The sequence below is a fragment of the Phyllostomus hastatus genome, unplaced genomic scaffold (assembly GCF_019186645.2).
Source record: "Phyllostomus hastatus isolate PE091 unplaced genomic scaffold, TTU_PhHast_1.1 phas_contig_468, whole genome shotgun sequence".
Taxonomy (NCBI): Eukaryota; Metazoa; Chordata; class Mammalia; order Chiroptera; family Phyllostomidae; genus Phyllostomus; species Phyllostomus hastatus.
The window spans coordinates 2,469,978-2,538,625 of NW_025333884.1; the positions used below are offsets into that span (position 1 = coordinate 2,469,978).

A 68,648-nucleotide genomic window follows, 5' to 3' on the forward strand; every position below is an offset into this window, starting at 1 on the left:
GTTTGTCCTCTTCCTTGGGCAGGTCTGTACTAGGAAAAGAATCACCTCATACCACATTCCTTATGCTTTTTAAAAATTCCATGTGTTTACCCTGAAAACAGAAAAGCCAATTTACCCATTTCTGCTTATTAAGGACAATTTCAAACAGACACCAAAGTCGAGAGCATAACGTAATGAGGCTCCACACACACTGAACTTCATTGGTTTTTAAGTCAGGACTGAACTTCGTCTACAGCCAAGACGCTTTTCCTCCCACCAGTCAATTATTATTATTTTTAAAGCATCACCTGAGGATATGTTTTTATTGATTTGAGAGAGAGAGAAACATCAATGTGAGAGAGACACCTACTGTTGCTTCTCAAACATGCCCCGATCGGGGATCGAACCCACAACCTGGGTATGTGCCCTGACGGGGAATTGAACTCACGACTTTTTTGGTGTATGGAAGACACTCCAACCAACTGAGTCACCTGGCCAGGGCCCGCTAGTCAATTATTTTAAGGCAAATTCTGGACATCATGTCATTCCATCCATATTTGAGAAAGTGTATCTTAAAGCACAGGTGGCAAACATAAGGCCCATGGGCAGAATCCGGCCCTCCACCTTGTTTTATCCGGCCAGGCACCTTGTTTCTACCCGGTGGCAGTGCCAAGCTCTTGATTAACTGCTAAGGAGTAGTTACATTTATACAGTCCTAAAGTTACATTCGACCTTTTGAAGGCAACCGCAAGGCTGGTGTGGCCCCTGATGTGGCCCCCAGTGAAAATAAGTTTGACACCCCTATCTTAAAGACTCTTTGTAACAACATAAGCACAATATCATTAGCACACCTCAAAAATAGTACTAAAAATTGCTTAATATCACCAGAGGTCCAGGCAGTGTTTGAACTTGAGGGCAGTGACTTGTCTCCTTATTCCCTCGGTCTCCTTTGCTGGTTCACATGGCAGAAAGGACTTTGCAAATGCGATTCAATTAAGGGTCTTGAGATGAGGAGATCGTCCTGAATGACTCGGGAGGGTCCAGTGTAATCACAAGGATCCTCACAGATGAAAGAGGGAGGCAGGAAAGTCAGAGAAGGACACGGGACCATGAAAGAGACGGGAGAGACGCCAGTTCTGGCTTTGAAGAGAGAAGGGGCTGCGAGCCCAGGAACGCAGGCAGCTCCCAGAAGCTGGAAAAGGCACGGACAGGGCTCCTTCCCTAGAGTCAGTAGTGGCTAGTGTGACTGTGGAACTGAACCCTTAAAATGTTTGGTTAATTTTCATTAATGTAAGTTTATTTATTTATTTATTCTTAGGGAGGTAGGGAGTGAGAAGGAGAGGGAAAAAACAGTGTGAGAGGAAAACACTGATCGGTTGCCTCTCATACGCACCCCCCCTGGGGGGGACTGAACCCACAACCTAGGCATATGCTCTGACCGGTAATTGAACCAGTGACCTTTCACTTTGTGGGACGATGTCTAGGAAACTGAGCCACTCCGGCCAGGGTTAATGAATGTAAATTTAAATAGTTACATGTATTTGGTGGTATTGTACCACCAAATTACATGTATTGTATTGGACAGCAACGACAATGACAGTGATGTAGCTTTATGATTTGTCAGAGACTATACAGAAGAGATAGATGCTCATGCATTGTCAAAAATCTTTTTTTAAATATATTTTATTGATTATGCTATTACAGTTGTCCCATTTTCCCCCTTCTCTCCCCTCCACCCTGTACCCCCTCTCCCACCCACATTTCCCCCCCCCCTTTAGTTCATGTCCATGTATCATACTTAGGAGTTCTTTAGCTTCTACATTTCCCGTACTATTCTTGCCCTCCCCCTATCTATTTTCAACCTACATTCTATGCTACTTATTCTCTATACCTTTTCCCCCTCTCTCCTCCTCCCACCTCCCTGTTGCTAGCCCTCCATGTGACCTCCATTTCTGTGGTTCTGTTCCTGTTCTAGTTGTTTACTTAGTTTCTTTTGGTTTTGCTTTAGGTGTGGTTGTTAATAATTGTGAGTTTGCTGTCCTTTTACTATACATGTCTTTTCTTTATCTTCTTTTCTTAGATAAGTCCCTTTAGCATTTCATAAAATAAGGGCTTGGTGATGATGAACTCCTTTAACTTGACCTTGTCTGAGAAGCACTTTATCTGCCCTTCCATTCTAAATGAGAGCTTTGCTGGATAGAGCAATCTGGGATGTAGGTCCTTGTCTTTCATGACTTGGAATATTTCTTTCTAGCCCCTTCTTGCCTGTAAGGTCTCTTTGGAGAAATCAGCTGACAGTCTGATGGGAACTCCTTTGTAGGTGACTGTCCCCTTATCTCTTGCTGCTTCTAGGATACTCTCCTTCGTTTTTACCTTGGCTAATGTAATTATGATGTGCCTTGGTGTGTTTCTTCTTGGGTCCAACTTCTTTGGGGCTCTCTGAGCTTCCTGGATTTCTTGGAAGACTGTTCCCTTTGCCAGATTGGGGAAGTTCTCCTTTATTATTTGTTCAAATATGTGTTCAATTTGTTGCTTTTCCCCTTCCCATTCTGGTACCCCATAATTCGTATGTTGGAACGTTTAAAGGTGTCCTGGATGCTCTTAAGCTTTTCCTCGATTTTTTGAATTCTTATTTCATCATGCTTTCCTGCTTGATTGATTCTATCTTCCTTCTGGTCCACTGTATTGTTTTGAGACTCAGATTCCTTCCTTTCACTATTGGCTCTCCTCCGTGTATCTTCCTGCATCTCTTTTATGGTAACCTGCATCCTTCCATCTAAATTGCACCCAAAATCAACCAATTCCTTGAGCTTTCTGATCACCAGTGTTTTGAACTGCGCACCTGATAGATTGGCTATTTCTTAGTCACTCAAAAGGATGAGTCCTGGGGGACTGATCTGTTCTGTTGGAAACATGTCTTATGTCTTTTCCTGTCTCTCCTTTTTTTTTTTCTGGTCTGGTCGTTCTTGTTACAGTGGGGGGGCGGAGCCTTAGGTGTTCACTGGGGCTGGGCACCCCAGTCGCTATATTGTGACGTTATATGTGGGGGCAGAGGCAGGAGCAGGGACGGGAGGGAACAATGGCGGTAGTTCCGTTCTCCTGGGCTCAGACTCTTCTCTGGGATCCTGGGCTGCGAGCTCTGCCCTGGTCCACAATCGCTGCCTCACTGGGTCCGCCAGCCTCAGCTTGCGTACTCAGGGATCACCGCTGCGTTCTTGCGCCCCGGATGGCTGTCGCGCCAAATTTGCGCCAAATTTTTCCCGACCTCTGCGCGCCGCCGACCCGCGCCAGCTCCGCGCCCTCCCGGCTTGTCATCTCCTACCAGTCTGGATGTACGGGTCTACTTCAACTTCTTGGCTGTCCGACTTCCATTCAGATAAATCCTCTATCAGTTCTGAGTGTTATTCTATCTGTAAATCGTTGTTCTAATCTTGGTTGTGCAAGGAGGTACGGGGCGTCCACCTATTCCTCCATCTTGCCGGAACGCATTGTCAAAAATCTTTAAGGAGCAGTTTAAGAAATAAAGAAGTGGTCTGTGGCTGGTGTGGCTCAGTGGATTGAGTGTTGGCCTGTGAACTAAGGGGTCACAGGTTCTATTCCCAGTCAGGGCACATGCCTGGGTTGTGGGACAGGTCCCCAGTAGAGGGCGTATGAGAGACAACCACATATTGATGTTTCTCTCCCTCTCTTTCTTTTTCCCTTCCTCTCTCTAAAAATAAATAAAATCTTTTTTAAAAAGAAAGAAAGAAGTGGGGTAGAAGCAAAGGGAAACCACACTTCAGGGCCATGCTCTCAGCAAGGCCACATGGATTCCTGGAAGCTGGAGGCCTGACAAGAGAGGATCTCACAACTCATAATGTCAACATGCAGGAGGAAGAAATCCACCATGATCATAGCCAGCAGATGCAAAAATTACAGAAGTGATGGTCCCTCATGTCAGACAACTGAACTATTAGACATACTATAATATCAAAGAGGAAGGATTGGATTTACACGAAGAGGTGACATGAAGGCTGCTTTGCCAAGAATAGGAACAGTGGAGATCATTTATCAAGTCAGAATGGAATTCAGCAAACTACCTTTATTTATTAAGAAAAACTTCCCCACTTTGTTGTCAAACCGGCACTGTATGAAGGCACGTGGTTGGGGAGAGCGGGAGCAGGGATCCTCGTAGAGACACCCATGTGCCTCACCTGGTCCCCACAAAGGCTGCTGGGAGAAATGGGGGCAGAGGTGACTCCCAGGTAAAGCCAGTGGAGGTGGCCTGTCCTACTGGGATGGTGGGTTGACTTGCTTTGAGGAGTGTGGGGAGGTGTCTGCAGTGGGAGTTGGGGGGCACTTTGGATGGTATCTGGTTTGTCCAGTAGAGGGGGCCTGAGTTGGCAAATGTAGGGGGAGTCTCTCTTGCCCCCAGTGATTCCCAGCCTCACAGCGACCTCCCACAGCTAAGGCAGATTTCTACACTTAAGGCTAAGGTTCTCCTTCTCCCCTGGGCTTCCAGGGAAGCAGAGAGCTGGGGGCAAGAATCCCGCCCCTGAAGGGTTAGTGGCGCAGGGAGGCGCAGCAGTAATGGAGCCGGAGGTCCGGAGCGAAGGCCAAGCTGCTTCCTCCCGGCTCCCCAGAAAACATTCTTCTCTCCGGCTAGACCTTATTCCTCTGGGCCTTCACCCTGGGGAAGAGCTGAGGGAAGACAAGAGTTTCAGACACCAGGAGCTCCCACCCCCAAGCTGAATGGAGTCACCCATCCACCCCAAACACGAGGCAGTCTCCATCATCCCATTTCTTCCTCAGCATCTCCCACACTGCTCTGGAGCCCCCAGAGCCCCCTGTCACCGTCAGGCACCGCATGGAGCCTTCCAATGAGCAGCCTGGTTGATGAGATGGAACGTTCCCACACTGCCTCTTCCTACCACGTGGCCGTCCGGTGGGGACCCACCTCCACCGATCCCCCAAACCAAAAGAATCTTCTTCTTTCCTAGATACTGGGATCATCCTGACCTCCTCCACTAACCTAGTAGAATCTCCCTCAATTCTACCATAATTTTATTAATGGGTTCTTGCTCACCCTGCCCAGTTCAGTGGAATAAAAGTTTCCTCACCCGTAATACACAACCCTTTAATTTTTCCCCCACCACTAAAATACATTCCCCTTGGCCTAAATACATTCTTTACCTCCCATTAATATAATTAGGGGGCATAGTAAGAATATTTGAGCATGAACCATTCAAATAACCAGTAAGACAGTATTGGTGAAGGGCCACAAGTAAGGGGCTCTCGCTTTACTCTCCCATTATTATAATGGTCTTTTCCCCCAACGCCCCCCCAGGAGGATATAGACTCTTCTGACCCCGCCCACCCTCTCGCCCCCCTTTTTTTCCTGTGGGAATGCCTCTTTCCTCAAGCAGCCAGCAGGGGGCCCCACAATAGCGCTTCTGGACTCACCCCGAAGTAGTTCCTTGGCACGTAGCCCTCTTGGCCATACAGCGCGGCCCACCACCAGTCCGTCTCCTCCGGCCCGTCCCGCCGCAGCACGGTGACCGACTCGCCCTCGCGGAAGGACAGCTCGTCCCCGAACTCGGCGCTGTAGTCCCAGAGCGCGTACACCACCCCGTTGTGCATCAGCCCCATGCTCTGCTCCACGTCTGGAACCCAAAACGGCAGGGGTGGTGAGGGACACGAGGCACGCTGGGGACAGGGGCAGGCCCTGGGGTCGGGTACCCACCCCGCTGGGGGATGAACCACCGGAACAGTCGAGTACCCCTGTCTGCACGGGGGGGCCTGAGCTGGAATCAGCTGCCGGGACTGGCAGTCTCCAAATTCGAGAACACTGGGGTCCATCAAGCTGGGCCAACCCCCGAGGCAGGGTCAGTGGTCCCATTCCCTCTTGTACATCAGGTCCCTGTGTCACTTCCAGGGACAGTTGTCTGCATCACCCTCAGTTTAGTGGTACAATCTCCACAGAGGACAGCCTCTTATTCAGGTGGTACAGCCCTACTCCAGCTCCCCCAGGAGGAGGCCCCATCGCCCCCTTTCCAGGAGGTTCAGTCCACACTGCTCCCCCTCTCCAAATGATGGAGTCCCCAAAAAGGCTGCAATGACTTTCCAGATGGTACAGCCCACCCACACCCTCCCTCCACAGTCCACCATGATCTTCCTCTTCACTGGTTCAGCGCCCGAGTTCCAATTTCTGCCCGCCCTCCCTCCAGCTGTGCTGTCCAATCTTTACCTCACAGAACTCTTCGTGTCAGTGACAGGTAGGATGTACACTACCTGTGACAAAGGTGTAATGGCCCAATCCCCTACTCAAAGGTCACAGCCCTTCCTCTCTTCAGTGATCAGTCTACTTCCCCACAGGTGGTCAAATCCCAGCCCGCCCCATCACCTGCGAGGAAGATGATACAGCCCCATGTTCTCACCCCCTGTTGCGACAGGCGCCACAGCCGACCGCCATTCCTTCATGTATCCCCTCTAGGCTCCTCTCTGAAATGCCATGCCCCTCCAAGTGTGCACTGCAGAGCTTGGGTAGGTACAGCCTACCTACTCCCTTCCATCACCTGGTTAGGTGATGTGCCCCCCTCCTGGAGGTGTAGGGTACAGCTCATGTCTCCCTACCAGTGGAAGAGTCCCCAAGCCCCTCCACAGAAGCCATGGCCTGCTCACCTGCCAGCTGTGTGCTGCTGTATCTCCCCCAGGGGGCAGAGCCCACCTGCCCCATCTATGCCAGGTAGGTGGTGTAGGTGGAACACCCAACTCCCCAACTCCCAGGTGAGAAAGCAGATGAACTCTGCAATCTCCACCACCACTTTCCTCCCTGCAGGGGTCCAGCTTGTGTGGCAAGGCCCCCCAGCCCCCTCTTCCTCCGAGGTAGAACATTCTGCTCTCCACCCCTACTTACACAAGTGGTCCATCCTGCCACCCCTTCTTAAGCTACCTGTGCACATGGTTGGGACAGCCCCCAAGTCCTCTCTCTGGTGAACATGAACGGCAGTTGGCCCACTCCCCTACTCCCAACATCTGCTAGATGGGCGCCCAAGAGCCCACGACTCCTCCCCCAGAGGTGGCCCAGCCCACCAGCCCCGCTGCCTCACACCTGCCAGGTAAGTGAAGCAGTCGTTGTAACCCTCGCGGTAGGGGTCGCACTTCTCGATGGCAGTGGCACCGTCACTGAGTGTGGTGGCGAAGATGGCTGCGCCGTGCTGCACCAGGGCCGTGCAGATGGCCGTGTCGTTGCACGAAGCTGCGCAGTGCAACGGTGTCCTAGGCGTGGGAGGCAGGCGTGAGCAGCAGCGCGGCTGCCCGAGGAGATACAGGCCCTCAGCGCCATCCCGCCCTACGCCCGCCCCGCTCCGCGTAAGTCCTGGCTCACCAGCCATGGCTGTCGGGGGAGTTGACGTTGGCTCCGGCCGCAATGAGGAAGTCCACGATGGGGTAGTTGGCGCCACAGATGGCATTGTGCAGGGCCGTGATGCCCTCCTCGTTGGGCTGGCTTGGGTCGTTCATCTGGGCGGGCCAGAAGACCAAGAGGCTCAGAAACCCGCCGCCCTCCCGTTCGCCTGCGCGCCCGCGTCCCCTGCCGCGCCAGCCTGGCTCTCCCTCCCGCAGCGCTCACCTCCTTCACCGCCTGCTGCACCACGTCCAGCTCCCCGGTCAGCGCAGCGTCCAGAAGAAGCACCAGCGGGTTGAGACGAGCGCGACGGCCCTTGCGAGGGGATCCGGCTTTCCTTAGCACCGAGCGCATCTCCTGGGGGGCAGGGTGGAGGACCTCAGTGGCTTGCGGGGGGTGGGGGGGGGAGAGGCTGTGGCGGGGCAGGTGGCTCACTCAGTTCTGCGTTGCCTGGTCCCCTACAAGCCAGGGAATCCAGTGATTTGGAAATCTTGGGCTTTGAGAACTGGGAGGAAGCTGGGAGTTAATTGAGTGGATGATTGTAGAAGCCAGATATTCGATCCACACACAGTCCCATTTTTTTTTAATAAAAAATAAATAAATGCTAGGAAACACACGTAACAAAATATCACCAAAAGCTAATTCCAGATGTTTGGAATGGTGCATTTACCATATACTCCTTGTGCTTTCTTGTTTTTAGTTTTCAAGAGATTCATTTATTCTGAGCATGAAGCATTTGGGATTCTGGTCTTTGATGTCGATTAAGTTCCAGGTTCTGGAATTCGGAGATCCCAAAAGCCACCGATTCCAAAAGCCTGATGCTCAGTTAGTTATTTCAAGTTCCCAAAATGCTGGGAGTCCAGACACGCTAAGCTGTGCCATTTGCACTGCTGAGGACCTGGGACATGGCATTCCCAAGATTCTCTGATTGAGAACTTGACCATTATATAGTTAGGATTTCCTTCCAAAGGAGTGGAAGGAAATACTCAAAATGTTAAGTCATGGTTCTCTCTCTGAGCGCTGTGATTTTGACCTCTTCATTCTAGTCTTATCTATTTCTTCCAAGTTTCTATGGTGTTTGGCTACTCCTTTCTAGTGGAAGTAACCATTTAAAATGTAAACCTGTGTAACAACATATTAGTGCACCAATCTGTATCTTCATGACTCAAATGATGAGTCTTTCATTTTCAGTTTTGGTGACTTTAAGCACCAGTAATAACCAGGCCCTATATTACTTTTTAATTCTAAGGCCTTAACCTTCAAACCTCCAGGGCTCTCGGCTTCCGGAACTGTTCAGAGACTGTGAAGCCAGGGCTGAATTCTCAAATTCTGTGGGTTTGCAAGTTTCTTCGTGGCCAGGATTTTGTGATTCTACGTTGAGGCAACTGGACCATTTCAAGACAAAGTCATTCTTCCATTCTTGATTTCAAGATCCTAAACCTCAACAGTTTTTATTTCACCCTCAGGAGTAGGCATTTTGGGGTGCCCCCACTTCTTCGGTGGGAATTGTTCCCCTTCCTCCATCTCCCCACACTGAGCAATCAGGACTGTGCCACGTGACTACACCCCCGCCCCCGCCCCCAGCCAAGATGCAGGGACTGGATGAGATCCAGCAGGAGCTCCTCCTCTGGCCAAATGTTAACAGCATTAATAGCAATTAACAGTTAAGTGCTAGGCACTGTTCTACGCAGTATGCTAACATATGTAACCCTCACAGCAGCCTTATGGTGGTTCTCATCCCCATTTTACAGATGAGAAAATCGAAGCCCAGAGAGGCTAAGTGTCTTGCCCAAGGTTGCACAGCTGGTTAGCGCTGTGGAGCTAGGATCTGAACCCAGGCAACTTAGCTGGACACTTAAACCCAACACCCACAGTCTCAGCAGCCAGAGACTTGCTCTAGGAAACTGGAACAGAAGCCGTTCCGAGTAGACTCAGAGGACCCTATGGGCTTGAGCTAAGAGGTCATTTTGAGTCCGAGCTGGCTGGGCCATTTCTAGCCATGGCATGGGCTTGTTTGTGGAGGCATAAAAGGAGAGAGGAGATTTCCAAAGAAGGCAGGCACAAGAGCCTGTGTGGCGACCAGGGAGTGAAATGGTGACTGCTTTGATTCAGACAGGCTTTTCAGGTCCCAGGATGAACCCTCTGCCTGCCAAGATGCACCTATTTCCAGGGTGTAAGACTCCACAGTTCCTAGCCAGGTAGCTCAGTTGGTTAGAGCGTTGTCCTGATACACCACCGTTGCAGGTTCAATCCCCGGTCAGGGCACATATGAGAATCAACCAAGGAATACATAAATAAGTGGAACAACAAATTGATCTCTCTCTCTCTCTCTCTCTCTCTCTCTCTCTCTCTCTCTCTCTCTCAAATTGATAAAAATAAAAGACTTCATGATTCCCGAAAGGATGACCTGGCGGCTGTGCAGGGATATTGGAGAAGAGCAGGGAAAGGTCTGGGTGGCCAAGACCTTCAGATGCCCTCCATATGTGTTCCACCTTTCTTTTGAACATGGGCACAGTAGATTAAAGACTACATTTCCCAGCCTCCCCAGGGGCTGGGTTCCTAGCCAATAGGGTGTGGCAAATGTGGTGTGTGCAATTTCCAGGTTCTGTCCTAAAAAGGAAGGGGCACCTCCCCTGTGCTAATATTCCCCACTTTCCTCCTGTATTACTCACCATGCTCTGCAGTTGCTCTGGGGGGCTGCTCTGGGGCGGGGCCGGGGGCGGCATGGGAGCCGGTGGGGCAGGGGCGGGGGGCCCTGACCTGGCCTCGGATCCCTCAGAGATGGAGGACAGATCGGGCTCAGGCCCCCCAGGCCCGCCATGCCGATGGAAGAGGCGGCTGATGATCTGCTGGTACTGCTTCTTGTGGGTGGGGGGGAGGGCTACGGCAGGGCTCTGCTCCATAGAGCCCCTGCGTTTGAGGGGCCGCGGAATCTCCGCCAGCACCCGTGCCACCTCCTCCAGCTCCGGCACCGACTGCGCCTCGGGTGGCAGTGCTGGCTGCAGTCGCGTGGGGCTGAGGGGCCGAGTCACAGTGCCTTCATCTACATCGCCAGCCTCCAGCACTGGCGCCAGCAGCCCCTCCAGCTCTGGTTCAGGCTCCAGCTCAGCAGGGGCTTTGGGGGTGCCTAGAGGGAACAAGAGCCAAATCAGAGGAAGGGTTCTCAGGAGACCCCCTCCCCCAAGACTCCCTCCCTACAACTTCCACAACTTGCCAGCAGCACTTGATTTGCTGTGTGACCTCAGGGCAGTTCCTTGCTCTCTCTGAGCTACACTTTCCCTGGGCTGTGACTAATATGCAATGATGACAAGTCCCATTTACCAAGCACTTAGCCTGAGGCTGGTGCTTTACGTACCTGTCTTACTGAAGTCTCACCTCACTGCGCTATAAGGGGGATATGGCTATCATCTCATTACGGAAGGAAAAGCCAGGTCTCAGAGAGAGCAAGCCAGTTGCCCGATGACATACAGTGTGGATTTGGTCACCGCCCTCTGACTCCATACTCCCACCATCAAGGCCGACTGATGATCTAAGGTTCTAAGAATTCTCCCTCCTAACACAGCAGGCAGAGAAAACTCCTGCTGGAACTAGGATCCCAGCTGTGGTGGTCTCTTTTGTCGCCTGATTCCTCTCCATCACAGCTCTTAAAGTAGGCAGACACAATAACGATCACTGTCTATACGTTATTATACATTAAATGCCCATCACAGTCTGTGTGGTAGATATTGTCAACCTCTTTCTCTTTTTAAAAGATTTTATTTATGTATTTATGTATTTATTTTTAGAGAGAGAAGGGAGAGAGAAAGAGAGGGAGAAAAACATCAATGTGTGGCTGCCTCTCACACCCCTCCCCCCTATTACTGGTGACGTGGCCTGCAACCCAGGCATGTGCCCTGACTGGGAGTCGAACTGGTGACTCTTTGGTTTGCAGGCCGGCACTCAGTCCCCTGAGTCACACCAGCCAGGGCTCAACCTCTCTTCACAGATGAGAAAACTAAAGCTCTGATAGGTTAACTAATTTATCCTGAGTCTCACAGCAAGTCTGTGGTGGAGAAGGGCTCAAAACCCAATCTGCTACCTCCAAGCCCTGCACTGGTCTCACACCAGAACATATTAATTGTCATAACGAATATGATTGTGATAAGCCGACTATACATCAGGCCTTATTCTAAGGACTTTATATGGATTAAATAATCTAATACCATATCCCCAATAAGATAGGTTCTATCATCATCTTTTACACTCAAGGAAATTGAGGTCCGGAGAGGTTAAGTGACTTGCCCCAGGTCACACGGCATGGCGCCAAGCAGTCTGACTCCAGTCCATGCTTAGTCACTGCGCTGTCTGTACCTAGCTCCCCAGCAAACTCCCAAGCTTGTGGGGCCTAGCTCTCAGCAAGGAGGGGGTCTGAAAACAGATGCTTGGCCGTGATGGCGCCCCCTGCTGGTCGGGTCCCCAGTCATCTGCCCTCCCTTCACCAAGCCCTCTGGAACCCCAAGTGCAGACTCACCTTCACTCCAGGTTTGTTGGGGGATCTGGGGCACTGGGGCAGGGGGCTGGAGCTGGGGCTGTGGTTGTGACTGGGGCTGCGGGGGCAGCTGGGGCTGGGGCTGGAGCTGGGGCTGGGGCTGGGGCTGAGGCTGGGGCTGGGGTGGTGCCTGGGGCTGGGGAGGCATTTTGGGTGGAGGAGCTCTGGAGATGGAGGAGCCAGGGAACATGGTTCTGCTGGCCCCGTGCTCCCAGAAGGCGTTCTGCAGCTTAAATATCATGCTGAGGGGGATGGGGCGCTGGCGGGGGGCGCCGCGGGGCTGGGGGTTGGAAGGGGGCATGGGGATGCGGCTGACAGGCTGCCAGCTCCGGGGCAAAGTGCCCGATGGCCCCGCGGAGCCCAGCGATCGGCGGTAGCTGCCCACATCGGAACGCCTGTCACTGGCCAGAGGGGAGACCTTGTAATTGCGGGGCAAGGTGGCGCTGGTGAGGTTGTCCTGGGGGAGAAAGAGGGAAGGAGGGAAGGACGAAGGGGCTCAGGTGGGAGGAAGATAAAGGTAGGGGAATGCTAAGGAAAGGCAGGGCAAAAGATGAGAACGGAGAGGCCAGCGTGAGGGAAGCTGGAGAGAGTGAGGGGAGGAGGGAAGGAAGGGCTGGAAATCCAGGACGAAGAAGGAAGAGCTTGAGGAAGGGCTCAGAGTATGGGGGGCACGGCCTGGAGGGGGAGGCCAGCCCTGACCCTGCTCCCTGCCCTTGCCCACCAGCCCCCTCCACAAGCTTCTCCCTCTGCTCACCTTGCCGGCGGCCCCCAGCCCATCCAGGCTGCTCTCTCTCCAAGGTAGCAGCTGCAGGCTCGGGGAGGAGGGCCTCGTGAAGACGTCTAAGCCTGTGACGGGCAGGGGGGCGGGGGAGGATCATTAGGGTCTGGGTATCACCTCGCCGGCACCCCCCACACTCTCCCCGGCCTCCCATCACTGACGTTCGTAGCTGGCTGTCCGGGAAGACTTCTTCTCGTACGCCACGTCCAGGTCCGACTCGTTCCAGGCTTTGGGAGGCCGCCGTCGCAGCATCAGGTCATCTGTGGGAAGGTGGCAAATGAGAATGCGAGAGGCTGCTAGCCCCGGGTCCCTCACCCCACCCCACCCCAACCCGGAGCTTCAAGTTTGACCCCGGGGGTTTACCCTGGGCGCGCAGAGGCGGGGCGAGGGCACTGCTGCCCATGCCCAGCAGGGGGCTCCCAAAGGCAGCTGGCGCGTCGTAGGCGGCCACTGGGCGAGGCGAGGGCCCGCGCTCCGGGAAGAAGACCTGGGGTCCCTCGGCCAGGGGGCTGCCACGGGGGGAGCTGGCGCGGCCCAGGAAGTCGAAGGGCGTGGGGGGACCCTGCTGGCGGAGCGGGCCCGAGCCGGGCCGTGGGGAAGGCGCACGGCCGAGGGAGCCGCCTGCGCCATCGAAGGCGCGGGGCCGGGACGAGGGCGCGTGGTCCAGGCTGCCGTAGGCGTCTGGCTGCAGGTACAGCGGGGTGCGCGGTGATGACGGCCGGCCCTTAGCGGACAGCGAGCTGTAGGGGAGCAGAGTCGGGGCGCTCTCAGAGCGTCCGAACGGGGTGTCTGTGCTGTCGCTGGTCGCCCTCCAGGAGGACCCGCGGCTGCTGAAAGGCTCGGAGACCGGGCTGGAGCTATACCGGAGCATCTGAGGCTGGGACATTGAGGGGTCAATGGAGACATTAATAGAGGGTTGGGAGCAGGTCACAATTGGTCATCGAAAATCAACCCAGGCAGGTCGGACAGGGGCTGGAGATTCAGGCACCGACACCCCAGCGAGGGCTGTTGGGGGCAGAGCCCTGAAATCAGGACGGAGGCCAGCCAACCCATACAGCGCTTTGGAGCCACTTAGAAAAAGGCCATTTTCTTTCCGCGGGTCCTCTTGGGGGTCTACTTCCACTGGTCCCCTTTTTAAAGTGTCCTTAAATCACTCACAACCCGCACAATGCTATCCGCCAGCCTTGCCTGAACTCCAGGCAGAAAGAAGCGGACTTTGGTGGGGGGGGGGGGGAGCACGATGGGACCAGGCAAGCAGGCTCACCCTAGGGGGGGCTCCAGCCTGAGAGCCAGGTGGCGTCGGAGAGTCTGACCACAGTGACTCCAGCTGTTTGGTCAGTTCGTCGACCTTGGCCGCCGCCGTGTCCAGCTCCATCTGCTTCAAGTCCATATGCTTCATGGCCAGAGCTGGGCGGGTGGAAGCAGAGGTAAGGACCGGGCCTCCAGGTAAGGGCCCGACTCCGCCCCCAACCGCCCCCCACCCTCCCAAGCTCACACTGGAAGTTCAGGTCCAGAATGTCCCCTCCGCTCTGGAATGCCTCGCTGTCCATGGTGCCTGCCGGAGCGGGGCGCCTGCGTTGGTGGGGGGCGAGGGAGGGAGAAGAGTCTTCTCAGACACTGCCCCTCAGGGCGCCGGAAGCGGGCCGAGGGGAGCAGGACAGCGCCTTTACTCTGCTAGTTCCTTCCACTGGAAGCGCTATGCCCCTCCACTTCCCTGGCTGGGAAAGGCCAACTCCTTCAAAACCCTCCTGGGAGACGCGTGTCAATTCACTCTTTACATGACTCCTTGTCCATGTGCTGCAGCCCTAATAAGACTCGAATCCTTCCTTCAAAAGGTAATGCATTGATCGCCTACTATGTGCCAGGCATTATGGTGAACAGAGGATGCAATGAAAATATCTATTGATTAATGAATGCCTCCCATGGGTCAGGGGACACTGAACTAGGTGCTGAGGATATTTTAATAAATAATAATTGTGCTGCCTACTGAGCACCAGGATCTGGGCTGGTGGCTTGATAATGATAAAATAAAACAATCATTTATCGATGAGCCACTGCCTCCTAGAATTGTGCCAACTGCTTTGCACCCAATACCTCCTCCGATGGTCAGATCAGCATAGCAGGCAAGAAAGCAGGGCCCAGAGACTTTGTTCAAGGTCACCTTGCAAGAGGCTGGAGCTGCTAGGATTTACACCTGAATCTACCTTATTTTGGGTCGTCTCCACCAGAATGGAAGGGTCCCAGAGGGATCACTCAGCCTCCCATCCCCTGTCCCCGGTCCCCACCCAGAGGGACTAGTTCACAGGGACCCAGCGTTCACAGGAAGAACAGGGAAGTGGCCAGGGAAGGCTGGGCTGCTGTGGTCATCGGCCCACAGGCCAGCAGGAACCGGTCAGGCCAGCACTATCCCCATCCCCACAGTAGCTGCCACGCCCACCAGCTCTGCCACTTCCCCAGCCTTCACGTACCGCGTGGCTTTGGCGGTGCAGGCGTGGGCAGCAGGGCAGGCTGGGGCATGCCGATCCCGGCTTCTGTCTGAGAAGCCTCAGAACAGAACCTGTTGGAGCTGGTGGCTTGTTTGGGTGTGTTGGGAGTGTATAACCTTGGGCAACATGTCCCCTTTCCTTCCCGGGCCTCGGTTTCCCGAGTAGTGAAGGGAGGAGGTAAATCAGCTGTTCTGAGAGGCCTCGTCAATCTCTCAGCAGCCTAGATTCTAACACAGTAAGGACCTTGAGATTGTTCCACAGAACCAAAAACCTTCAGCTTGAAAGTCTACTGTTGGAAAGTTCTGAGTCCAAGATTCTATCTTTGGAACATTCTAGAATTCTCCAATTTGGCTAGCCTGGGTTGCCCATCCTCCTGCACCATGTTCACTCTGTCCGAGGACCCTACTGTCCTCCAAGTCTGGGGGGCTGTGTGGTGTGGCGCAGTGGCCAAGAGCAGAAGGCAGGAGCCAGGCTTCCAGGGTCCTAAGCTGGTGGTCTCACTGCCCCACCCTGACGAGACTGGCTCAGTCTCCTGATCTGTAAAATGAGGAGGAACAGCAGTCTACCCCCGAGAACCGTGGTGAGGACCCAACCGGCCAGAAGGTGCCAAAAGGAATTAACGCCTCAGACGGCAGAGACTACGGAAGTCAAAACTCTGGTCTTTTAGAGTCTCAGAGAGACAGGAAACATTCTATAAGTGTTTGGTAAAATATGAAAACGGATCAATTCAATGCAGCCCCCCGATGCCAGCACTGAAGGCAGCAAGCGGTTCTTTTCGGGATGTCCTGATTTCCAGATTTCTAAGACTCTCAGGTCCCACGCTGACATCCTCTGGCTCGGAGGAAATGCCTAGGCTGGGCGTGGGGCCCGACCCGCCGCTGGTGCGGACCGAGGGACAGTCGGGGCCGCCAGGGGGCGCTCCGGGTGACGGCCCGACCCCCAGCCCAGCGGGCGGACAGCTCCTGAGCTCAGACCCCGGGAATGCGCTGCGGGTCCGGGCAGGTGCGAAACCTCCCGCGGCAGGGGAGCAGGGGTCGGGCGGGGCGTGAGGGCGGCGCTGGTGGTGCCTGGGCTCCCAGGCCCTTGCCCTCCACCTCCAGGTCCTCTCCAACCCCCCCCCGCCCCCCCCCCGGCACAGCTTCCGCTTCGCCCCTCCCATCCGCCCCTAGCTCTCTTTTCCAGGCCTTCTCTGCACCCTAGGCAGGTTCTTTGGGTTAAGAATCCGGACAGGAGGGAGTGGGCACTTCCTGGAGGAATCATCCTCAGCAGAAACCAGGTCAGAGTGCCAGGCTGTAATCCTACAGCTCTGTGCGGACAGACGGACGCTGGGAGTGTCCCCACTCTCTCTCTGGGACTTGGTTTCCCTCTCTGCAGACAGTTGTGGAATGGCTAGGATGTCCCCTCTCTAAGCCTCTGTGCCTCAGTTTCCTCATATGTATAATGGGGGGTTTAATACCTTCACCTCAAATGGGTGTGAGATTTGAGTAATGTCATTTAGGTACAGTGATTATTTTAGAATGGTGCAGGGCACCAAATGAAGTTCACACACACAGGGTTCTTCATTACAGCCTTCCTGTGCTGGTATTAAGAGTGAGGGCTTAATACCTGAAGTACTATTCCCCCCCTAAAAAAAGGGCTCTTTCAACTCTTTCTGAGATTCTAGAGGCCCTGCCTTTTGATCTCTGGAGTCTTGGCTTCCTGAGCCCTAAGCGCTCCACGTACATTCCTGAGTCCCTGCCAGGGGTCATCCACAACAATGTAAGGACGGGGACATGAGGAACCCTGGAAGGTTCCAGACAGAAAGTGGCAAAAGCCCAGGGTGTGGGCTGTGTCTGCTTTCCAGCCTCAGTTTCCCCACCAGAGTAGGGAGAAGTCATTCCCTGAGGTGGGGGCCAGCAAACCACATTGGAATTGACAGCCCTAAATGGTTGCCCGGGACAATGGGAACCATCCGGTCTCCCCAGCCGCCCTGGGCCTGGGCCTGGCGTGTGTGAGCTGTCTTGGCAGCGGTGGTTATTATTGTTAATGTCATCACAGGCTATCGCCGAATGCCCATCAAGCCCAGACTTTTAGGAAGTTCTTACTGCTCTCTTCAGAGATCCCGGCCTCCCCCCACCCCTGGTTTAATCCCTTCACTCGACACAGGGGGTGGAGAGAAAGGGAAGACAGACAGAGGGAGGTGCCGGGCCCTGCCCTCCGCTTGCTTCAAGGACAGACACACGCCTCCAGAATTAGCCTCTATCCCTCCCTTATCTCCCACGCTACCTCAGGTCAGAGAGCTGGGGGTGGAGGTGACATTTCTCACCTCAGGGTCAGGGCAAGGAACCCCTATGAGGAAGGTTAGTCAGAAATCTGGTGGGAATGGATGGAATTCTGCACCCCAGAGAGCTGAGGAGGGAGAGGGACCCAAACCTTCACGCCCCCTCAACTCTGACCTCTAAGCCTCGATTTACTCCCATCCTCTCTGTGTAAGGACTGTGTACTGGCCAGCTGTGCAAGCCTCCCAGAATCCAACCCCACCTTCTGGAATTCTGCCCTCGGTTCTATCTGGAACGCCTGCCCTCTGCAAACCCCAGCTGTCTCCCACCTCCATGGGGCAATCGGCAGCACCACGCCCGTGCCAGGGGGCGCTCTGGGGCGGAGGTCCCTTCTCTGGTTAGGCAGGTCTGACGCCTCGGTTAATGACATGTTGGGAATCACCCAGCGGCACAGAAGGGGTAGTAGAGCTGCCCCTGTTCTCCCCCCGCCAGCCCCCATCCCATCCCAGAGCCGGAAAGGGTGGGAGGAGGCAAGGACACAGTCTGCAGAGGGTGGTATTTGTCTTGCTCCATTTCAGCGACCCGGGTCCCACTATCCCCACCCCACCCCTAATTCTTCTCGCAAACCTACAGGCTCAGGGGAGAACAGGAGGGCAGTAGGGATGGCCGCCCAGTTCCAGAGCCCCAGCCATCTGAGCCTCCCATTTCTGTCCAAGACTCAGGCATCTTGTACCTCAATTCTGGTCAAGAACTCAGGGTTCCGAGAGCCCCCAATTCGAGGAGCTCAGGAGTCCCAGCCCTAACACACTCCAGGACCACGGCGTCGGACCCTCTATTCCAAGAACGCAAGCATCTAGGCTCCCTTTCCTTCTGCTCAGTACATCAGGTAACCGAGTTCTCTTTCCACGCACCCTGGCGTCTGCGCGCCCCTAATTCCGCTCTGGGACCCTGCGTCCGAGTCCCCTCCCAGTCCTTCCAGAGACTCGGGTGTCTGCTCTCCTGGAGCCGCTGGACCCCAGGGAGGTGAAACTCACGGATCCGGGGCAGATCCTGGCACCAGGGGGGTTCCTCCAGCTCCGGCTCCGACTCGGGTGGCGGGGAGCCGAGGACGGGGCGGGGCAGGCTCCGGGAACAGGTTAGACAACGTGACTCCGGCTGAAGGGAGGCGGGTCCCGGAGGGGCGGGGGAGCCGGGGTCGCCTCCAGCACCTTGGGACTTGTAGTCCCGGAGGAGTAGCGCGCAGACTGAGCCATTCCCATCAGCAGTCATGTGAAGTCCATTTCACAGGCAGGAAGGGCGAAGCCCAGAAGCCTAGGGCGACCTGGCCACGGAAATAGAGTCCCCGCCTTCTACTTCTCTGCGGCTGCGGGTGACGAACTCCTGAGTCCCTGTCCATCCCTCCCGGCTCACTTTCCCCCTTCTTTTATGAAGATTTGCACACCACCAAAGGCGTAGAAGGTTAGAGGCTGGTGGGGGGAGACTCACAGGCCACGCCCCTAGAAAGAGAAGAGAGCCTCGCTAAATCAGTACCCCCTCCGGTCTGAGCCTCAGTCTCCCAGTCGGTAAAAAGGGTGGGTTGGATCTTGACGGTATTTCCCAGCAACGGCGCCCAAGGCTGGGACTACAATTCCTAGCAGCGTCAGGACGTAGGTCTGGCACCTCTGTTCCTCGCGTCCTCTGGGAATTGTAGTCCGGGAGCCCGCAGGGGCGAAGTCCCTGTGTTTCGCCCACGCACGGGAACTGTCCCGCGATCCCACGATGACCCTCCCTCCGCTCTGGGAAGCTGCTGTCTTTGAAAAGGAGGGTACCCCAATTCAGGAGTAGGATCCGAAATCTCGGCAGAGGGGGCGGGAAGCGGCGCTGACACACTGGCTAGGAATGCAGTTGGGTCACCCTGTCTAGCCGCTGTCTCCCGGCTCCGCCCGCTGCCCCACTCGATGCTGTAACTGTTGGAAGGGGCGTGGACGCGTCCCCCAAATCTGGGCCCACGTGTAGCTGTTTACACGCGCCCCGGATGCCGGAAGGGGCTCTGATCTACTCCCTCTCCCTTCTTCAAGGCCTTCGGGAATGTGCCCTCCGCACGTGACTAAATCCTCCGGGACATCTACCCCTCTCGCTGGACCCCCAAGTCCTACCCTTCAGCCTGCACCGCCCTACTCCGGACTGGCTCGAGTCTGGAGGCTCCGCCCAGAGACCGACAGGCCCCGCCCCCTATGTTTCCCGCTCCCCCAAATCCAGACGCCCCGCCCCTGGATGATAATTCCAGCCCTCCGGAGAAAAGACCCCTTTCCTCCATTTCCCCACTCCTCCCACTCGAGATCTTAACTTCCGAGGCATCTGGGCCTCCCTAGAAGGGACTGTAATTCAGAAAGCACAGCCCTGCCAACCAAGACTCTTACCTATCTCTTTAAGAATTTCAGACCAATCGACCTTCCTGTCTCTTTAAGAGTTAGGTCCTATCAGTGTGACTGCCCCTTTAAGGCGACGTTGGCGCAAATAATGTCTGCGAGACTAAGGGAGATTCCCGCCGGGACCAGGTGGGGCTCTACCTCCGTCTAGACATCGAATCAGCTGCTCTAGCGAGCAGATTTACAGGAAAAGACGTCTTCCTCGGTTGTCTGCTCCGCACAAAGGAAAATTTCCCCTGGTTCTGCTCTCAGAGTGCACGAGCTGCGAGCGACTCCCCCCGCGCTCGCGGGCTCCGTCGGCGCTCCCGGGCGAGTCACCACCCCTTTGGTTCCACGTGGTCGGCAGCGGCGGGCTCAGAGCTGCTCTGGCTGAGGGTATTGTGCGAGTCGTGGGTACCGGCATGGCAGGGGCCCCGTCCGGCGGTGAGCTGCTTCAGAGAGGGCCGACGGGGTGCAGAGGGCTAGGTGGCGGGAGGAGAAAGGGGAGGCCAGACGGAAAAGGGGGCATTTCCGGAAACAGGACCTGTGAAAAGCATGCCCTGTGGGAGGAGGAAAGTGGAGGGAGTTCGGGCAGAGAGAGGATATCTTGGGGGGACTGCCAGTGGAGAGAAGGCTCCCCTAGGGGTTGGATCAGTGGAGATGGGCGCTGGGGGGGGGGGGTGGTCTCCGGGGAACAGACCGTCGGAGGAGGAAGACCAGGTGAGGCGCTCCAAGGGGTTGGGCCCAATGGACCAATAGGCGCCCAGGATCCGACTGCCAGGAAACGTGCCAGTACACCCCCCTTTCCCTTTCTACAGGTATTGCTCGGTTCTCTTGTCCCCCCAACTTTACTGCGATGCCCCCGGCCTCGGAGTCCACTCGTTTCTCCTTGGAGACGCTGACGGGCCCAGACACGGAACTGTGGCTGATCCAGGCCCCTGTAGACTTCACCCCGGACTGGTGAGTGGTTGGTCCCATGCCACTTCCCCGGAACACTCCCCACTCCAGTAGCTGAACTTGGGGGAAATGTAGAGGGGCTTATCCTAAGGAATGTGGAGAAGCTGCTTCTCAGCTCCTTTCCCCTGCGCCACCAACAGAATCTGACCAAGCTTCTGCCTTTCCCCTTTCTCCTTGCAGCCTCAATGGGCGGCTGGTGCCTCTCTCTGGCTCCCAGGTTGTGAAAGGCAAGGTGGCAGGGAAGCGGCACCGCTACCGGGTCCTCAGCAGCAGCGGCCCCCAAGCTGGAGAAGCAACCCTGCTGGTCCCCTCAGCAGAGGCAGGAGGCAGGCTCACCTGTACCCCCGCCCCCAGGGGCCACCTAAGGATCTTAGAGGGTTCCCACCCATCCTTATCAGGAACTCCACTGCACCCCATTCCCACAAGCCCTCCACCACAGATCCCCCCTGGCCTGAGGCCTCGGTTCTGTGCCTTTGGAGGCAGCCCACCAGTCACAGGGCCTGTGTCAGCCTTGGCACTGAGGTCTCCAGCCTCAGGGAGGAGGAAAAAGAAGAAGCACGTGCCTGAGGCCTCCTCTCCCCAGGAGGCAGTGAATGGGCATGGGACCCTGGAGGTGGACACAGCCTGGGGGTCCTCGGAGATGGATGTGGGGAAGAAGGGGAAGAAGAAAAAGCAGCCGCCGCCGAATGAACTGGAGGTGATGATGCCGGTGGCAACAGAGCCCACGGCTGAGATGCTGGAACCCCTGGGCATGCTGTTCCCGTCTGCCAGCAAGAAGAAGAAGAAGAAGCCTAAAGAGACGGAAACAGTGATGCTGGAGCCAGAGGAAGAGAAGACTGTGGAGCTGGAACTCACAGTTAAAACTGAGCCTCTGCAACAGGCAGTCCTATCCCCCACCAAGAAGAGGAAGAGACAGATGGAGACAGAAGGGATGGAGCCGGCGGAGGAGATGGGAGCTGAGTCTCAGCTCCAGGTGAAGGAGGAGCCTCAGGAGGAAGCCATCCCACTGCCGTCCCCAAAAAGAAAGAAGAAAAAAGGAAAGGAGTGCAAAGCGCTGATGGAGCTGGGGACTGAGGCTCTCGAGCCAGATGTGAGGCTTCTGGGGGTTCCAGGGGAGGTGATGGAGCCTGAACTGGCACATGAGATTGAGCCACAGGCCGAGGCAGCTCTGGCACCCACCCAAAAGAAGAGGAAGAAAGAAAAATGGCAAAACGCAGTGATGGAACCAAAGACACAGGTGGTGGAGCCCGAGCTGCCAAGTGACCTTGAGCCTCAGGCTGCGCTGGCATCCACCAAGAAGAAGAAAGAAAGAGAGCACAGAGCGACAGAGCCAGGGCCTGAGACGGCTGACCCACGGGGCGAGGTGATGGAGCCTGAGGTCAGGGTGGATCCAGCATCCACCAAGAAGTGGAAGAAGCGGCACCCAGAAAGCGGGGTGCCAGCCACAGCGTCCCAGGAGGAGAGGCCAGAGCCGCCACTGAACCTGGAGTCTGGAGAGGTGGCTCCCCCGGGACGGGAGAAGAAGCGGAAGAAGAAGCCGCAGCAGGATCCTGCGTAGTCTCCTCCGGGGAAGCTGACGACTGCAGGGAAAGGCTGAGGTGGCCGCGGGGCCATCAGAAGACAGAGCAGAGAACACCGCCTGGGGGGTTGTACCAGCACAGCAACAGGAGCCCGGACCGGGGAAACACTTTATTGTGACACATGGGGCCTCCTTGGCAGTGGAGGTCATCAGGGTACTTTCAAGAAGGGCTCGTGTAGGACATCGAACAGCCTGCGGGCCTGGGCGGGGGAAAGAAGGGAAGGAACCGGTCATTAAATGAGCATCTGTTTGGTGCATCCCGAGTGGGCTTTGGTTCTTTTCCTCCCAGCCTGGCCGTGTGAGGTCGGGCTGCCCCCCACTCCACCCCACAGCCCCTCTGAGATTTGGTTTCCTCCATCTGTAGGGCAAGCACCATGGGACTTCTGAAACCTTAGAACTTTGGGATTTGGGGACCCCCTCCTGACCCTGACCCCTAAACTCACTCCCAGAGCTCTTACCTTCTGAGGCCCCAGGCCCGGACACAAGGCCAGATCTTCCCGCGATGCAGCTATGAGCTGTTCCAGAGACTAAGAAAGGTAGGAGCCAAAGGTCAGGGGAGATGAGCACCAGCCCCGGCGCATGTGGGGCCGGACACACTCCAGACAGGAGGTGAAGTCGGGTGGGAGGGCGGGGGGGGCGGGGAGTAGAGTGTGGAAGGGAAAGAAAGGGTCAGGGGCTTCCTGGAAAAGGCGTCAGGGTAGAGATGACACGGGAACCCTTCCTTACCCCGAAAGTAGTCAGGAGGGTCTGACTGTCCGTTTTGTTGACTGACTTCACGGTGGTCAGACAGTCAGTCACCTAGAAGGGGGAAGAGGCAGCGGTGTGTCGGGAGGAGAGTATGACCAAGCCCCTGGGGGTGGCGCTGAGTCACAGCTGTGTCCCCAGGCTGCCTTGCATGCAGGAGGTGCTCCATAAGTGCCTTTTTGGACTGATGAAAAGGTCATCTCAGAGTGACCCCCAAGCAGCTGAGAGGGTTGGTCACGTGGCGAGAGGATGGATGCCACTTATCCCAAGCTGGCTCAGCCCGGGGGAGACCGTAGGCTCTGAAGTCAGAGTCGAGTTCAAACCCAGACTCCACTGCCTACTCCCTATGCCATGCTGGGCACAGGGACTGACCTGTCCGGGCCTCCATTTTCCGGCACTCGGGGGTGCTCGTAGTACCCACCTCAGGGGCAGCTGCAGGCACCTACCATTACTCCAGTATTGGAGCCTGGATTCAACAATTCACTGCAAATATTCCCTGAGTGCTATGGTGCTTGGGGACACAGCAGGGACCAAGACAGCCCCAGCTCTGCCCTTCTGGGGCACCCAGCACAGAGTGGGAGGCCAGGTAGTTCCAGACAGTGGTGACCCAGGTGGGTAGGCATGGGGAAGTCCGGTGGGGGCACTTAGCCTGGCCTGGGGATCAGGGAGGGCTTCCTGGAGGAGGGAGCATCAGAGCTCAGGTGTGTACAAGGGGATCTGGCAGCCCTGACTGGTGTGGATTGGTGGGTAGGGCGTCATCCTGCAAAGTGAACGGCTGCTGGTTTGATTCCTGGTCAGGGCACAGGCCTGGGTTTCCAGCCAGGTCCCTGGTTCAGGGTGTGTGAGGGGCTACTGATTGATGTGTTTCTTACACATCGATGTTTCTCTTCCTCTTTCTCTCCCTCCCCTCTCTCTAAAAATAAATAAAATCTTTAAAAAAAGAAAGACGGGATCAGGCAGACAGCAGAGGGAACAGCACAGACACACACTTAGAGATGCGAGCTGGGCCTGGGAGGAGGGCTGGGGGCGGACAGGGCTGCCAGCCGGGCTGGCAGTGCCTGGCAGAGCATGGTGAGGCCAGGCTTTCCCTGAGGGCACTGGGGAGCCACGGGAGGCTTTGGAGCGGGGTCAGGTTTGTGCTTAGGAAGATCCCTTTGGCTGCTGTACGAGAGGGGAGGCTGGAAGCTGAAAGTGGGTGTGGGGAGGAGAGGCCTGACTTGAGATCAGAACTGGAGCTCAAACACCCAGGAAGAAGCTGGGGGGAGGCCCGGGCAGGGTGGGGACGTGCCCTCACCCGGGAGACGAAGTCCTGGTCCAGCTTCTCCATCAGGAGGTCCGCCGGCTTCTGCTCATAGGCCTTGTAGGTCTCCAGGTACCGTCCGGCCTCCTCAGGGCTACGGTCCGAGGACATTGGGTCAGCCAAGGCAAGGAGGGGTCATGCTGTAGATGCATTCTTTAGGGTAGTAGTAATTGCTGACGCTAAAAATTCCAAAGTCTAATATGTAGAAAACTGAACATTCGTGGCTTCCTCTAAATGCCCCTGGGGTAGCAAACCCTACTGGGTGTATCTTCACCTGTCTTTTCTGGCTAAAGGCCAGAGCTTGGGACCCTGGCCAGTTGGGTTCGGGGCCCACTTCTCACCCGAGTGACCCTGGGCCAGTGATTTTAATCTCTCTGGGCTTCAGTTTCTCACCTGTAAAGTGGGGCGGATGGCAGAACTGTGACAAATACCAGTAAATGAGTCAACACTGTAAGCACCTGGCACTTCGAAGCCTGTCTAAGAACTATTGGCTATTCTGGAAGGGAGGTCAGCACTGGCAGCCTGTGCACCATGCTCGAGAGAGAGGGAGACCCGAACTGCCGTCTGTTTTCCCAGCCGCAGGAAGACAGCCTCCTGGGCATCCAGCTTCCCGCCACCAAGGAAGGCAGCTTCTGAAAGCGTTTACATAAAGCCCACCTTCGCAAGGAAAGCCCCAGGTGCTAACAGCTGAATCTTTTATAGCAACAGACATGACTTAACAATCACCATTAATTTTCACAGTGGGTGCTTTGTTTGACATGTAATTAACTGTTTCAGAGGCACTAGAAACGGCCCTGGCTCACCTGGTTCAGTGGATTGGGCACCAGACTTCAAAGCCAAGAATTACCGGTTCAATTCTAGTTTAGGGCCCATACCGGAGATGCAGGCCAGGTCCCTAGCTGGGGGTATAGGAGAGGCAATTTCTCCCTCCCTTCCCCTCTCATAAATAAATAAAATCTTTAACAAACAACAAAAAAAAAAAACAAGAAACAGCTGGCGAGGACAGACAGCTCCCTCAGTGAGTCTGTCTCACCCACCCAGGCTCTTAACACGACCTTTGGCTACTTCCCCAAAATAGAGTAATTTTTATACTTGCTTTTGTTTTAATATACAGCTAATACATAAATACATTTTCCCAAATACTCAAACAGTATAGAGGTACACACTCGGAGAGAGGGCACAGAATTACAAACACCCTTTGGCCTAATAAACCTACTCCTGCCCTGGCTGGTGTAGCTCAATGGATTATCAGCCTGCAAACCAAAAGGTTGTTGGTTCGAGCCCCAGTCAGGGCGCATGCCTGGGCTGTGGGTCAGGTTCCCAGTTTGGGGCATGTAAGAGGAAGCAGATTGATGGATCTCTCACACATTCATTATTTTTGGTTAAAAAAACAAAAATAAAAACATGAATCCGGGCCATGGGATGTTACTCACTGATTAGAAACAAATCACCGAGCCCTGGCTGGTGGGGCTCAGTTGGTTGGAGTGTTGTCCCATAAACCGAAAGGCAACTGATCAATGTTTCTCTCCCTCTCACTCCCACCTCTTATCTTTAGGAAAAAATCAATAAGCATGTGCTGGGGCGAGGACCAAAAAAACCCCCCCAAAACAGTTACCACACCCTTGCAAACCACCTGGTTTGGTTGGAGCATCATCCAGTGCACCAAAAAGGTTGCAGGTTCAATTCCCTGTCAAGGCATGCATGCCTAGGTTGGGGGTGCATTGACAGGAGGCAACCAATGGATATTCCTCTCACATCAACATTTCTCTCTCTCTCCCTTCCTCTCTCTAAAATCAATAAACACATCCTCAAGGTGAGGATTAAAAAGAAAATGAGTTACCCAGTCACGAAAAGACATGCAGGAACCCTAAAAGCATATTCCTAGGTGGAAGGTGCCTATCTGACGGGGCCACTGTGAGATAACAGAAAACTTCCGCCGGCCCCGCCCCCGGTTCCTGGCACGGGGTCCCTGAGGCCCTTGTGCATTCTCGAGTGGTCGGAGCAGAGCACTGGGAGCATCTCTTGTTCTAATGAGGTGACTCTCGGTGAGCCCTGGATGGGGGCTGGTCCCCACAAAGTCCAAGCCAAGATTAGAAGCTTGGAAGTTTCAGCCCCACCCCCGCCCTCCAGAGAGGGCAGAAGGTCAGCAAACGGAGTTAATAATTGACTGTGCCTGCATGAGGGAGCCTCCAGGATACCCCGGCAGTGCATTAGTTCAGACAGCGGCCGGGCTGGTGACCACATCCACAGCAGGGGGGTGACTCAGCCCTCTCCGTGGGGACACACACTCCTACATTTGGGACCCTCCCAGACCTGCCCTGATGTCCCTCTCCATCTGGCTGTTCATCTCTCTCCTTCACCATACCCTTTAATAAGCTGGTAAACAGAAGTCAGCGTTCCCATGTTCTGTGAGCCACTCCAGCAGATTAGTCAAACCCGAGGAGGGGGCTGCGCGAACCTCCCATCTCCAGCCAGTTGGTCGGAAGCACAGGTGGTTCTGACAGCCATCTGCAGTGTGTGTTGGGGAAATCTCGTGGCCCTGGGCCCCTGACCTGTGGGACCGGACTCGGCGTCCAGGCAGATAGTGACAGAATTAAGCCGAAGTGCAGGACACCCAGCTGGCGGCACAGACAAGGGCCCGGTGAGGGGAAACCCCCACATATTCACCGGCCCGAAGTGGGTGAGTTGTGAGCAGTAACAGGATTAAAACCCACAGTGGGGCAGAGCTGGGTTTTCCCCTACACTCAAGAACCGTGTTTTTTTTCTACTGATATTCCAGCTACATACTGTAGGATTCCAGTAGGACACTGGAAAAGGCAAAACTGCGGAGGCAGTAAGGAGATCAGTGGTGGCCAGGGCGGGAGGGAGTGGGGAGGGATAGGCAGAGCGCAGGGGGTTTTTAGGACAGCAAAATATTCTGTAGCATTCAGGGATGGCAGACCCGTCACGCCTGTGTCAGGACTCACAGAATGTACAACACAACTAACGAATGTACCACACTAATCACACTAATTAATGCAAGATGTCAACAACAGGAGAAACTATGTAGGGGAGAAGGGGTATGTGGGAGCCTGCACTTTCTGATCACTTTTTCTATAAACTTAAAATTTCTCTTACATAATTAGGTCTATAATTAGCTTAGAAATGTGGACACTGTGTTGGAATACTACACAGCTCTTAAAAAGAAAAAGGAGGAGGTGCCCTGGCTGGTGTGGCTCAGTTGCTTGGAGTGTCGTCCTGCAGACCAGCAGGTTGGGGATTTGATTCTGGGTCAGGGCAGTTAAGAGAAGCCACTAATCGATGTTTCTCTCACACATCAATGCTTCTCTCTCTCTCTCTAAAAGCAATGAAAAAAATGTCTTCGGGTGAAGATAGAACAAAACAAATAAACAAAAAAGAATGAGGCTGCTCTCTGCGTTGACACGGCCAAGACCTCCAGATAGTGACGCCGCCGGGGGCGGTGCAGAGCAGAGGCAGACGGCGCTGACAGACGACCTTACGGTGCTGCAGATAGTGGTGCGTCCTCAGCAGAAACTAGCCAGGCTCAGCTATGATGGTCTGCAGGCTAGGTGTATTAAATGCATTTTTAAAAAGATTTTATTTATTTATTTTTAGAGAGAGGGGAAGAGAGGGAGCGAGACATCAATGCGAGAAACATTGATCTGTTACCTCTCGCCGGTGCCCGACTGAGGACGGAACCTGCAACCCAGGCGTGCACCCTGACTGAGAATCCAGCGACCTGTTGCTTTGTGGGATAACACCCAACCCACTGAGTCACACTGGTCAGGGCTATTAAATGCATTTTCAACTTACGACATATTCAACTTACAATGGGTTTATTGGGTTGTATAACCCCATCGTAAGCTGAAGAGTATCTGTACATAGTATACTTACTTCTGTCTAAGAAAAGAAAATGGTCCTCTGTGGTGTGGCTCAGTGGATTGAGCGAGGGCTGCGAACCAAAGGGTCGCTAGTTCAGTTCCCAGGCAGGGCACAGGCCTGGGTTGCAGGCCAGGTCCCCAGTGGGGGCCACATGAGAGGCAACCACACACTGATGTTTCTCTCCTCTTTCTCCCTCCCTTTCCCTCTCTCTAAAAATAAATAAAATCTTTAAAAAAAAAGAAAAGAAAAGAAAATGAAGATGTTTCACACATGCTGCTTGCATCTTATAGAACAGTGGAAGGAAACCAAGAAACCAATGACAGTGATTACCTGTGGGGTGGGGGGGAGGGAGAAAGGAGAGACTTCACTGTATATATTGTTGATTTTTTATATATATATGTGTGTATATATGTGTATATACACACACACAGTGTATATGCAGAGGTTGGCAAAAGTTTACAGTTGTAAGTACTCGAAAGTGTGCTTGAGTATAGCACATAAACAATAAGAATGAGTAAATAATGAAGGCCAGCAAGTCCAGCACTTCCGAGACTGTACCTCAGTGCACTGTGCCCGTGACATTCGAGTTAGTAAAGCTACTGTAATAATTGTAACCTGCATGTCTTCTTCTATACGCACAACTATACACCCACTTTTGCCCACCCCTTATATGCTATATGCATATATACAACATTTTTAATCTTTTTTTACAAGATTTTATTTATCTTTAGAGAGATGGGAAGAGAGGGAGAGAGACATCAATGTGTGGTTGCCTCTCGAGCGCCCCCAACTGGGGACCCAGCCCACAACCCAGGCATGTGCCCTGACTGAGAATCAAACCTGTGACCCTTTGGTTCTCAGGCCGGCACTCAATCCGCTGAGCCACACCAGCCAGGGCTATACACCATTTTTATATCGCTTCCAAATTCTGAACTGCATGTTACAGCCTGTCTCATTGTTCATATGCATGCACAAGCAGGGGTCATCAGAAAGTAGAAATTCCAAGTGTAGGACTTTCTATTTTCTGGGTTTTTAATTATTATTAAATTTACAGGGGTGACATTGGTTAATAAAGTTACACAGGTTTGAAGTGTCCAATTCTATAATGCATCATCTGTATATTGTATTGTGTGCTCACCATCCAAAGTCAAGTCTCCTTCTGTCACCATGCCTTTGCCCCCCGCCCCCCTCGTTACCACCTCCCTGGTCCAACAGCCATCATGTCCCCTGCCGGGTGCCCGTTCCATACTCTCCACCTTGATGCTTCCACCAAATCAATGGGTAAAAAAGGGCTCCTCATGTTTCAAAATGTACTTGTTTACTGATAATCTATATGGCTGAAGCATTTTTCTGTGTGTGTTTGGCCACCTATATTATTAGAGTCTTTAAAAAATGGGCCACTTTGTTCTTACTGACTAGAAGGATTTTTAGATACAGGGTCCGGCACAAATAACCCTCCTTTTTTATTGCATAAAAATCTTTTATTACAAAATCATAAGCATGCAATTCCATGACGTAACGATGTCACACTCTAGCACACCATATGACATTTTAGGTGACATGTTCAAATTGCTGTCCATTCGAGTGAGACACTCACATGCCCTCCCAACAACACTCAATGGCGCCACTTCTGCCGGACCCTGCCCTGTAGGGGGGTGTGTGTGTGTGTGTGTGTGTAATGAACATTTAAATATGTTCATGTGAGTGTAAACATTTAAATATACTTTATCACATAAACATAAATTGCATGTCCACATATACATTAGGGATCTTAAACCTGTTATATACATAGCGAGACTTTTTTCTGTTTATCATTAGCCTTTCAACTTTATCTACAGTGTAAACTGTAGATAACTTCCAGAAGTTTCAAATGATAGTTTTTTCAAACCAGCTGACCTTTTCCTTTACGGATTTTGGGGTTTGTGTCTTGCTGTGGAAGACTTTTCCTACCCCAAGATTTCTTGTAACATTTTTCTCGTCATTTTTAAAAAATCGTTTGCCAGGACTGACATTTTTAGAGTGTGAGAAAGGGACTCTTTTTTTTCCAGCTGGAGAACTAGTGTCAATGGTCTCTAGAAGCCTGGACGTGGAATGAATTATTCAGCCAGATTTCACGTCTCACTCGCAAGTGACTAGTATGGTCCCAGGGGTCTGATCTATGCTACCTGCCTTTGTGCCTGCACCCCTACGAGAGAGAGATCAGGACCCTATTTTACAGGTGAGGAAACTGAGGCCAGAGAGCGGCAGCACCTGGCCCAGGCCCACAGAGAGTGCACGGGAGGAGCAGGGCAGGGCCAAGAAGGTCGGGGACCAGGGAACCACCCAGGATAGCGCCGGACCCTCGAGCTCACCTCCAGGCCAGGACCAGCGTGCAGTCCGCCAGGACGCACATCTTAGCCAGCTCCTTCAGCGCCTGCTGGGGGTCTTTCTGGGTGGAGAAGAAAATCGGAGTGAGAGGTCTGCGAAGAAGCAAGGAATTCCAGTGTGAAAACACAGGGGTTCCGGCGGCCGAGAGCCTCCCCTGGCACTCCCTTGGCTCCCACTGGGCGCCTGGCCCGGGGGTGACTGGGACAGCCCTGGTTCCGTCCTCCCGGGCTCAGTCTGCAGAGGGGACACACCCAACCCCAGACAGTGACGACCCAGAGTGCCCTGGGCTGGGGCGGGGGAGGGGCCCCTGCTCACCACGTCCACCTGGACGAGCAGGACCCGCAGGGCGAAGTTCTTCCCCAGGCTCTGCAGCCGCTGGTGGATGTAGTCTGGGTGGAGGTTGTGGTAGCGGAGGCTGAGGGCAGGGGAGAGGAAGGGGTCGGGAGGGCTCGTGTCCCCCCTGAGGTCCCGGGAGCCCCTCTTCACTCTGACTAAAGTGCAGGAGCTGGGACAACCGTGCTGGGAGCTGAGGCTCAGGGAGGGAAGTGACCTCACGCTTTGGGGAAGGGGCACGGAGGGGCCTGGCAGCAAGGGCGGCCCCAGGCCCTGCGCTGAGGAAGGGAGAAGACCTAGGCTTCAGACAGGAAAGGGGAGACCAGTGCCCTAAGGAAGAGTGTGCCTGGGCCCTGGCCAGGGAGCTCAGTTGGTTAGAGAGTCGTCCCCATACGCCAAGGTTGTGGGTTTGATCCCCAGTCAGGGCACATACAAGAAGCAACCAATGAGTGCACAAATAAGTGAAACAACAAATCAGTCTCTCTCAAATCAATAAATTAGCCCTGGCTGGTGTGGCTCAGTGGATTGAGCACAGGTCTTTGAACTGAAAGGTCACTGGTTCAATTCCCAGTCTGGGCACATGCCTGGGTTGCAGGCCAGGTCCCAGGTAGGGGGTGCGTGAGAGGCAACCACACATTGATGTTCCTCTCCTTCTCTTTCTCCCTCCCTTCCCCTCTCTCTCCAAAAGAAAAAAAAAGCGAAATAAGATCAATAAAATTTTTTTAAAAGTATGACTGGGGACACTGCATAGCTGGTCTTGAGAAGCAGGGCCCATCCCAGGACTGTCGGCTTTAACGTCAGGGGACAGTGGGAGTGGGGGGAGGTTCTCCACCCAGGAATGAGGAGACATCTCTGCTCAGGAGCCCCCAGCTCTCCTACCCAGAGGCAGGACAGGAGCTTAGAAATTCCACACCCCCTCCTGTCTGGAGAGGGGCCCCTGGGCTTAATGGGGGCGGAGGTTAGAGAAACCCTGGCCATCGTCAAGTGGGGTCCCAGAGGCTGGAGTCACTCGCCTGGGACATGAGAGCCGTCCCCAGCTCGCTCAGAGACAGGAGTCTGGAGCCACGGCTCTTGTCCCTTGGGGCACCTCCAGGCCCAGCGCTGTGCTTGCCACATAGGGTCACGGCGAGGCCCAGAGGTCTCCCGTGGAACAGCCCCGAATACCGGAGCACACCCCGCAGGCCCTCCTGGAGGCACGGCCACTGCCCACAGCTCACCTGAGGAAGAGGGCACAGGTGCTCTGACCCAGCACATAGTCGGGAACCACGTCGCCGAATTCCCAGGGCACGTTGTGCACAAACTTCAGCACGGGGTTGCCCCTCTGGGAGGAAGAGCCAAAGTCATCAATGGGGATGACCCTGGGACCACGCCCCCCAGCTCCCCACCCCCACCTCTGGGACACCTCTCCACCCTCTCCCGGCCCTCGGCCTCACTCTCCCCTCCCGACTCCTCCTCTGAGCCTACAACGTTCTGGGCTCTCCAGCTCTGACACGGGTCCCTCTTCCCCAGCCCCAGGCCTGAACTAAAGGGTCCCTGGGTCTGTCTCCAGCCCAGCCCTGTCTTCCAGCCCAGCCTGGTGTCATGTGGTCCACCAGGTACTTCCCTCTGGATGTCCGCCTCACTGTGTCCAAACTGCCCTTGGCACCCACCCCCACACCTATTCCTCAGCCAACCGCCCAGAGGCCCAGGCTTGCTCGTGGACACTCCCCCCACCTCCTCCAGGTGAGCATCCCCCAAAAACGTCTCCTCCTCCACTGCCAGCGCTGCCACCCCCTGATCTCCTGCCCCGGTGGTGTCCCTAACTGGTTATCCTCCAAAAGTGGCCAGAAGCATCTTATCTTCCTAAAGCACAAAGCTACCCCTCCCCTCTCTAAACCCTGCTGTGGCTCCCCAGTGCCTTCAGCAGGAAGCCTCACATGGCTCCACAGGTCAGGCCCCCATAGCTGGCGTCTGCTCAGCAGGCTCCTCTCATGCTCTACCCTGAACACACCCTGTAGCCGACACTAAAATTCCCTGAGCGAGTCAAGCTCCAATCCATCCAGTAAGGATTTAATGAGTGCCAGCTGCGTGTCTCAGTGTGTCCTGCTCTCATAAGGGACACAGACGTTAAACAAACTAATCTCAGGGATGAATGTGTAATTGCTAAATGAGAAGGGATTTGGGTTTGCCCTGGCTGGTGTGGCTCAGCGGACTGAGCGCCGGCCTGCAAACCAAAGGGTCACCAGTTCGATTCCCAGTCAGGGCACATGCCTGGGTTGTGGTCCAGGTCCCCAGCAGGGGGTGCACAGGAGGCAACCACACATTGATGTTTCTCTCCCTCTTTCTCCTTACCTTCCCCTCTGTCTAAAAATAAATAAATAAAATCATTTTAAAAAAATGGGATTTGGCTCTAAGAAGAGGGTGGGACCCCTTCTCATGGTGGGTGTGGACTGACCGGAGCAGCCGGGCAGGGAGGGGAGAGGCTGCGGGGGTTCCGAGTCCCACAGGCCTGGGCCACCTGACCCACAGCAGCTGGAAGCCACCGGAAAGCTTTGTGCAAGGGAGGGGTGGGGTCCTGTTTTATTTTTTCTAATTAGATTTTATTTATTGTTTTTAGACAGCAGGGAAGGGAAGGAGAAAGGAGAGAAGCCTCAGTCAGCTGCCTCTCACATACCCCCAAGTGGGGACCTGGCCTGCAACCCAGGCCTGTGCCCTGACCTGGAATCCAACTGGTGAACTTTCGGTTTGCAGTCCAGGGCCCAGCCACTGAGCCACACCAGCCAGGACTCCTAGTTTAATTCTTAAAGGATATGACCAGAAGCAAAAGGACAGACAACGACAGGAAGGGAGAATATAGTGAAACTGGAACCTTCACACACTGCTGCTGGGACTGTAAAATGAGGCAGCATTTTGGAAGATAGTTTGGGATTTCCTGAAACAGTGAAACATACATTGGTCATGTGACCCAGCAAATCCACTCCTCAATGAATTCTCGAGAGAACTGAGAACACACAGCTACACAACATGCACACAAGTGTTCACAGCAGCGTTCTCACAGTGACCAAAATGGCAAAGGACTGAAGGGATTGCCCACCAGTGAGTGAATGGATGAACAGGACGTGGCAAATCCTCGAAATGGAATACTACTCGGCACTAAAAAAGGAAGGAGGCCCTGACACGGGCCACAGCATACGGATGAGCCTTCAATAAGCTAAGTGAAGGAAGACCAGCCATCAGCTGACCGATGTCTGGGCCGCTTGCCCTGTTCAGCCAGTGTGAGTAACGCTGCCCTGAACACCTGTGTACCAGATTTTGCGTGGATATGTATTTTCATTTGTCTTGGATACATACCTAGGAATGGACTTGCCAGGTCAGATGCTCAATCTGTAATTAAATGTTCAAGAAACTGCCAGACCGGTTTCCAAAGTGGCTGCACCAGTCTGCATCCCTCCCAGCAGTTTCTGAGGGTTCCACTTCCTCCGCAGCCTCACAGCCCTTCTTACCGTGTCCTCTTCTTCCAGCCACCCTGCTGGCGGGAGTGGATCTCACTGCGGTTCTGGTCTGCACCTCCCTGATGGATGATGATACTGAGCGCCTTCTCACACTCTCGGGTCCCATTCTTGTCTCCATATAACCCTAACACCAGCTCCATCAGTTGTAGGGACTTTGTCTATTTCTTTTCCCTCACTCCATCCCCAGGGCCTAAAACAGCTCCTGGCAACCTCTGAACATACTTGTGGACTATAAGTAGATGAGCCCCCATTTTTTAAAGAAGATTTCATTTATTTATTCTTAGAGAGAGGGAAAGGGAGAGAAACAGAGAGGGAGAGGAACACTAATGTGGGAGACACATCAATCGGTTGCCTCCCAAACACACCTGAATGGGGGACCTGGCCCACAACCCAGGTGTGTACCCTGACTGGGAATTGAACCAGTGATCTTTTGCTTTGCAGAATGATGCCCAACCCGCTGAACCATGCTGATCAGGGCTAAACCCCCATTTTATTTTATTTATTTAAAAGATTCTATTTATCTACCCTTAGAGGGAGGGAGAAAGGAGGGAGAAAGAGGGAGAGAAACATCAATGTGTGGCTGCTCCTCATGTGCCCCCTACTGGGGACTGGCCCACAACCCAGGCATGTGCTCCAATGGGAATGAAACCAGCTACCCTTTGGTTCACAGGCCGGCACTCAATCCACTGAGCCACAGCAGCCAGGACATGAACCCCCATTTTAAAGGTACAGATGGATTAAGTCACTTGCCCGAGATCACGCAGCTACTGTGTAGCAGCTCAGGATTTGAACTTGGGCCTGTGTTCAATAAGCAGATTTTGAATGAAGGAACAAAATGGGGACAGGAAACACAGCTGCACTAACACAGTGACACCCCCACAAGAACAGTGGGTGTGTTGTGGCCTGAATGTGTCCCACCAACACTGAAACCCTAACCCCCACTGGGGTGGGAGGTGAGGGTAAGGGATTAGGTCAGGAAGATGGAGCCCTCAGGAAGGGGATTAGTGCCCTATAAGAAGACTCCAGAGCTACCTCACCCTTTCCTTCACCAGACACCGATTCTGCCAGTGCCTTCATCTTGAACTTCCCAGCCTCCAAAACTGTGAGAAATAAATGTCTGTTGGTTAAGCCACCAAGTCTATGGTAATTTTGTTACAGCAGCATGGGACATGTGGGGCAGCCACAACCCACACACAGTAGTTGGATGCATGAATGAATGAATGCATGAATGAATGAACACAGGGCGCTGCTGAGAGTACAATGGCTGGAACTCAGTCCTCCTCCCACTGCCCACCAGAAAGCCATCCCTATTACTGTTTTTTTTTTCCACACCAAATCTTCAAAACCGCACTTCTCTCTCCCCCTCCTCACCTGCCGGGGGCTCACAATGATGCTGTTGGATTTTGTCCCTGGTTTGGGAGCCTGGCCGGGGGCCTCCCCTGCCTGGGGCTCTGGCCCCCTGGGGTGTGTGGCTGCAGCTCCCCCTGCAGGTCCCGAGATGGCGTACTCAGCGTAGGTCTGAGGGGCTGCCTGGGCTGAGGTCTCCGTGGTGGGACAGCTCTGTGTGGATTTGAATAAGGGCTTGAGCTGTGGGGGAGAAAGGAGAGGGTGGGATCAAAATCTGATTCTACCTACTTCTCCCCACCCCCCAGCCTGTCCCCTGGTCCCAAGCACCATCTTTTCTCTCTTGGATCACTGTCATCACCTCCTCACCAGCTCCCTGCCTAACCCTCACGGCAACCCTTCTCAGTCCGTTCCACACACTGTCTATCAACTCCCTCAGCTGCTCAGAGCCTGCCTCAGAACAAAAGCCATAGCGGCCACCATAGCCCACAAGACTCTAGATCTGTCCCTGCCCCTTGCCTCAGGGCCAGGGCATGAACCCCCATTTTAACGGCAACCCCCCCACCTCCTCCCCCTTGCTTTCTCTACTCCAGTCCCCTTGGCCTTCTGGCTGCCCTGAAACTTGTCAGGTTCTCTCTGACCTCAGGACTTTTGCACTGGCTGTGCCCTCTCCCCACAGATGTCCCATAGCTCACTGTATCATTTTTTCACCTCTCTGCCAAGACATCACCTCCTCAGAGAGGCAGCCCCGGACAGTCCTACCTGGGGCTGCACCTGTCCCTCATCACACCCTGTATCCTTGGCCCACTTTCTCTTCCTTGCAGCACACAAGCAGCCTGCCAACTGTTTTCCTGTGGGACGGAGATCTTTACGTTGCCAGATCCTTTCTTTGATTTACCAGTTGTTGTTGTTTTTATGCAAAACCTTCCAATTCTTAAATGTCAGCAAGAAATTCATGCCTTGCAGGGTGCCGGCCACATAAACACATCCTCGGGCCACTCACTCTTTGCCAGTTTGCGGCCCGTGCGTTGGCCCTCTCAGAACCCCTGTGGCATTTCACAGATAGAGAACCTGAGACTCACAGAAAACGAAGGTGATCCAGGCTCCAATATCTCCTAACCCGCTCTGTAGCCCCACCCGCCTTTCCCGTCCCCCTTCCTCCACGACCCCCGCGCCCCGGCCTCCCGGCGGTACCCCATCTCCCTGTCCTACCCCAGCAGGAGGGACCTCATCCCCGTCCAGCGGTATGAGGAATTTCTTCCTTGCGGGTGGCCCAGCGGGCTGCCGGGCTCCCTCTTCGTCCATTCCAAGGTTCTCCTGGGGCCTGTAAGTGATGTGGCGGCGGGAATGAATGAGACATCAGCGTCTGCTTTGCCATCCCCAGAAGGAATCGCCACTCACAGCCATTCTCCCCGGCTCCTCCCCCCCAAAAATGTCCCAGGTCGCCACAGCATCAAGCTGCAAATACCCAGCGCCCCAGGTTCTGCAAAGCCCCGCCCGGAGGGAGCCTCCACCTGCAGCCAGCCCGCCCCCACAAGGCCCGTACGTCCTATTCATCCCGCCCTCGCTGTTTCCCGCCTTCCTGGTACCGGGCTCGGCCACTGTCCCCACCTTTCGTCCGTCCCGCCCCAGAGATCGCACCTGTGTGCCCGCCCCTCGCTCCCTCAGGTCCATCTCTGACACCCAACTATTGATTGGCTTCCACAGCTGCCAATCGCCACCGGTGGTCTCCACCCCTCCACCCCTCCTACTCACCCGCCGCGGCCCTCCTAGCTCTGGCCCCGCAGTCGGCTTGCCCGGAGGACTCACCCCCTGGCCTCTGAGAGGCAGGGTAGAAAGACCCAGAGGGAAATCAAAGCTACCGCCCGCCGGCACGGCCGCACGGCCCCAGGCTCGCTGCACTTCCGGCCTCTCTAGCCCGCCAGCCCGCCCTCACCGTCCCCCAGAGAGCCGGCCCCGCTCAGCTCTCTATGGTCGGGGAGGACCGTGGACGTGTGGGTGGAGATAGCTGCTGTTCTTTGCTCCTTAGCGTCTCTGGTTGCCTAGCAGTTCAATTTCAAAGCCCTGAGTGCCTACTGTGCGCTTGGACCCCGGACAGGGGTCAGTGAAGAAGAGATGGTGGTCGATCAAACTAGGTCCCTTCTCTCTGCACAACCTTGGGTTTGAATCCCAACTCTGCCACTGACTTGGTGTCAGTTTCCCTACTTATTCTTTTACTCCACACGTATTCCCCCAAGCGCACGCTCTGTTCCAGGCCCTGAGCCCGGCAGCGTTAGTGACACACAGGCGACTAACAGTAGCCCCGAGCCACCCCCCTGGAGCTCGCAGCCCAGTGGGAAAAACAGACTGGGTTCCAGGGACGACCCGGAGTGGGCAGGGCTGGGATAGGAGACTTCAGCGGGCCGTGGCAGGGTGTGTGTGGGTGTGTGTGGGGGAGGAGAAACCTAAGCCAGCCGGAGGGTCAGAAAAGGCTTTCTGGAAGAAAGGACATCTGAGCAGAGACCTGGTTGATGAGTTGGTATTAGTCATTTCCTGAAAGGATAGTATCACGCTGTTCTAACTTGCAACTCTGATTACTAAGGAGAGAGAACATGTTTTTGTGGGTTTATTGGTCTTATATAGTTTGTCTGTTGTGAGTTGCTTGCTCATATCCTTTGCCCATTTTTTAAAATGGCATGCCTTTTTTAATTACTATTAATTTGTAAGAGTACTTTACGGTTTCCGATTCTCTTAGTCAGTTACATAGCTTCCAAATATTTCCTTAGACTTCGTACTTTGTGTTTTAACTTTATTTATTTTGTCACAGAGAAATGCTTAATGTTTATTCACACCTATTTATCGATGTATTCTATCCTGACTTTTGCTTTTGGTGTGTTGTTTAAGAGGCCTGCCATACTCCAAGGTCATAAATGTATCTTATCATTTCTTTTGAGACTTTCCTAGTTTTGATTTTGTCTTTAACACATGTGAGACATTGGAAAATGCGTGAAGGCAGAATTTATCATGCATGTAGCGAATTGTCTTAACGCCGTTTATTTTAAGTCAGTCCTTTCCCCAGTTTTAACATTCCACCTTTTCCTTGTACCAAGTTTCCATGTAAATATACAGGTGTATTTCTGTTGTTTCTGTAGTATTTCATTGATTTCTATATTTGTTTCTTGCCTTCAGGCCGTATTGCTTCATTATTTTATCTTGGTATGTTTTGCTATTATATCAGGCAAGCTCCCCCTCTGTTCAGTTTCAAATCTGTCTTTACCCTTCTTGTGCATTTCCTGTGCTGGCTGGGCTTTCTCCGTTGCTTTTTTAGATCTATGAAAAACCCTATTGGGATTGAGAGTGGAATTGCATTGAATTGATGGATTCATTGCAAGAAAATCGATGGCTTCTTCATATCCATGAATAGGTTGTGTCTATCTCTCCACCGATTCCAGCTTTTGTTAGGAACCTACTAAACCTACTGTAAAAGATTTTTTTCTAATTAACTTTTACTTATCGATTCATGAATACATTTCTTGTGCTAGTTTCCTAGGACTGCTGTAACAAAGTACCAAAAACTGGGTGGTTTAAACAACAGAAATCTATTGTCTCACAGTTCTGGAGGCTAGAAATCCAAGATCAAGGTGTTGGCAGGGCCATGTTCCCTCAGAAGGCTCTGTTCCAGGCCTCTCTCCCAGCTTCTGGTAGCCTTAGGTGTTCCTCGGCATGTAGGTGGCCATCTTCTCCCTGTGTCTCTTCACCTCATCTGCCGTCTGTGTGTCTGTCTCTGCATCCAAATATCCCTGGTTTATAAGCATACTCAGTCAGATTGGATGAGGGCCTGTCCTAATGACCTTTTTTAAACTTGATTACCTCTGAAAAGAACTTATATCCAAATAGAGTCACATTGTGAAGTTAGAAGTTCAGTATATTTCTGCCAGGGGACACAATTCAACCCATAATGATTCTGTTACTTTTTATAACCTCCTTCCCTCTGAATTCAGTTGACTTCATGCTAGAGTACATTCTCTTCTCTCACAGACCATTGTGTGTAGCAACTCTCTGAGTGTCTTTTAATTTTTTTAATGTATTGATTTTAGAGAGGGAGAGAGAAGAAGGAAAGGAGGATGGAGGAGAGAGAGAAACACTGATCTGTTGTTCCACTTATGTGTGCACTCCATTGGTTGATTCTTGTCTGTGCTCTGACCCGGGGATCGAACCCGAAACCTTGACTGATCAGGAGGATGCTCTAACCAGCTGAATCACCAGCCAGAGCCTGTCTGATTCTTGCTCATCTGAAAATATCTCACAACCAGAATCTCAAATTCTGGGTTTCCACTGATTTTTCTTACAAAATTAGAAGATATTGGTCCTTCATTTCCCTGACTTCTGGGTTGCTGGTGAAAAGTCTACCCCCACCGCCCCCAATTGCCCTTCTTTCTCTAAGCAGTATCATCATTGGGTGCAATTTTCCCCAGGGTGAATTACTAGCAGTGTGACCTTGTACCAGCCACTCAGCTGCTGCGTGTGCCAGTTTGCTCATCTGTAAAATGGGGATGATGATAATAATAGTACAATTATTACGAGAATAGAATGAGTTACGTGCAAAGTGCCTAAAACCGTACTTGGCATGGTGCTCTCTTTGGGCTTGTCATAGAAATAAAATAGCCCTGACTGAGTCCCGGGCAGGCAGGAGCTGTCGCAGCGGCTGCTGGGGCACAGTGCCCCTACACAGGACCTGGTGCCCTGAAGCAGCGAGCAACCCGGATGTTGTGTGAAGTAATGAAAGATGCAAGCCAAGCCCTAAGGCAAGTGACTTCACCCCTGGCAGCCTCAGTTTCCCTATCTGTAGTCGCTTAAGTTGTGAGGATTCAGCAAGACCAAATAGACCCATCTTGAGATGGATTGGTTCACGCATTCCATGAATTATTATGTTTTGAGCACCTACTGTGTGCCAGGCACTTTATAAGTAAATCAGACCAGGTCCCTGTCCTGTGGATCTGACACTCTTGCGGGGCTCATAGACCATAAGAAGGAAACACATAAAGAAGTTTCAGACAGACATACCTGCTATGAAGAAAATGAAACACAGCGCTGTGCAGAGCAGGTGGGGAGGGAGGGGGCCACCCATTTACAGGAAGGAGGGCTCTATAAGTTATAAATATCAACATCAACTAGATTACCATCAAAACACAGTAGTTTCCCCTTATCTACAGTTTTGCTTTCTGTGGTTTCAGGTATCTGCGTTCCACTGCGGTGTCAAATATTAAATGGAAAATTCCAGAAATGAGCAATTTGTAAGTTTTAAATTATGTACTAGAAAAGATCGTCTGTAATTAATTTTTACTTATACAAGTGATTCATGAATACATTTTCTGTATTAGTTTTCTGCTGTGACCAAGTACCGCGAACTGGGTGGCTCAAACAATGGAAACGTATCGTCTCTCGGTTCTGGAGGCTAGAAGTCCAAAATCAAGGTGTTGGCGGGTCATGTTCCTGCTCGCTGTTCTCGGAAAGCTCTGTTCCGGCCTCTTGCTCTGTCCTGCTCCGACCAGCCCAGACATGAATCATTCCTTTGTCCCGCGTGTCCACATCGTATACGCTCCCCACCCCTTAGTCACTTAGTGGCCAGCTCCGTTATCAGATCGACTGTGAGTTATCGCCGTGTTTGGGGTCAAGTCACCCTGACTTTACTTAACAATTGCCCCAAGGGGCAGGAGTAGTGATGCTGGCTATTCAGACATACCAAAGGGGTGAGGATTGAGCACTTAATACGAGCTAACGCCTCACAATAACCTCCCCTTTAGGTATCCTTAGCTCGCTTGACAAATGAGGGAACTAAGCTCCAGCGACATAGAGGAGGACCATTGAAATGTGTCTTTGAGTCCAAGGGCCGAGAGCATTTCCAGAGAGTACAGCCTGGGCAGGACTCAGTTTCTCCCGTTGGAGAATGAACCTCCAAGGAGACCTGCAACTCACGACTATTCCGCCAGGGGACGATGGCGCCCCACGAGAGGATTGGTGGTGTAGGGCCCTCCGCAACTGCTCTGCAAGGACCCACCAGGGACCAGACTCCTGAGAACGCGGCGAGCTTCGCTTCTCACGACTCGTTTTTATTTCGCAAAAGTGAGGCAAAGCCGTTGCCATGTGCGGTTAATGTAACTCTGAACCTATTTACAATAGTTATGGGCCGGGGTGTGGGGGTGTGTCGGATGGTTGCCCTCGGCCCAACATTATTTGCAAGTTTGATTTCTACACTCAATTCGCAAATTGACCTTTTGGACCCCGGGTTCGAATCTTCCCGGTTCCCAGAGTTGCGCGTTAGAATCCTTCCAAGGCCAGCTGCAACCCAAGTTCCCCCGCGACTCCTGAGTCCGGCCCCTGCCCCACTCCCAAACCTTCCCCTAATCCCAACTTCGAGTTTTCCCTGAGCCCGGTGGGGGTGCTGTGGGAATGAAGAATATGGGGACCTCCGCCCCTAATTCCGTCCAGGGGGCTCTGGGAGGGGGACCGACAGAGGCCGGAACGAAGACTCTGGAAGTGGGAACGCGGCCTAGGGACGCAGTGACCGGCCGGTGTCCCCTCCCGCCTCTAAACTTAGCCGCGGTGACGCGAGGCCGGGCAAGTGCTGCGGGGCTGAAGACACAGGGTGGGGGGGCCGAGCCAGGGCCACAGCTCAGCTCCACAAACCTCTATTTATAGCGCCCGGAACCCGAAATAGCGCGGAGTGGAGCGGCTGGAATGACGCGGGAGCTGCGGGGACTGACTCACCCGGACCCGAGCAACGCCCCCCGCCCCAATGAGGGGCAGTAGAGGCGTCTAGCCCCGACCCCGCGCCCTCCCGGGCACCTCTGCTGCTGGGACATCCCAAATTTCTACTGGTCACCGATGTAGATGGATAATAGAGCAAAAGAGAGGATCTGCAGCATGAGAGACTGAGGTTAGATCGGAGGTGGGACTTCCCACAAAGAGCACAGAATCTAGGAACTAACTTATACAAGAACAGAGGTTGGGAAGGAGGAAATGAACCAGACACACACACCTCTATGTCACCAGCAACAGGGTTGAGGCATCTTGGGGGACAGAGGAATGGACACAATAACCTGGCTAGCTGCCGGACCAGAGCGTATCCCCTTCTCCACTTGCCATAGCTCCTTGCATGCCATTTCCACTCTCTAGAATGCCCTTCCCTGCCTACTCAGTCTTAAGAACTCATGCTTTCCAGGGACCTGGTACTAAGGACAATCCCTCACAAAAGAAAACTCTGTGACCCACTGGACTGGGAGCCCCATGAGGGCAGGGCCAGGCCTTCCCCAGTTATCACCATGTCCATCACTGCCCATCCCAAGACAGGTCTCTGGAGAAATTAATTGCAGAATAAAAAGTGTTGGTAATAAAAGAAAATGATGTTTCCCACATAATAGCAATGCAAATTGTAAGCAGCAGGCCAGAGGTGATTCTGAGAGTTATCTCCTGTGGGTCTCCCGACAGCCCTGGGGGGAGGTGCTTTTATTACTTTCAAATCATCACCCCCATGTTAGAGATGCAGAACCGAGGCTCAGAGATATCTGAGGCCACCTTGCTAGTAGTCACAGCTGCCTCTTGAACCAGGTCACTTGGCCCCAAAGGTGTTCAGTTCCAAGGATATTGTCTCTAGGCTCTAAAGAACCCAGAGCTAAGGAGGGATTCTCAAAGTGCAGCCCACAAAACCCAGGGTAGGGGGCACGCCCAGCCCTCCAAAAGATCCATGAGGTCAAAATAATCATCGTAGTAATATGAAGACACTCACCTGCCTTTTTCACTCTTGCTTGTTCCTGAGTGTGTGTGCAGCCTGCACAGTATCGCAACAGACAAACCCAGAAGCAGATGTGAGGACCCAGATGTCTTCTGTTGAGCCAGACATTAAAGTAACACCAAAATTGTTTTTTAAGATTTTAATTATTTATTTATTTTCAGAGAAAGGGAAGAAGAGAAACATCAATGTGTGGTTGCCCCTTGTGTGCCCCCTACTGAAGACCTAGCCCACAACCAAGGCATTTGCCCTGACCAGGAATTGAACCAGTGACTCCTTTGGTTTACAGGCTGGCACTCAGCCCACTGAGCCGCACCGCCTGTGCAAAAAAAAAATTTTTTTTAAGATTTTGCTTATTTATTTATTTATTTATTTATTTTTAGAGAGAGGGGAAGGGGAGGAGAAAGGGAGAGAAACATCAATGTGTGGTTACCTCTCATGTAGCCCCCACTGGGGACCTGGCCTACAACCCAGGCATGTGCCCTGACTGGGAATCAAACCAGCGACCCTTTGGTTCACAGTCGTGCTCAATCCACTGAGCTACACCAGCCAGGGCAAAATTTTTTTATTTAGTAATTAAATTTCTAAATTTTTGTTCTGGAAAATATGATTTTTAATTAAAACTATATGATTTATGTTGCCATGAAATTAGTTTTTATTACTTTTAATGAAGCAAATATTTCTGAACTATATTAGTTTTCATTTCCAATACAGTGACTATTGATAGGTATAATCCACATCAATAAAACTGTGGTGTCTTCAATAATGTTTAAGACCATAAGAGACTCTGTGACCAAAAAGTTTAAGAATCATGTAACTAGTTAATAATCACAGAAACCTGACATTTGCCATGAAGAACAAGAACATGGAAACAGAATTTATTTATTTATTTAATTGTCTGTCTGTTTGTTTGTTTGTTTGTTTGTTTTTACAGAGGGGAAGGGAGAGAGAAAAAGAGGGAGAGAAACATCAGTGTGTGGTTGCCTCTCATGTGCCCCCTGCTGGGGACCTGGCCCACAACCCAGGCATGTGCCCTGACCAGGACTCAAACCTGTAACCCTTTGGTTTGCAGGCCAGTGCTCAATCCACCAAGCCACTCCAGCCAGGGCGTAAACAGAATTTTAACTGGAGGTGGGGAATGGGAGGGCAGCAAAGTCTTCTCTGTCAAAGGAGCATTTAGGAAGAGAGGTAAAAGATAACTGGAGGGAGAGATTTCAAGGCAGCGGGAACAGCTTGTGCAAAGGCCCTGTGGTAGGAAATTGCCAGCTGAGTTAGAGAAACATAAGCAAGGCCCGTGTAGCTGGAACACAGGGAGAGAGAGAGAGAGAGGCAAGAAATGAAGCTATGCAGTCAAGGGACCAGATTGCTAAGGACTTAAAGGCTGTAGTAGCCCTGGTTGGTGTGGCTCAGTGGTTTGAGTGTGGGCTGTGAACCAAAGGGTTGCTGGTTCCATTCCCAGTCAGGGCACATGCCTGGGTTGCAGGCTAGGTCCCCAGTAGGGGGTGCACAAGAGGCAACCATACATTGATGTCTCTCTCTCTCTCTTTGTCTCTCCCTTCCCCTCTCTCTAAAAATAAATGAATGAATAGCTGTAATAAATATTTAGGACTTTATTCTGAGTGGAGAGTGGACGGTAGGGAGCAAGGATGGAAGCAGGAAGCCCAGGGAGGAAAAGACTGTAATTTTTTTTAAATATTTATTTATTTATTTATTTATTTTAGAGAGGGAAGGGAGGGAGAAAGAGGGAGAGAGAGAGAGAAGCATCAATGTGTGGTTGCTGGGGGTCATGGCCTGCAACCCAGGCATGTACCCTGACTGGGAATTGAACCTGCAACACTGAGACTATAATTTTCCAGAGAAGATCAGATGGCAGCCTTGACTAGGGTGATGCTGTTGAGAAGAATGCTTAGGTGTGAGGGACTGGCAGTAACATGAAGCAGAAGAGCCGACTGGGGAAGGAGGCTGAGAATTCTGACAGAGCTCCTGAGGGTTGGAGACACCTTTAGGACACTGCAGTGGGAATGTCAGGTACGCAGGAGGGAGCTCTGGGCTCCAGACTGAAATCTGAGAATCACCAATGTACATGCAGATGGCACTCTTCCAGTTTATTAACTCGTTATTTTCTTCCTATAATGTATAGTTGATTACTGCTATTAAATATTGTTGGTTGACCCTCTAACAGGCAATATGGCCAAGTTCTCATATTAGTTTGTTGATTCTTTTAGGTTTTCCTTGAAAATGATCCAAATGGCAGTTTTATCTCTTGCTATCTCATGTTTACACCCCACTTATTCTTCTTGTCTTATAGCATTTGCAAAGACTTCCAGGACTATGTCCAATGGTAAAGTCGATCAGTTCTCATACACCCCACATCACAACTTTCTGAGATAACTTATCTCCTTATCCCCTTTTTATAGAAGGAGAAACTGAGGCACGTATAAGTCAGTCTCCCACCCGAGGCCACCCATCAACTGAGCAACCAGACCAGGACTCCAGGCAAAGCTTGTGTTCCCAACCACTGGCTTAAAATAAAACTCACTAAACATTCTTTTTTTTTCTTTAAGAAAAGAATCTTTTATTTTGAAAAAACAAGCCAGCACAGCCCATAACTGTTCAGTTGCTATCTTTTTTTTTTTTTTTTTTAGATTTTGTTTATTTATTTTTAAAGAGAGGGGAAAGGAAGGAGAAAGAAAAGGAAAGAAACATGAAGTGCTAGAGAAACGATGATTGGCTGTCCCTCTCACGCCCCACAACTGGAGACCCGCGTGGCAACCCTGGCCTGTGCCTTGACCAGGAATCAACCAACCAACCTTGTGGTCCTCAGGTTGTTGCTCAGTCCTCTGAGTCACACCAGCCAGGGCAAGTTGCTCTCTTTTTTTTTTTTTTTTTTTAATCGTCACCTGGTGATATTTTCCTTTTTTGAGGAAGGTGGGGGAGGCGGGGAGAAAGGGAGAGAGAGGAGAGAATCGATGAGAGAGAAGAACATCAGTCCGTTGCCTCCTGTATTCGCCCTTGATTGGGAACCAACACACAGCCTTTCCACGGACCTGAGGACGTGCCAACCACCCGGGCTCCCCCGCCGGGGCCGTCATTCTGTGTGGTTTTAATGGGCAAATATCCTGCAAATTTCCACTGAGACCCCGCGGTGCCCGATGAGCTTCTGGGGGCCCGAGGTCTGGTTTCCACTCTGCCCTGTTTCCAAGCCGGCTTCTTCCTGTGATAAGGCATCTGAAAGACACAGAAACTCTGCCTTCGTGGTGGAGGAGACAGGCCCCCAAACAGATTGTATTCATTTCCTGTGACTGCGGTAACAAATTACCGCAAACTGGGTGGCTTAAAACAACAGAAATGTATTCTCTCACAGTGCCGGAGGCCGGAAATCCGAAATCAAGGTGTCAGCAGGGCCATGTTCCCACCGAAGGTTCTAGGGGAGGACCTTTCCTCACCTCTCCTTTAATCCATCTCTGCCTCCGTGTTCTGTGTTCCTGTGGCCTTCTCCTGTGTGTCCATGTCCAATCACCTTCTGCTTTTCTCTGGGAAGGACACTCACCGTTGGGTTTAGGGGCCCACCCGGATCATCGTCTCCAGAACCTTACCTGAATCACATCCGCAAAGACCTTTTTTTTTCCAAATCAGCTCACATTCACGGGTCTCAGGTGACACATCTTCGGAGGGGAGGGGCATGCCATGCAACCCACTAGACAGATCAAAACAGAAAAACGAGAGGAGGGAAATATGCGGCGGAGTTTAGATTGAGAAGCCTCCAAAGCTTTGCGATTGGCCATGGCCGTTCCGGCACCCAATGCAGGCGCTCCCGCCTGGAGCGGGCAGAGTGGTCTGCACAGCCACGTGCGGCTGTTAGGGGCCACGCGCGCTCCCAGGTTCTCCTGGAAATCTCCACTTTGAGGATGGGAAGTCTCGAAGACGGTTTTTCATTCTTCGGCTGTTAATTTAAGGGATTTTTCTCTTTCACAGAACTCCAAATAATAATAAAAGCCAGCACATATTTCAATGTGCTAGATCCTATTCAAAGTGTTTCATGGCTACGACTGCATTTGCTCATCAGAAAATACCCTAGGAGGTCTTGTTGGTGACTCCTTCTTTTAAAGAGGGATAAACTGAGGTGCACAGAGGTTGGGGTGCAACTTGTATTCTGGATTACGCTCCAGAGCTATATCTGAAGCCTGCAGCGTAGAGAGTCTAGGGTCTTGATGGTGAGCCATGCTGTCTCCCGGAGGCACGCTGTCACTTGTTAAATCTGGAATTTGAGGAACACACCCCCCCAGGTCCATGACCAGGTCATTGCCCACGGCTGTGCCACTAGCCCCAGGAGGCCCTTAAGCGCTTAAAACGTGGCTAGTCCAAACTGTGAGTGAAAAATCCACACTAGATTTCGAAGACTTCATGTGATAAAAAGAATGCAAAATGGCTCACCCCCGCTGGTGTGGCTCAGTGGATTGAGTGCCAGCCTGTGAACTGAAAGGTTGCTGGTTCGATTTCCAGTCAGGGCTCACACATCGATGTTTCTCTCCTTCTCTTTCTCCTTCCCTCCCCCCTGACTAAAAATAAATAAATAAAATGTTTGTTTGTTTGTTTGTTTAATGTGGCCTCTAAAGGACACTCTGAATTTCCTGCCTCCGTTCTACCTGAAGAAGCTGCCTAACTGAGAGGGGCCACAGTGCCACACAGGACTCTGTGACCATTCCGTACATGAAATCTATTTTTATTCAGATATTACATACCTGTGTGCCCCTACTGAGGATGTCACAAAATCACCAAACTGAGATAATCAACATGGCTGGATGAGCCAGGAGGCGTGAGGGCCTGACTTCAAATCCTGACTCTGTCCCCTCCTAATCTGTGACTCCTTCACTGTGTCACTGCGTCTCAGCTTCTTCATCCAGCACCTGGGAGTGTCTGCTCTGGTCCTCTGAGGGTGCTGGGGAAACTCCATGGGACCGTGCTTGCACAGGACCCCGCATGCACGGCCCTGCCTGGCGGAGAAGGAGCTCCACCAGCCAGGTTTCTCGGCGGAGGAAATAGTCGAGCTGGACCTTGAAGGACTGAGGCGTAGACACTAGGTGAAGCCAGATGAGAGAGGTATTTCAGAGAAGGGAAACCAAACGTTCAAGTTCGAGAGGCACGCGGGAGCAGGGTGCGTTTGGGAAAAGGCACGGAGTTTGGGTATTGTTTCAGGGCAGAGTGTGTTGGGGAAAGCAGGAAGGTGGCAAGTGGCGGGGTTGAAGAAGGCAGCCCCATGGAGGTCACCCGGGCCCTTGTGGGTCAGGGGACTGCAGCACTGACTGGGGAGCCAGAGCAGGCCCTGCCCCTGACAGGGGCAGCTTTGTGGTTTAGCGAGATCCTTCTAGAGAGACATTGGGTCTGGCAGGAGACGAGGAGGGAGTGTAGACACAGTGAAGTGGGAATAGGGGGTCAAGCAGGGTAAGGGAAGAGGGAGAACCTATGAAATCTTTATTTTATTTTTTAAAGATTTTATTCATTTATTTTAGAGATAAGGGAAGGGAGGGAGAAAGAGAGGGAGAGAAACATCAATGTATGGTTGCCTCTCATGTGCCCCCAACCGGACACCTGGCCGGCAACCCAGGCACGTGCCCTGACTGGGAATCGAACTGGCCACCCTTTGGTTCACAGGCCCACACTCAATTCCACTGAGCTACAATGAAATCTTTAAGAGGTAGAAAGGAAAGGAGCAATGAGCTGTGGGAGGTAAATGGACATTCAGGCTGAGGTGCAGGCCTCTGGTCCAGGAGATGGCATCAGTATGGGACTATGTCTGAGCTATAGAGCCCGGAGGAGGAGGAACAGGAAGTTGTTGAAGTCAGGGTGAAATCCTGTGCGACATCCAGGGGGAGGCATCCAAGCTCAGTGAGACACTTGGGTCTCGAGTGCAGAAGAGACGGCAGGGCAGGGACTGGGAGGCCTTCAGAGCTCAGATGGTGCTGAAATCCTGACAGTGGGAGAAAGTGGTGGGTGCAGTGGGGTAACCTGACCAGCAGCCATCAATGACTGTAGAACGTGGCCCTGCCCAACGGAGCAGCCTGGGCAGCCAGGTTCTTACCCCAGTCTACGCCTAGGCACACCGAGACGAGCACACCCACACAGAGAAGTGCCTGCCCAGTGGGGGGCCTACAGGCACATGCGTGGCCCATGCCTTCCCGGGGGCAGTATGTGATGAATGGGGTCTTCAAGGGGTGCAGTGATTCGTTCTCCAGGCTTAGGGGCAGTGGAAAGTGTCAGGACCAGTTAGTTCCTAGGGGGCTTTGCAGAGGAAAGTGAATTAATTAGGAGTCTCTCAGCTTGAAGTGCAAACTTGTTTAGGGAAATGTACTGGCTAACATTAAAAAAAAAAAAAACTCAAGGAGACCTGGCTGGTGTGGCGCAGTTGGTTGGAGCATCTTCCTATAACAGGAAGGTTGCAGGTTCAATTCCCAGTCAGGATACATACCTAGGTTGCAGGTTCAATCCCTGGTCTGGGCATGTACAGGAGGCAGCCAATCAGTATTTCTCTCTCACATAGATGTTTTGCTCTCTCCTTTCTTCTCTCTCTCTAAAAGCAATGAAAAAAAAAAGTCCTGTGGGGAGGATTAAAAAAAAAAGCCAAGGAGTAAAACTTTCTTGCTTCAGTCATAGCTTGATCCAGGAGCTCAAAGATGTTATGACGTCACTGTGCAATCTCTGAGTTACATGTTTCCCTGATATGACCCCTCAAGAAGACTTTCCTTAAGGTAGCAAAGATGACGCCAGCAGCTCTGCACTCACACCTTACCCTCTTAGTGACTCTGGAGGAGCCAACCTCCTGCCCAGTGGATCCATCAGAAGAAATGAAAAATGCTCTGATTGGCTGGGCTCAGACCATGTTCCCTTCCCTTCCAAATGGCTGAAAGGAAAGGGAGGTGGGGAGACAATTTCCTCATCTTAGTGGGGCATGGAAACAATACCTCATCCCCTAGGTTTAGGGTGAGGGTTCAGTGAAACAAGGCGGGTGAAGCATTTAGCAGATTGCTCTGCAAAGAGTTGGTGCTAGATAAATGATAGCCATTATTATTATTACCATCTATTAATTTTAGAGGGGGGAAGAGAAACATCAGTTTGTTGTTCCACTTATTTTATGCATTCATTGATTGCTCCTTGTATGTATCTTGACCGGAGATCAAACCCATAACCTTGGTGTATAGGGATGATGCTGTAACGAACTGAGCTACCCAGTTGAGGCTAGCCATTATTTTTTAAAATAGTAATCAATATTACTACTACTAATGGTGAATGGTATCTATGCTCATATGCTGGGAGGGAACAAGCTTCTGGAACAGGATGGGACCAACCCGAAGTGAGCAATCACAAAATATATGTTCATGCAATCTACATTCTGCAAGCCCAGTTTCCAGCTGGGTCCTCTCCAGGTTTCTGCTTCCAGATCTGTGAAATGGGATGAAGGGGTTGAATTAAACCAGATCTTTTTAGATGCCTGATCTCATCATTCAGGTTACAGTTAAGAGTCACCTCCTTGGAGAGAGACCTTTTATCCCCTTTATTTTTAGATTTTATTTCTTTATTTTTAGAGAGAGGGGAAGGGAGGGAGAAAGAAAGGGAGAGAAACATTGATGTGAGAAACAGCCATCGCCAGGCATGGGTACTGACCAGAATCAACCCACGACCTTTCACTTCGCAGGAGGACGCCCAACCAACTGAGCCACATCGGTCTGAGTTCCCTTTTATTTTAATATATCACTACATTTTACTTTCTCCTCAGTGCTTATCATAACCGGAAATCATCTTATGCATTTACTGTCTGTGTCCCCCATTAGAATTTCAGCACTTCAGCACCAGGAGGGCAGACCCCTCTGTCTGTCTAGTTCACTGCTGTGTCCCCATCACCTAGCACAGTGCATGGCACACAATCGACCCTTGAGAATTTGTTGAACAAGGAGATAAATACTACTAATACTACTACTAAGAAATAATGCCTAGTTTTCTGATAGGCAGTGAGCTCTCCATCAAGGGAGGTATCCAAGATGGAGCTCGAACGGCCGTACTTTGCAATTCATATTGCAAGGCCGCAACCAGTTCCTCTCCTGGCCTCAGTTTCCTCATTTGGAAAACAGGTATGGGCAGTGTCGTGGGGCTAGGGACTGGACTCTCGGGTCCGGCTCCTGCCTGCGATCCCCGCGGGGGCCACCAGGGGACGCTGCTGCCCCAACGTCCGCCACCAGCCTCCGGAGCCCCCGCGGATGCGTCCAGATCTTCCTAGAACATTCTGAGCTCCACGGGCTTCCAGGCGTCTGGGAGCCCCGGAGTCTGGAGCGGATGCGGAACGTCCGGAGCCAGCGTTCCGCGCTCCTCGCGGTGCAGGGGGCGACGGGAGGCGGTGACTCAGACGCGCGCCCCCGGACCCCAGTTCTCGCGAGGGGGCGCGCACGGCTTCGGGAACCCGCGCGACGCCGGCTCCATTTTTACCCGAGCGCTGCTAAAAATAGTGGCCTTACTCTGAGCCGATCCCGAAATAGCGGCCCCCAGATAAGGCAGGACGACTCAGCGCTTCCGGGGAGCGGAAGGGGAGCAGCGTGGGGCGGCGGGGGGAGTGGTGCTGGACTCAGGCGCGCCCCGCCGTCCCCACCCCTCCCGGCTTTCGCTCTGTCCCTAACCGCGACCCCAACCCCCATCCCACAACCTGTCACCGGCCTGGCTTCTCTCCTCCCCTCTCCCTGCTTTTCCCTGTCTCCTGGCCCTCAGCCTCCACCCTTCATCGCCGACTAGTGTGCCCTTCTCCATCCTAATCTTCGTTTCCGGCCCTGTCCCTCCCCGCCGACCCCCCCCCCAAAAAAAAACACCACACACTCGGTCCCCAGCATACTAACCCGAAACCCTGTCCCTATTCTCCCTCCCCACTCACAGCACCGAGCTCGTGCCTTTCGGGATCTGACCCTGTTACGTTTCAGCCTCTAGGTGGGGAGGACGGGAGGTCACAGAAAGAGGTCACAAGACCGGCACGCACAGGGCTGGGGGTGAGGCTCTGACTTCATGGTTTGTTTCTAGGTTGGACAGGGTGGGCTTAAGTCTGTATCAGGGCCGGTTTCCTCGTCCAGTGACCAGCCTCGGGCTTCAGCCTGGGGCCAGGTGCAGGTCTGCAGTCACCAAGGTTGGGGTCCCTGGGTCACCAGAGCCAGGGCCTAGCCTGGCACCGACTGTTTGGTTCACCAATCACAGCTCCATTACGATTCTTTCCTGCTTTACAAGCCAGTCATTGGACACAACAGCTCCAGGCAGTGGAAACCGCCAGAACCCTGCCCTGGACCTAGGTCCCCCATTGTACTCTCCTCAAAGGGATCTTCCCATTCTAATAATCCTGTGACTCTTCCAGTGCCTACTCCACGACTCAACCTCAAGGACCTTACCCTGCATTTTCCTGAGATCAAAGGCAACACTGTGGACATCTCCTAGTCTCTTATACCTCAGAGGACAGAGGCACTGCCCTGTCCTGTGTGTCCCCAGGGCGCAGGGTGTAATAGACAGATGTGGGTTCAAGCAAAAGTGCTTGGCTGTGGTGGAAAGGGGCCTTAAGGCAGTCATTCCCCTCCAGTAGAGAGCATCTCGTTTCAGCCAGGAGCCTGAGGGACTCAGTCACCAGGTGAGGAGTTTGAACTGGAGGCTCTTTTAAGGCAAGAAGAATCATATTTGGGACCAAGGAATTAGGAGACTGGAGAAGCCCGCAAGATGCAGACCAAATTGGGCCCCGTGGGCTGTGATGAGAAGCCTGGACTATTCCGCCAAGGGCACTGGGGAGCCATAGCAGGTTCTGAGCAGGGGAGGGACAGGGCTTGTGCTTTAGTAACCTCTTTTTGGCTGCCTCCTAGAGGTGGACTGAGAAGGAGAGGGGGAGAGGAGGGGCCTGGACCTAGGGAAGAAGGGAAGCAGGAGAGGGCAGATTTGAGAGCCAGGAGGCAGGAAGGGACAGACTTGGCAGACTTGGTGGCTGAGAGGCTGTGAGGGCAAGGAGGTACCCAGGATGAGGTACAGGTCTCTGCCCAGCTGGCAAGGTGGATAGCGGGGTCATTCCTGAGATGAGACCCAGGAGGAAGGAGTAGGTGTGGGTGGAGGATGCTTAGAGAAGTTTCAAAGTCAGTCCAGAGCTGATAATTTTTAAATAATAAAAAAATTTTTGGAAAACATTGGCAAATCCTTTTTCAAGGTGTATACCCTATTGTGAGCTTTCCTCCCCTCTCTGATCCCCGCTTCTGTTAATGGTTCTTATGTCCTTGGCTAAGAGGACTCACTGAGCTCTCACAATGTCCTGAGGTTGTGCTCATCTGTCACATAAGTGACCTGGCTCAAATGACTGCCCCCAGTTTGTGGGCCAGGTGCCACTAATATGCCCATTTTAGAGAGGTGGAAACTGAGTCTTGTTGGAGAGGTGTCCTTTCAAGGCCTGGCTTTGAAGGCTTTTTAAAACCAAAGGCACAGGAGTGGGTAAGATCAGAGAGGGAAGGTGCAAAATGCAACAGCCCAGGGAGCCTGCAATGGGCATCAGGGAATTGAAGGAAGGCTGCCTGGAGGAGGAGTGAGGGTAACCAGGAAGGTGACTCCCAAAGCCTTCTAATGAAGGGTCTAAATCAATCCCATCAGGAAGCTGAGGTACAATTAACAGCGTGGCAACATCCCCTCCTCAGGCCTGCAGGGCCCCAGAGGTGTTTATTGGAGGGACTGCCTGATGACATCTCAGACACACGACAGTAGCACAGCCAGCTCTTATGACGTCTGAGTGATTCGCCAAATGCCTATTACAACCAGCATCTCTAGTCATGCCCTGTGGGGGTTGGGGGTGGTTGGCGAGGATAGGAGGAAGTGACTGGCCATGGGGTGAGACTTGGGGTGACAGGGATGCAGCCTCACAGAGACCAGGGAATCAGGAACTGAGAGGTGCACTCTGCCCCCCTGCATGAGGGAAGAGTCTCTCAAGGTTGAGTGCAAGGATCCACGTTTGCTGGCTGTCTAGTGAAAGCAGTCTGCCTTCGTGGAGGTGTGGCTGGGATGCAGTCTGGGCTGAGTCATGGGTCGGTCCAGGGACTTCCGTTTGCTGCGGTGTCCCCATCACCTAGGATGGTATCTGGCACATATTAGGGGTTCGATACATCTTAACTAAATAACTAAAATAAAAGGAATCAGCACTCTTCAGGGCTCAGTCTACTCTCTTGTCTAACAGCCCGGACCATCTGGCCATGTCAGCCAACCCCTAACCCTACCCAGGGCCGCGTCCAGTTTCCAGGGGAGTGGAGGTGAGCAAGAAAAGGAATTTGCTCCTCTGGTGAACTCCGCCCACTTATGATCTCACAAGCCACTCAGGAATCCCGACTTGTGTCCTTCCCTCGGGACGGGGCGTGAAGAGGAATCCGGGAGTCCTGACTCCGGCCCCTCCCCCGAGCCTGGCGGTGTCGCGTCCCCAGGGGTATCACCGGACGTCCTGGCCGGCCGGGAACAATGGGCAGGGAGTGCGGGTCCCGCCGGGAGCCTGGAAGTGGCAAGGGCGCCCCCTCTGATTCACCCTTGTTTCAGGCCCGTTTCAGCCTCCTTCTCAGGGATCCTTCTGTCCTCCAAACCCTCACTTCTTGTCTCCCTTACAATCCAGTTCTTTCTTTGACCTGCAAATCTGTCCTCTGCCTCTCGCCTGCCCCAAATTCCGTTTTCTCATACCGTCACTTGTGATTCCCGGATACCCAGTTTCCCGTGCCTTCCTTCACTCAACCATCTTGGGGCCCCTCTCCTGGCTTCTTCAAAATACCCCCCTTTCTATTCTCGCCCTTCCCGCGGCACTCCAAGCTCCCGACCAGGGGAGGAGGCTCCCCTTTAAGAAAGACGATCTGTCTTTCCTAAACCCTTCCCCACTTTCCTTTAAAACAGACCCCTAGTACTCTTTCTCGTCGCTAAGCTCAGTTCGCCAGGCCCCTCTTGTCTCCCCGAAACTGCCCCAAAGTCCTGGTAGCGTCCCCCAGTACTCCCCGTCCCACCGTACCCCACCGCCCCAAACCACTACGGGTCCGGGCCCCTCCCAGCCCCAGTCCCGGGGCAGCCCGAGCCCCTCCCCGGCCCGCTCTCACGCCCCGCGCAGGTTCCCAGGCTTCCCCCTTCCCGCGGTGGCCTAGAGACCCAGTTTGCGGTGGCAAAACATTGGTCTCCGGGCAACAGGCCCCGCCCACCCCGGGCAGCCCATTGCAAGTCCCTCTGAGGCTGCTCACGTGGGTGGGGCTGGGCGCCCGGGGCCCTATCCCCGCAGGGCGCGGAGACTGGGACACCCTGAGACAAGAACGAGGAAGCAGCCTACTTCTTACTTCCTCTAAGAGAGAATGAGGGGTGGTCCCTGATTCTCTAAGAGAATCAGGGACCCCCCCCCCACCCCAGCAAGAAACTTAGAGACATTCTGGAGAATGAAGCCAGGCGGGAGCTGTGTGGGACGCAGTGATTGAGAGAGACCACCGGACCTAGTGAGCAGGGACCCAACCGGGAAATAAACACGGAGGTAGTGAGACGGACTCAGACAACCTCAGGCCGGCAGGGACGCCCCCGAGGGCAGGATAATCTAGCTCTGGTCCTTAGGGCCTTTTCGCTCCGTCTCAGGGAGTTCCCTGGACGGTGTCTATATCTGAAAAGTGGGTAGCACTTAGCAAATCGGGCTTTTGTGACAATAGGGATGTCGACAGGACAGCTTGGCACATTAGCCCACCTAGAGCTTGTAGCACAATCCCTGGCACCTACCATTCGTCGTTCATTCTTTCAACAGATACTTATTGAGCACCTACTATGTGCCAGGTAAGGCACTGTGTGGTAAGTGCTCGGTATACAGCAGTGAACACCGCAGACCTCTCTGTGCTCCCGGGAGCTTACACTCTGGAGGTGGGCAGGGCGTGGGTGCTGAACAAAACATCAACATAAACAAGTAACTGCTGGGAAAGCAGAGAGGGGAGGAGGCGTGGGGTTGGCATTCAACATGGATTTTTACATCACGTGTATTTGCCGTTGCATATCTTTCTTTTAAAGTATTACTATACAGCCTGTGTTCATTATATGTGGCATCAAAGAAAAAAACTGCACTTTCAAGTTGGAGTAAATATATAGATAGCTCATTTTGAATAAAAATCTTTTTTAATTTAATGGAAAAAGGTTCTGGCAGCATGCTTAGTTCCCGAGAAAATAAATGCACAATGGAGTGGCGGGAACTCATGCGGTGAGTGGGAAAGTGATGTGATGTATGACAATAAGTCAGAGGTAGTAATACTTTCACTCGGCTGTTTGGAATACAACTTGAAAAGAAGCCCATTTAGGGCTTGCCATTTTATTTATTCTGTAATAAAAACTTTTTAAAGACTTTATTACTTTTAGAGCGAGGGGAAGGGAGGGAGGAAGAGAAGGAGAGAAACACGGATGCGTGAGAGAAACATGGATCACACACGCCCTAACCAAGACTGGGCCGCAACCTTCACCTGCCCTGACCTGCCCTGACCAGTAATCAAACTGGTGACCTTTTGCTTAGTGAGGACAGCACTCTCAACCAGCTGAGCCACACCGGTCAGGGCCAGGGGTTGCCATTTTAAATAGGTGTTCAGAGCAGGCATACCTGAGGAGGTCACGTTGGAGCACAGGCTGGAAGTAGAGAGGGAGAAGTCGTGCAGGTATGTGGGCCAAGAGTGGCCCTGACTGAGGGAGCTAGCGGCAAGTGCAAAGGCCTTCAGGTGGAACATGTCCAGCGTGTTGGAAGAACGGGGAGGAGGCTGGTGTGGCTGGAGCAGAAAGGACAAGGGGTGGGGAATGGCAGAGATGAGGTCAGAGAGTAAGGGCAGAGTGTGCAGGACCCTAGGGGTCACCGTGAGGCCTTTGACTTTGACTCTGAGTGAGTCAGAAGCGATGGGAGTGTTCTGAGCAAAAAACAGACATGAACTGACCTTGATTTTAACAGCCTCCCTCTGGCTGTACGTGGGTGGGAGTCAAGGGTGGAGGGCCAGGGAACAGTCAGGACCCCAGGCAAGATGGGGATGGTGACTGGGTCTAGGGGTCAGCAAGGATCCGGTTCTGGAGGTATTTGAACTTAGAGCTGCAGAATTGGCTGACTAGCACATTCATGGCAAACCCTCAACAGAGGACAACCGGTACCATTATGGTAGGTGGTGCTCACAGACTTCCATAGAGGTCACTACATCCCCATTTGACAGATGTAGAAACTGAGGCCCAAAGAGGACACTCAGCTTGCTCAAGGACTCACAGCTCAATCTGGCTCCAAAGATGGTACCTCTCTATGAGGGTGGCTACTCCCAAGTCAATTCACTCAGACACAACAGCTTTCATGCCTAGAGGTACACCAAACTCTTTCATGTGGGCCCTAGGGACCGCTGGATCAATTCCCTCATCAGCCACACCCAGTGGGTGTAGAAGTGGTGGCTCAACAGGAGAATGTTGCCTGACTGGTGTTCAGGTTGTCAGGCAGTCATCCATGCTGGCCTGGGACACTGGTTCAGAGGCAGGCAGGTACTTGTAGAGAGGGTCCACCCAGAACCTCCCAGCCCAACATCTGCCTCCCACACTTAATCCCAGCACTGGACCCGGCACACCCCAGTGCTGCCTGCAGTGACCTGTTCAGCAGTCACAAGTTTGCACGCAGATGAATACCAGGCCCTCCACTGGGAAGGTGTATTTTCAGGTGTGCCAAAAACACTCTCTCTCTCTTTAGGTCTCTGTATCTCCCTGTCTCTGTCTTGCTATCTTTGTCTCTGTCTGACCCCACCCTTACCCAAAGCTCTGTCTCACTCGCTCCGCACACTCAGAATCATCTACCTGCAGTAGAAATCACTGTTATCCCTGGCTGCGTGTCTCCAGGGAATCTCACCTATTATGTGGCATCAGAACCCGGCAGCCAGCAGAACAAGTGTGTAGAGGCCCCAGCCAGCTGTTCTTTCCGGCTGCTCAGAATCACTCAGGGAGGATCTCCGGGCTGGAGAAATCCACCTTTAAAAAGCTCCCTGGTGCTTGGGACCCCTCAGGCTTGTATTAGTTACTCCATCTCATTTTGAAGACAGGGAAGAGCAGAGGCCCAGAGAACAGAGAGCACACCCCAACTTCACACAGCAGTCAGCTGTATGGGGCTCTGTGCTCCCAGAGCCGCCTCTGAGTTCCTTCAGGATCAAGTTGAGGAGTTAAGTAATAGAAGGGAATCACAGAGACAACACGGAGAGACCCAAACATGTATAGAGGTTTGGAATCTAGAGACTCAGAGAAATAAAGGGGGTGGGGAAGGAAGAGACCCAGAAAGGACTCAGGGAAACAGAGACAGAAATGCACAGAGATGCTGAGGCAGAGACAGAGAGACAGGGGTTAGTAAGGTGCAGCATGAAATTGAGAGCTATTAAGAGACAGAGACTAAGAGAGAAAGACAGCCATTTAGCCATTTTCTTTTCAACGAGACAATATACATGGCACAGGTTTCATAGGCCCTAATTCCTAGAAGCAGGTGGTGCCATAGCTTGGCAGTTGTCCCCTTCCCAGGCCCAATATTATGATATACATTAAATACACTTACATAACGTGCCCTCTGTACAGAACCTAGGAGCTTTACATAACATGGCCCCATGAGTCACACTGTAGACATGGGGCACTGAACGGACATGCCCGAGAAAGCGACTCTGTGAGATGTGAGGGATCACCGGTTTCACTGAAGAGGAAGCAGAGGGTCAGAGAGGGCAAGGCACTTGCTCCACGCTGCACAGCTGGGATCCCAGCAGGATAAGGATTCCAACCATTTCAGCCTGATTCCATAACCTTTGCACCCCAAGACACCAAGGCGGAATGACTGCCAATGCCCCATCATGTGCTCCTTCACAGAGGAGAGGTAATACTAAAAGCACCAATAATAACACAACAGCCCCTATGTATGGAGTGCACTGTGCTGCAGCAAGTACTTTAGAAGTAAAGACATCTCAGTAAACAACATAATTACACCAGTTGTGTACAGAGCACTTACTAAGTCCTTAGCAGGATTTCATGGTTACAATTCTGGATGTCGGTGATGCTATCACTCCCATTTCAGGAAGGAAAGAGGCCCAGAGAAAGGAAGGCACGTGTCAAGGTCACAGAGCGGGTATTTGAACCCAGGTCTTGTTAGCCGTTTATTTTTGCCACCCATTCCCCTGCGGACGTGCCCACAAGCACGCCTACAATCTAGTATCTAACACCAGCATCTCAAATGTTTTAGTTCAAATACCAACAACTTCGGCCTCATATTCTTTCTCTGCTCCGGTGGCCTAACCCAGCCTGCAATTCCCTACACCTCCTTGACGTCTAGGGAAAGACCCTCTACTTTCCCTAAACACTTCATTTCAGCCGCTGGGCAGGAGACGGAGCGTGTAAAGTGTTCCTGCCCCTTTAAGAAAACGAACAGTCGGCCGGCGTTGCCCAACAGCGCCACGACGGTTGCCAGGCAACGTCAACAAACGGCAGGGCCACCGTCTCCGCGCGCCCCCCCCCCGCCCGCGCAGACGTGGTGACGCGACGGGCTGTGGAACGCCGTCGCCTAGCAACAAAAAGGCTGTTTGTCCCAGGCCCGGCAGCTCGGCCTCACGGGGCGCAACCAGAACCGGCCCCGGCAGACGGAAGGGCCGACGGGGAGCCCAGGGTTGGGGGGGCCTGCGGTGATGGGAGCGGGGGCAAACTGGGTCCCCAAATTGCCGGTTTCCCTTTAGACAGCCGCCGTCTGCTTGTCGCCCGCTCCTCCTGTCTGACCCCGACCGCCTCCGCTCCGGTATCTGTCGGTCTTGCGCCCCCTCCTCCCCGGCATGTCTGTCTATCCCTCAGTTTGCCGCGCCGTGGCTGTCTCATATTCTCCCAAAGAATAACAACCAAAATAAATATAAGCACTCTTGTCTGGCCTGCCGCTTTTGCCCCAGACTCCCGGATGCGATTGGAGTCCCAGCCAGTGGAGACAGACCCATGGTGAACAGCCTGTACCCACACTCAGACTAGGGACCACAGCCCCAGAGCTCCCTCCTCCCGTTCCTTTCCCCGCTGTCCTCGGAATCTCTTGCCTGTCTTTCTGGAGCCTCTTTCATCAGGCAAGGCAGTCGGCGGTCCTTCCATCCTGTGTCTGGGAAGCTGTCCACAGCTGGGAGGTTCTAATAACTCATCCCCAACACACACCCCCACCACCCCTATCCAGTAGCTTCATGTGATCAGGGCCGGAGTGAATCTCCAAGCACAGAGAAGAAATGGGGTGTGTGACAGTGTGAATGGATGTGACTGTAGGTGAGTGACTCTGCCAGTAACAGTGTGTACATCTGGTATTTCCTGTGTGGCAGCATGATCGTGAGGGCTCACTTTGGCGAGAGAGCAACTGCTGGACTGAGCAAGTGGTTTCTGCAGTTTGCATTAGTGTGTCTGGATGTATTTGGAGCCCTGCGTGTGTGTGGTTGTGAGGCTTGGCGTGGTCCTATTTGAAATGGTGAGTGTGTAAGTATTATGGATGTGTGTGGTTTTGCCCCTAGCTTGCCTTTAGGGTCTCTGTGTACTCATCTGTGTGTAACTTTTCAGGTACCCGTATTTGTGAGCACATTATCTCTGGGTTTTCTCTTTATCACCATTACAGCATTTATCACAACCTCGAATCCTGTATTTGTTTGTTTACTGTCTGTCTGCCCCACTGGACTCTGTGCCCCGTGAGGTTAGGGCCCAGGGCTTCGTGGTCCCCAGCACCACCCTGCACACAGTAGGTACTCAGTAATTATTGAGTAAATGAATCAATGACTCATGTGTACAAGTTAAGTGCATATGTCTGTGTAACTGTGTGAACACTTCTGTGTTTCTAGTGGATGGTCTCCTGTGTGTGCCCTTGTGGGTCCGAGCACAGGAGGGTCGCAACAGCTGTGTCTGTCTGTGTAGCTCTCAGTTTGGCACTCTCCTTGCTGTGACCCATTACAGGGCTTCAGTCAATGTCTGTGGACTTGAACTCTGTGGCTTCCCCTGTATTAGCATTAAGACCTCTCTGTACCTCAGTTTTCTCACCTGTCAAATGGAGACAATAATTGTACCAATTTGTGGAACTGTGAAGGGGACTAAATGAGTTCATACAGAGAACGCTTAGAAGTGTAAACAAAGTTACAAAATCCCACTTTGAGTTGTCAGCAGTATTCTTACTTCCTCTTTGTGTACCCTGTATACATGTGTCTGGAACTCAGGTCATGGGTCCAGGCGTTAGCTGCGTGGTCCTGAGCTAGTGAGGACTGAACTCCTTCCAGGCCTCAGCCTCCGTTCTGTTCAATGGGCATGATAACAGTCCTCCTCCGGGAGTGCTGGTGACCGAGTGAAGCCACATCTGGAAGCCTCAACCCTGGTGTGAGTACCCAGTGAGCACTCAGTATCTGCAAGGCCTAGTCATGGTCATCACCAAGCTGCTCAGGTTCCGGGGAGGGCAGACGCGGGGTGGCATTTGGGGGTGGAGGGAGAGTCAGACGATTCCCTGGGACTGGAGACAGCGAAAGTCAAAGAGGGAAGAGCACCAGCTGAAGCAGGCAGGTTGAAGGTCACATTCCAGAAGGGACTACCTCCAAGGACTGTCTGGGGCCCAAGGATGAAAAGACGCTGGAACTGTTTGGAGAGCTGCCTGGTGGGAGAGAAGCCGGTCTGGGTCCTTCAGGCTGGTGGAATTTAGGCGCGGATAACAACAGTAATAATAATAACACACAGTGTACAGACTCTGCCGGGTCTTTCTGGGGATTTTCTGCCTTGTTCCCAGCTCTGTCCCCAGGGCCTAGAGTGCCTGACACAGGGAAGGTGCAGAGTAAATGTGTTTGAATAGCTGATTGATTGAGTGAGTGATTGAATAAATGAATGAGTAAACTTCATCCCAAGACAATGTGTGAGTTCTGGTCTTGGGGGCAGGTGGGGAGGGCCTGCCGGGGCTGGCATGGGGTCCTAGCCCCTGGGACCTGCCTCCTGCCTCTCCCCCAGCCGTCTCTGTTCCCACAGTTCAGGGCTGCGGAGGGTGTGGAGGGGGCCGGGAAGGGAGTGAGAGAGCCGAGAGGCCACAGCCTGCCCTGGATATATGCCCAGAATGTCTTCAGGATACAGAGCGTAGCTCAGGCGCCTGAGTCACCTCGGAGAAAGGAGAAACCCCAGCCGGCCACATACCTGGCCGCTGACATCATCCGGTCAGGGCACCCCCGGCGGCCCAGACAAGCGGACTGAATCACAGGCAGAATTCAGCCACAGCGGGAGCGGGCACGTGGCCTACTGTGACCTCCACAACACCTCCGTGTGGCCGTCTGGCCGCGGGGCCTGGGCAGGCCGCACTGGGGTCAATGAGGGGGCAGGGGGCCTGAGTCAGGAACCGGCTGGCTACAGCCAAGACCACCAGCTTCAGGCACCTATAAGGAACGTGTGGGTAGGAGATCCAGTGGGGAGGCCCCGGGCCCAGAAGAGGAAGTCCTTGTGGGTGTGACTGGGAGGCTGTGGGTTGTGGGTGGCGGCCGGATGACCTGCTGGGGTCTGTGCTATTGCGCAGAGAACCACGGGGTTGGGGAGCAATGGAATCGCCATAGAGTGTGCAAACGCAAGCACTGCATGCACGCTGGGAACGCCAGAGTGGGGAGGCCCTGCCTCCCTCCACCCCAGTACTCTGTTGCCTCACTGCCTGATTTGGCACGGGGGCCTCACTCCTTAGGAGCCTGCAGGTTGGACAAATCCCCTAAGGGCTCAGGCCTCCATTTCCTAATCTGTTGAGTGGGGGCAATAGAAATCATTGCTGCTCAGTGTCAGCCAGGTTGATGGAATCTCAGATACATGGTGGCCGCTTGCCTGCTCTGTGCGGACAGGGCTTGGCGCGAGGGGGGAGCTGGTGGCCTCTGCTCGACTTGATGACAGATGCTTCAGTTCCTCCCAGTATGCTACTGGTGCCTTTCCAGCTGCTGTCCTGCTGCTGGAGCTCAGAGGGAGTGAGCCTGAGCAGACAGCTCATAAAGAGGTGAAGTTTGAGCCGAGGTCTAATGAATGCACTTACTGGATTACATGGGAAAGCAGAGGAGGAGATGAGCCCGAAAGGCCTTATGGAACGGACTTCACAGCCATGATGTGAATTCCTTGAGAGCCAGATTGAAGCCTGGTATTGTCATGGCAGAACCAGCTCAAAATGGTCCTATAAGACGGAGTTGCTCTTCAGAGACAACAGCCCAGAAGCACATGTCATGCAGCAAAGCATGTGCAGAGGAGAGAACTTTGCCCTCCCCCTGCACCCAGAATCCAAGTCTTGTGCCTGCCCCCCACCCACTCCTGTCAATCAAAGTGCTGAGACAGACCTGGAACTTGAACACCATAACCCTTTCAAAAGCAAAGGGTCCGTTGTCCAGAAAGAGCCAATGCTTACACCCCTTTACTGTAAATGGCCAAGTTCCAAGGTCTTCCCATTAAAACGTGCCCACCAGCACTTCCACATGCCTATCCCCACGCAGTAAAAACCCTCCACCTAGTCCAGCCGGCAAGGTGAATCTGAGGCATTGTTAGGTCTTCTATCTTGTCAGTTGGCACCTTGTAATCAATAAACCCTTCTTTATTCGAAAGAAATAAAAGGGGGGAAAAAAACAAAAAAAGGAGAAGAAATTATTGCCGCTGTGATAACATATACTTATAGGGGACATACTTTCAGGCAGGCACCGCTCTAGGCATTTTACACGTAAACTCATTTACTCCTCAAAACGAGGCAAGGAGGGAGATGCTGTAATTACTCCCACTCATCTGTAGACGAGGAAACTGTGGCTCAGAGAAGTGAAGTTATTTGCCCAGGGTCACACAGTTAGTGCCCTCCTCATCGGCAGTGTTATTGGAAAGGTTAAGCAAGAAATACAGATCTGTATAATGTAGCACCTGACACATGTTTTTCTTAAGTGACTACCAGCTACACTGTTAACACAACACATATTTTCTTCATCTTAAGTCAAGCCGAAAGATCTCTAAAATAGTTTTCCTCACCACCTGGGTCTGGTCCTTCCTCTTAGCTTCCCACAGTCTCTCCAGCTTCTACTTTTTTGGTCTTGCATGTCCACATTAGGCAAAGAATGCTCTTGGGGACTTCCTCCTTATCTAAATTTTTTCAGGACTTGTCATAGTTGGCCAGACCCACCTCCACCAGAAAGCCCTCCAGGCTTGCTCTAGCCTCACTGAGCTGAGCAAGTGTGTGAAGGCTCTTCGTTCTCATGTGACTGTGGGTGGGCCTCACTTCTGCACAAGTGCGGATACCTAAGAAATCCTAGGAGTCCACAGCTCTAGGGGTCTCACTGTGGCAGCAGGGGTGCCTGGCTCTGCCAGTTGTGTGTCTGTGCAGACAAAGGTGTGTGCCCATCAGTCGATATATGCATGGTTTGGTGTGCATACACCTCTGTGATGTATATGCACAACAGTGTGTGTTCAACTCTGTGTGTGCAATTAGGTGTCCACTTAGTTATCTGTGTGTTGATGTAGACAAAAGTGTAAGATGTGTGAGTGTATATCTGTGTTTGCATCTGACTTTCTGCCTCCCTGCTTTGGACTATGTGGACCAAGCCTCCTTCTTCCCACCCCTGACAAACACGTCCAATCCCATCCCACTACACCCCTGGGCAGAAAGACCCTGGGTCACCAGCTCAGCTCATTTCCTCCTTGGGAACAGGCCAGCCGGCTGTTCATCAACACCTGGAAGCAGGCCCCAACATCCACATACAGACTCCCTGCCTGTGACTAGTCTCTAACATCTTTCCCCCATCAATCAAATGTGATGACAAAGGAACAGAGAGGTCCAGATAGGTTTCTGTCTGAGACCGTCTATCAGAGTTTTTAAAAGAATAAATGAGTGAATGGAGATTCATTTAACCGAGTATCTATTGAGCACCTACTGGGTGCCAGCACTGTGTGAGGGGCATGGAGTGACTAGGACAGCCGAAGTCCAGAGGGGGAGGCCAGCCTGTCACCATGAGGAACCCAGATAGACAGAACTGGGAGGGGGACTCTGGGAGGCAGGGAACTGCCCCAGCCTGGGGACCAAGGGACTTTGGGAGGAGGGGACACAGGAGCTGAGACCTGAAGGAAGAGAGGAGGAGCCAGAGGAGGCAAAGGGAAGAGTGTTGGAGGCAGAGGGAAGCGCATGTACAGAGGCCTGAAGACAGAGGAGAGCTACCATGGCATCTGGAACACCGGAGTGTAGAGAGGTGAGACTGGGGTGGTCAGTGCCGGCCAGGACATGCCAGGCCTCGTGGACCTTGGTGAGTGAGGAGTTTCAATGCAGAATGCTGGGGCATTGGGAAGGTCAAGCTAAGAGAGGCACCAACCTAAACCTTCCTGCTGTCCTGAGACTCCTGCAGTCACCCCTGACAGGAGGCCTCCAGGATTGCTCAATGGGGAGCTGGCCCAGCCAGCCAGTAACACTCACTATTCACTGCTGGGCAGTGAGGAGCCAGCAGTTAGTACTAACCAGCCTGGTTCTGCCCTCATGGAGGTCACAGTCATGGCAGCGGGACACACACCTGCACAGACCCTCCTCTCATGCCTTAGAAAGACTCACGGGCCATTCTCTTGGAGCCAAAGCCTGGGCATCACCCAGGGGCTTGCTGGGAACACAGCAGACTATGCCAGATCTGCAGTGTCGCCAGACTCCCAGGCGAGCCGATCATACTCACAGCTGAGAAGCACTGCTCTTGGTCTCCTCCTCTGTGCAATGGGGGTAATAACGGACCCCCTTTGCAGGGCCGGAGTGGTGTGAGGATTACCTGAGGTAGTGCGTGCGAAAGCACTGAGCATAGCTTACTAAGCGTTTGCTTTCAGCAGCTCCTCCTCCTCTTCACTCTTGTTATTAAATCTCAGAGCCCACTGTCATCCAATCTCCTCGCCCTGTGGATGAGGAGGCTGGGAAACAGGGTAGCAAGGATTTGCCAAAGGAACGGTGGAAGGACTTGCCGAGGCCTGCCTCTGGCGGAGCTGGCCCAGGGCTGTTGACAGCATGTGCTGAGCAAGCAGAGCTGGCACTGCCTGCCCCCACCTGTAGGGGTGGGAGGCGCAGGGTTCTCTTGGGCCTCTGTGGAGCCAAGCCCTGGGGAGCCAGAGCAGGGGTCCTGCCCTCTCTCCTCTATTCAGGTCCTCCTCCTCCTGGGAGCCCCCCAAATTGAGCCCCATGGAGAAAGACTTACTTTGCCCACCCCATGCTCTGTGGGTGGGTGCGCCTGTCTGAGTGTGTGTTTGAGTGAGAGAGAGAGAGTGTGTGTGTGGCCACCTTTTCCCTCAGACACAGTTGGTGCAGTGCTAGGGCCCACAACAATGTTAGGGGCTCGAGGAAATGTTTAATGTATTTTAAAATCTGAAGAAACCTGAATTTATATAGAAGAAAAAACGTTTTACTATATAATGTTATTTGTCTTTATATCATTGAGTCATGAAATACAATTTTAAAGACTGGCTTTTTTGGAGGAAGAGACCCATGAGGGCAGAAGTGCCAGGGGCCTGTGGGAGTTGTAATGCTCACTGATTTTAGAGAGCAGGAGAGAGAGGGGGAGAAACAGCGATGTGACCAACCGGACCCACAGGCCAGGCACGTGCCCCTGTGGGAATGGAGCCCGCAAGCTTTTGGTTTGAGGGACAATGCTCCAGCCAACCAAGCCACACCAGCCAGGGCAGGGTGGCGCGGTTTTGACAACAAAACAAGCCCCTACGATGTGCCAGGTGTGTTCTGGGAGCTTTATGGATGGATATTTACACAATCCTCCCGCCAGCCCCACGAGCTGTGCACTATTCCATCCTCTTCCCCAGGTGAGGAGACAGGCTCCAGACAGCAGTAGCTCCAGTTCAGCCAGCCACTGACTGACCAGTGGGGCCGGAATGTGAGCTCCGGCTGCCCAGATTCCGGGTCTGTCTGTTGAGGGGTAAATGCCCAGCCTCTACCTGAGTGTGACCATCTGGGTGTGCCTACACTGACACACAGAATGATTGTTCAGTCCTTTAACAATCATCAAAACCATGGGCTCTGAAGCCCCACATGCTGCGTTCTCATCCCAGCTCTGCCGCTCGGCCTCTGTGTGACTCTAGGCAGGTGACTTCGACTCTCTGGGCCTCCCGTGTCTTTGCCTGTAAAATGACCAGTCCTACCTCACAGGATTGTTAAATAAATGGATATGAGTGCTCATGGTTACTGTTGTGTGAAGAAAACCCGTATGCACCTGCAGTGAAGGTGTACCTGTCGCGCATGTCATGTGTGCTGGCAACCATGTGACACTGTGTGCTTCTATGTGCAGGTATGTGTGAGGCTGGCTCTCCACGTGGCCATGCGTGTAGCTGGTTACGGGTGAACATCCGAGTGGCGGAGTGTGACCCTGGGAGTATACACCAGTGGCTTTGTTGGTGTACATGCCAGCTGTGCAGGGGTGACGGTCTCTGGGCAGCCAGGCTACGTATGTGAGCGTCTCCTTTATTCCACGGAGAGCAGATGAGAGGCTCAGAAGGGACAGGGGAATGAGGGATCACTCCCTGTCTGATGCTGGGGCCGAGTCACGGCCTGCTGGTGGTTGGTGTGTCATCTCCCAGTGCCCGTCCCTACTTCCAGACTGGTAGCAGACAGAGGAGGCGTGGAGGAATAAGGTAGAGGGCAGTCTTGAGGCTGGGATTTGGTCTGGAAACCTCCGCCTTACCATATTGCCCTCGGTGTCCCTCCAGCCTTCCACAACTCTGTACCTCCTTCCAGCGATTGAAGCAGAGAATCGAGACTCTCCTAGGAATCAGGAACCACCCCTCCTGTTCTGCCTCAGATGTGTGGTGTGACTCTGAGCCAGATCCTCCCCTTCTTGAGCTTTTGGGATTCAACAATTTTAAAGTGATTCTCCCTCTGTGCGCAGGGCTGGGCCAGGCTCTGCACTTGGAGGGAAGCGCCAGGACCTCTGAGGTCTGTGAAGCAGCTGTTGGGGCCCTTTCCAGGGGGTGCTTAAGAGTTGGGCCTGTAGCTTCCAAAATACCCAGACTAGACTCTCAAACTGGGCAGCCGCAGGTAGGCAGCTTTACCCCTCCAAGCCTGGAATAGCAGAATGTACA

The 68,648-nt window shown here is 53.0% G+C and overlaps 3 protein-coding genes across 7 annotated transcripts; 1 reads left to right on the forward strand and 2 right to left on the reverse strand.

Annotated features, from left to right (window-relative positions):
- Positions 1 to 4,040: 4,040 nt before the first annotated feature.
- Positions 4,041 to 19,866, reverse strand: PPP1R13L (protein phosphatase 1 regulatory subunit 13 like). 3 transcript variants are annotated; one of them, XM_045845129.1, is made up of 13 exons: positions 19,813 to 19,866; positions 14,165 to 14,241; positions 13,934 to 14,076; positions 13,033 to 13,546; positions 12,831 to 12,929; positions 12,646 to 12,737; positions 11,874 to 12,348; positions 10,036 to 10,490; positions 7,589 to 7,720; positions 7,346 to 7,479; positions 7,070 to 7,236; positions 5,422 to 5,621; positions 4,041 to 4,659 (listed from the first exon to the last, which is right to left on the reverse strand). In XM_045845129.1, exons 2-13 carry the CDS (start codon positions 14,217 to 14,219, stop codon positions 4,621 to 4,623), a joined length of 2,505 nt encoding a protein of 834 aa, XP_045701085.1. In that variant the 5' UTR covers positions 14,220 to 14,241; positions 19,813 to 19,866; the 3' UTR covers positions 4,041 to 4,620. The 3 variants fall into 3 exon arrangements, with proteins under 3 accessions (XP_045701085.1, XP_045701084.1, XP_045701086.1); XM_045845128.1 differs by lacking the exon at positions 19,813 to 19,866 and adding an exon at positions 18,448 to 18,749; XM_045845130.1 differs by lacking the exon at positions 19,813 to 19,866 and adding an exon at positions 18,325 to 18,441.
- Positions 19,867 to 19,939: 73 nt separating this feature from the next.
- On the forward strand, positions 19,940 to 22,362 carry POLR1G (RNA polymerase I subunit G). 2 transcript variants are annotated; one of them, XM_045845194.1, is made up of 3 exons: positions 19,940 to 20,244; positions 20,619 to 20,760; positions 20,938 to 22,362. In XM_045845194.1, the coding sequence occupies exons 1-3, from the start codon at positions 20,223 to 20,225 to the stop codon at positions 22,313 to 22,315; spliced, it is 1,542 nt and encodes a 513-aa protein (XP_045701150.1). In that variant the 5' UTR covers positions 19,940 to 20,222; the 3' UTR covers positions 22,316 to 22,362. The 2 variants fall into 2 exon arrangements, with proteins under 2 accessions (XP_045701150.1, XP_045701151.1); XM_045845195.1 differs by having other exon boundaries at positions 19,940 to 20,196.
- A 71-nt stretch (positions 22,363 to 22,433) lies between these two features.
- Positions 22,434 to 37,697, reverse strand: ERCC1 (ERCC excision repair 1, endonuclease non-catalytic subunit). Of its 2 annotated transcripts, none has more exons than XM_045845231.1 (10): positions 37,553 to 37,697; positions 37,010 to 37,121; positions 35,825 to 36,040; positions 32,180 to 32,283; positions 30,945 to 31,044; positions 30,614 to 30,690; positions 24,375 to 24,474; positions 23,063 to 23,134; positions 22,795 to 22,863; positions 22,434 to 22,536 (listed from the first exon to the last, which is right to left on the reverse strand). In XM_045845231.1, the coding sequence occupies exons 2-10, from the start codon at positions 37,100 to 37,102 to the stop codon at positions 22,486 to 22,488; spliced, it is 882 nt and encodes a 293-aa protein (XP_045701187.1). In that variant the 5' UTR covers positions 37,103 to 37,121; positions 37,553 to 37,697; the 3' UTR covers positions 22,434 to 22,485. The 2 variants fall into 2 exon arrangements, with proteins under 2 accessions (XP_045701187.1, XP_045701188.1); XM_045845232.1 differs by having other exon boundaries at positions 37,607 to 37,687.
- Between the last annotated feature and the right edge of the window lie 30,951 nt (positions 37,698 to 68,648).

Excerpts from the sequence above, each read along its gene's own strand:
- PPP1R13L (XM_045845129.1), bottom strand. The coding sequence starts at position 14,219 with ATGGACAGCGAGGCATTCCAGAGCGGAGGGGACATTCTGGACCTGAAC. Across the intron at positions 12,738-12,830 it reads CCGGACAGCCAGCTACGAAC|GCTTAGACGTCTTCACGAGG; the intron begins GTCAGTGATGGG and ends TGCCCGTCACAG. Across the intron at positions 10,491-11,873 it reads CCAACAAACCTGGAGTGAAG|GCACCCCCAAAGCCCCTGCT; the intron begins GTGAGTCTGCAC and ends TGTTCCCTCTAG.
- ERCC1 (XM_045845231.1), bottom strand. The coding sequence starts at position 37,102 with ATGGACGAAGAGGGAGCCCGGCAGCCCGCTGGGCCACCCGCAAGGAAG. Across the intron at positions 36,041-37,009 it reads ATGAGGTCCCTCCTGCTGGG|CTCAAGCCCTTATTCAAATC; the intron begins GTAGGACAGGGA and ends TCTCCCCCACAG. Across the intron at positions 23,135-24,374 it reads ACCAGGACTTCGTCTCCCGG|GTGACTGACTGTCTGACCAC; the intron begins GTGAGGGCACGT and ends TCCCCCTTCTAG.
- POLR1G (XM_045845194.1), top strand. The coding sequence starts at position 20,223 with ATGGCAGGGGCCCCGTCCGGCG. Across the intron at positions 20,245-20,618 it reads GGCAGGGGCCCCGTCCGGCG|GTATTGCTCGGTTCTCTTGT; the intron begins GTGAGCTGCTTC and ends CCCTTTCTACAG. Across the intron at positions 20,761-20,937 it reads GTAGACTTCACCCCGGACTG|CCTCAATGGGCGGCTGGTGC; the intron begins GTGAGTGGTTGG and ends TTCTCCTTGCAG.